This window comes from Emys orbicularis, chromosome 7, assembly GCF_028017835.1.
Source record: "Emys orbicularis isolate rEmyOrb1 chromosome 7, rEmyOrb1.hap1, whole genome shotgun sequence".
Lineage (NCBI taxonomy): Eukaryota > Metazoa > Chordata > Testudines > Emydidae > Emys > Emys orbicularis.
In genome coordinates this window covers 75,002,550-75,073,801 of record NC_088689.1, presented here as the reverse complement: position 1 = coordinate 75,073,801, position 71,252 = coordinate 75,002,550, and the positions used below count along the sequence as shown (strand labels likewise).

Genomic DNA, 71,252 nt, shown 5'->3' with positions numbered 1-71,252 from the left:
GCCTGGGCTCTGAGAGACAAGCTAGGGGGTCTTTCTACCTGTCCCATCGTCCCTGAAAATAAAGCTTCTGCAGCCCAAATTATATCTGCCACTCCCTGGCTGACACTGGGCTTCCACAGGTGTATTCAATTACATAAACCATTCTGTTGATGCACAAGAAGGAACAGACTCCGATTGCCCCTGCTCAGCAGTGTTGACTCTGCAAATGCAGAGCAGTAAAGACTTATTTTCCACCTCACTGAGATCAGCAGCTCTGACACTGATACTCAGCAATTCTGCTCCTGGAGTGTAAGGGTGGCATTTTCACAGTCACGTTTCACGGCAGAACCACATTTAAACTTTACTCTTGGTTCTATTTGTGACAATGACTTCCTCTTTCTCCTATAATCTGAAGTTCATTGCCCCAGTATTTCCTCTAGATGCATGACTCTTTGAGGGCATTTCAAACCTAAGCATTATTTGGTCCTTATTGCCCCATAGTTACATCCTGTGCCCCCTTCTGTAACTTGCACGAGACTAAGGCAGATATGTGTGTGTGTGCGCGTGCATGTGTGCATGTGCCAGGATTAGGCCCTGTTAATTGCCCAGTCATTGTTGTTCCTTAGCTGCACCTTTTAACCCAGAGTCCGGATTGATCCCGGAAGTGCTTGCCGTCGACGCCGAGAGGAGTACAGCTGTCCCAAGAGCAAACAACCTCCAAAACAAAGAGCACACAAACAAAAGCCTTCCCCCTCCCCATGATTTGAAAGTATCTTGTTCCCTTATTGGTCCTTTGGGTTAGGTGTCAGCCAGGTTACCTGAGCTTCTTAACCCTTTACAGGTAAAAGGATTTTGGTGTCTCTGGCCAGGAGGGGTTTTATAGTATTGTACACAGGAGGGCTGTTACCCTTCCCTTTATAGTTATGACACGCCCCCCAAATCACAGATAGTGTTGGACAGCCGGTTCCACACTGGCTGTGATTTCTTCCTGGAGCTCTAGGAGAAAACGGAGTTAATAAGACACAGGCACCTTTAGACATACTACTGATTATATAAAAACTAACAATATGTCCCACATTCCAAGAACAATTTTTAACCAGTTGAGTTTGGGAAACTTTCACGGGAGAGTGCATCAGCCACTTTGTTAGTAGCTCCTGAAATGTGTTGTATTTCAAAATCAAAATCTTGGAGAGCTAAACTCCACCAAAGAAGTTTTTTGTTATGTCCCTTGATGGTATGAAGCCACTTTAGCGCAGCATGGTCGGTTTGTAGTTGGAAATGCCGTCCCCAAACGTATGGGCCTAGCTTTTCCAGTGCATATACAATGGCGTAGCATTCCCTTTCACTGATTGACCAGTGGCTTTCCCTCTCAGACAGGTTGTTGCTGAGAAACACGACAGGATGGAATTCTTGATCCGGTCCTTCCTGCATTAAAACTGCTCCCACACCACGCTCGGACGCATCTGTGGTTACTAGGAAGGGTTTGTCAAAGTCTGGGGCCCTTAGCACAGGGTCAGACATGAGTGTCGCCTTAAGATGGTTAAAGGCTTTCTGACACTCATTAGTCCACTGAACTGCATTTGGCTGTTTCTTTCTGGTTAGGTCTGTCAGTGGGGCGGCGATTTGGCTGTAGTGTGGTACAAATTGCCTATAATATCCGGCCAAGCCTAAGAAGGATTGGACCTGTTTCTTTGACTTTGGAACAGGCCACTTTTGGATAGCATCCACTTTGGCCTGTAGGGGGTTTATAGTTCCTTGACCCACCTGGTGTCCAAAGTAAGTCACTCTTTTTAGGCCTATTTGACACTTTTTAGCCTTAACAGTTAGTCCTGCCTGCCTTATGCACTCGAAGACTTTTTCCAGGTGCTCCAGGTGTTCTGCCCATGAATCAGAAAAAATGGCCACATCATCAAGGTAGGCAACTGCAGATTCTCCCAATCCCCCTAGGAGACCATCTACAAGTCTCTGGAAGGTGGCGGGTGCATTTCGCAGCCCAAAAGAAAGCACATTAAATTCATACACCCCTGCATGAGTGATGAAGGCTGACCTTTCCTTGGCGGGTTCATCTAGCGGTACTTGTCAGCACCCCTTGGTTAAGTCTAAGGTAGAGATGAACTGGGTACGTCCCGGTTTCTCCAATAGCTCCTCTGTGCATGGCATTGGATAGTTGTCGGGACGAGTTACAGCATTTAGCTTACGGTAGTCCACGCAAAAGCGTATTTCCCCATCTGGTTTGGGAACTAGAACCACTGGAGATGCCCATGCACTGTTAGAGGGACGGATTACACCCATCTGTAGCATGTCCTAGATCTCCCGTTTTATAGCAGTTTGGGCATGAGGAGACACCCGGTATGGTGGGGTTCTAATTGGGTGAGTATTACCTGTGTCAATGAAGTGGTATGCCCGTTCAGTCCGTCCTGGGGTGGCTGAGAACATTGGCGCGAAGCTAGTGCACAGCTCCTTGATCTTCTGTTGCTGCATACGTCCCAGGGTCGTGGAGAGGTTCACCTCTTCCACACCACCATCACTTTTCCCTTCGTAGTAGACACCTTCAGGCCACTCTGCGTCATCTGTTCCTTGGGCTGTAAACTGGAAAACCTTTAATTCTCTGGAATATAAGGGCTTTAGAGAATGAACATGGTATACCTTAGGCTTTATATTTGAGGTGGGGGATGCGATGAGATAGTTAACAGCTCCCAGGCGCTCTTGGACTGTGAATGGCCCTTCCCATGACACTTCCATTTTATGGACCTGAAGCGCCTTTAAGATCATGACTTGGTCACCTACTTTGAAGGACCGTTCTCTGGAATGTTTATCATACCAGGCCTTTTGCTCTTCCTGAGCATCCTTTAGGTTTTCTTTAGCAAGAGCTAAAGAGTTTCGGAGGGTGCTTTGTAGGTTGCTTACAAAGTCTAGAATGTTAATTCCTGGAGAAGGCGTAAACCCCTCCCATGTCTACTTCACCAGCTGTAATGGCCCCTTAACCTCACGGCCATACACAAGTTCAAATGGTGAAAACCCTAAACTGGGATGTGGTACAGCCCTGTAGGCAAAAAGCAACTGCTGCAACACTAGGTCCCAATCATTGGAGTGCTCATTTACGAATTTATGTATCATGGCCCGCAAAGTTCCATTAAACCTTTCCACCAGGCCATTTGTTTGATGGTGGTAAGGGATGGCCACCAAGTGGTTCACCCCATGAGCTTCCCACAGGTTCCCGAATGTCTGTTAGTGCCTGGCACACACTTTTAGCCCTGGTGTTGCTTAGAACTACTGCTTCCGGCCATCGGGTAGCAAAATCCATGAAAGTCAGTATGTACTGCTTTCCTCTGGGTGTCTTCATTGGGAAAGGACCCAGAATATCCACAGCTACTCGCTGAAATGGGACCTCAATTATGGGGAGTGGCTGGAGATGGGCTTTGACCTGGTCTTGGGGTTTTCCAATTCTTTGGCACACCTCACAAGACCGGACATAATTAGAAACATCCTTGCCCATTCCCTCACAGTGGAAGGACTTCCCCAACCGGTCTTTGGGTTCTGTTCACCCCAGAATGGCCACTAGGATGATCATGGGCTAAGCTCAAGAGCTTTACCCGGTATTTAGCTGGAACTACCAACTGTCTTTGAGGGTGCCAGTCTTCCTGGTGTCCACCAGAAAGAGTCTCCTTGCATAAAAGTCCTTGTTCTACAACAAACCGGGATCGGTTAGAAGAGCTGAGAGGCGGTGGGGTGTTCCGTGGCGCCGCCCAAGCTTTCTGAAGGCTTTCATCTGCTTCCTGCTCGGCCTGGAACTGTTCCCTTGATGCTGGAGACATCAGTTCCTCCTTGGATTGTGGACTCGGGTTTGGTCCCTTTGGAAGCGAGGCAGGTGATGGGGTTGTTTCCATTGACCGTGAACCGCTCTCTGCTGGTGCACTATGTGGTATTTCAGGCTCTGGCTGAGCCTTTTGGGTAGGGTTATCTGCTACTTCTGCCAGTTCAGGCTCACTGGTGCCCTCTGGCGTTGGAGTTGTAGACGGGGTGGCAAGTGCTGGACTCAGTGCTGGCAATGGTTCTGGTGCTGGCTCCAATCTCCCCCACCTCGGTTACAGTTTTGGGCTTCCCATCTAGGATGTACCATTCTATTTCCTCAGGAACACCCTCTAAGAACTGCTCCATTTTCATTCGGAAAGACAGATCTTCCAGAGATTTAACGCTTGCTCCTGATATCCAGGCATGCCAATTTTTTTTCAATGTGGTAGGCATGTCGGGAAAATGCCACATCCGGTTTCCACTTTAGGGCTCTGAACCGCCGACGGGCATGCTCGGGTGTTAGCCCCATTCTGATTCTGGCCTTGTTTTTAAAAAGTTAATAACTGTTCATGTGTTCCTTAGGCATTTCAGCCGCCACCTCTTGCTAAGGGTCCACTGAGCTGCGGCCTCAGCTCTACCATGTACTGGTCTGTAGAGATGCTGTACCCAAGGCAGGCCCTTTCGAAATTTTCTAAGAAGGGCTCGGTATCATCGCCTGCCTTGTAGGTGGGGAATTTCCTGGGATGGGAAGCGGTACCTGGAGAGGAGTTGCTAGGGTTGGCTGGTATATCCTGCTTAGCCCTTGCTAACTCCAGTTCATGCTTCCTCTCTCTTTCCCTCTCCTCCACCTCTTTTTCTTTCGCCTCCATAGCTCTTTTGTGGGCAGTTTCTTCCCTGGCTTTTTCTGCATTAATTTCTAACTGTCTTAGTTCTAGCCGTCTCTTATGTTCGTTTTCTTTCTCTGTTGCTTCCAGTCTAGCCAGCTCTAGTTTGTTAGCTGCTTCACTGGTAGTCATTTTCCTGCTTTCTTCTGCTGGGCCACACCCCCTCTGCAGTTCACTGAAACTGGGATGCACTCAGCTCAGGGCTGCTTAGTTAACAGAGACTTTCGGTGTTCAGCCTTTCTAAGCTAGCTATACCCGAGAGTTAGAAAGAAAAAAACCCAATTCAACTTGTAAATTCCTTTTGCTAGCTGCTTGCTCACAGCTTGAAACCTTCCATTAACAAAGACCCTTGTTAAAAAAACTTAACACCTCTGCCTTCAGGCAAAGAGAGATAAGATCTGCATCTACCTTCAGTTATGCTTTCTAAGCAGCTACAAAGGAGAAAAAAAAATCTTACTGGCTTTTGGTTTAAAATGATCCCACCACTCTGCCACCATGTCAAGGTTCCCTCCCCACTCTGAACTCTAGAGTACAGATGTGGGGACCCGCATGAAAGCCCCCTAAGCTTATTTACCAGCTTAGGTTAACAATAAGCTGCCACCACCAAGTGTGTTCCAAATCTTAGGGAAGAGCCACTTGGAACTCTGCCTTTCCCCAAATATTTCCCAAGTCTCTAACCCCCCCTTTCCTGGGCAGATTTGAGACTAATTCCTCCCCCCCCAAGTCCTTACACCCCTTTTCCTGGCTGAAAGGAAAGGCTTGAGAGTATACCCTCACCAATTAGTCCTGGTGAACACAGATCCAAAACCCTTGGATCTTAAAACAATGAAAAAATCAATCAGGTTCTTAAAAAGAAGGCTTTTAATTAAAGAAAGAAAGGTAAAAATCATCTCTGTAAAATCAGGATGGAAAATAACTTTACAGGGTAATCAGATTCAAAGAGCCCAGAGGAACCCCCTCTAGCCTTAGGTTCAAAGTACAGCAAACAGAGCTGTACCTACCGACCGCTATGCCTACCTTCATGCCTCCAGCTTCCACCCCGGACACACCACACGATCCATCGTCTACAGCCAAGCGCTGAGGTACAACCGCATCTGCTCCAACCCCTCAGACAGAGACCAACACCTACAAGATCTTCACCAAGCATTCTCAAAACTACGATACCCACACAAGGAAATAGAGAAACAAATCAACAGAGCCAGACGTGTACCCAGAAGCCTCCTGCTACAAGACAGGCCCAAAAAAGAAACCAACAGAACTCCACTGGCCATCACCTATAGTCCTCAGCTTAAACCTCTCCAACGCATCATCAGTGATCTACAACCCATCCTGGACAATGATCCCTCACTTTCACAGACCTTGGGAGGCAGGCCAGTCCTCGCCCACAGACAACCCGCCAACCTTAAGCATATTTTCACCAGCAACCACGCACCGCACCATAACAACTCTAACTCAGGAACCAACCCATGCAACAAACCTCGATGCCAACTCTGCCCACATATCTACACCAGCAACACCATCACAGGACCTAACCAGATCAGCTACAACATCACCGGCTCATTCACCTGCACGTCCACCAATGTTATATATGCCATCATGTGCGAGCTATGCCCCTCTGCTATGTACATTGGCCAAACTGGACAGTCACTACGCAAGAGGATAAATGGACACAAGTCAGATATCAGGAATGGCAATATACAAAAACCTGTAGGAGAACACTTCAACCTCCCTGGCCACACAATAGCAGATGTAAAGGTAGCCATCTTACAGCAAAAAAACTTCAGGACCAGACTCCAAAGAGAAACTGCTGAGCTCCAGTTCATTTGCAAATTTGACACCATCAGATCAGGATTAAACAAAGACTGAGAATGGCTATCCAACTACAGAAGCAGTTTCTCCTCCCTTGGTGTTCACACCTCAACTGCTAGCAGAGCACCTCACCCTCCCTGATTGAACTAACCTCGTTATCTCCATACTGATTTATACCTGCCTCTGGAGATTTCCATTACTTGCATCTGAAGAAGTGAGGTTCTTACCCACGAAAGCTTATGCTCCCAATATTTCTGTTAGTCTTAAAGGTGCCACAGGACCCTCTGTTGCTTTTTACAGATTCAGACTAACACGGCTACCCCTCTGATAGCAAACAGAGGTAAACCCTCTAGCAAAAGGAACATTTACAAGTTGAGAAAACAAAGATAAAACTAACACGCCTTGCCTGGCTGTTACTTACAAGTTTGAAATATGAGAGACTTGCTCAGAAAGATTTGGAGAGCATGGATTGATGTCCGGTCCCTCTTAGTCCCAAGAGCAAACAACTCCCAAAATAAAGAGCACACAAACAAAAGCCTTCCCCCTCCCCCAGATTTGAAAGTATCCCTTATTAAGTATCAGGGGGTAGCCATGTTAGTCTGTATCTACAAAAACAACAAGGAGTCTGGTGGCACCTTAAAGATTAACAGATTTATTTGGGCATAAGCTTTCGTGGGTAAAAACCTCACTTCTTCAGATGCATGCTATGCCACCAGATTCCTTGTTGTTTTTGTTCCCTTATTGGTCCTTTGGGTTAGGTGTCAGCCAGGTTACCTGAGCTTCTTAACCCTTTACAGGTAAAAGGATTTTGGTGTCTCTGGCCAGGAGGGGTTTTATAGTATTGTACACAGGAGGGTTGTTACCCTTCCCTTTATAGTTATGACAGCTCCCAACCCCCTTCTCTCTTCCCAGGGGCAAAATGGGATCCTCCTTTCCCTCAGTTGATGCCTGATTCTGTTCGAAGGCATCAGCTAAAAAAGCCATCTCATCCACAGACTTTATATCTTTGTCCCATAGACATTGCTTTACATCAGCCTTACATATGCTTAGGAAATGCTCTTGAGCAACAAGATCCAACATTCCCTCAAAACTTGCTACCTCTTTACCCCTCAACCATTTCCCCAACAAACCTTTCATTTTGTTTACATATTCCCCATTACTCATACCAATATCCCTCTTAAGATTCCTAAATTTAACTCTATATGTTTCAGGGGTAATCTGAAAACTTCACAAAACAGTATCTTTAAATTTACAATAGTCTATTCTAAAGAATCTTCAATAGGCATTGCATTGAATACATTTCAAGCTTTACCAGTTAATTTTTGCAATCAGGGTAGGAACTCTCTTATCATCAGGGATTTCATGTATTACACACAGCCTTTCAAAGGTAGTCAGATATTCAGCAATATCATTGTCCTCGCTGTATGCAGGACATAAGTATTCACACTTGTGGATTTTTGGAGTGATGGGAGTCATTGAGGTCGGGGGGTTCTGGTTCTGCTTCTCTAGCAGGTCCAGCTGGTGTTTTTGCTCTCTTTCTCTTCCTTCTCTCTCTCTCTCTCTTTTTCTTCCATGGCCTTTCTGTGTGCAGCCTCCTCTCTGGCTGCCTCCCTGGCTACGTCTTTTTCCTATGTTCTCTCTCTCTCTTTTTGCTTTATCTCCAGTTCTTTCAGTTGCAATAATCTCTGGTGCTCCCTCTCCTTTTCTGCAATCTGCAGCCTAAAAAGCTCCAACTTTGCAATCGCTTCACTGCTTTTACTCATTTTCCTGCTTTTCTGTTCCTGCTTCCCTTTCCCGAAATAAACAAACAGAAAATAACAAAACTGTGACCTCCTCCTGACTGTTCTTAGCCACTGCACTTAAGATTCACTTAAAATCACAAATATCAGTGCTTAAAGTGTGAACTTAACTTGGAGTAACAAGCCGTACATACACCCTGCTTGCTGCACCACTGTGATATTCCCCTCTGGTGTTATCCAGACCGATGATCTGCTAGGTCACTCCAATCCTTGACTCTGGGAGCCAGCCTTACCTTGCTCTGCTGTGAGAACCCCCACTCCTGGGCTGTTCACGCACAGCCTCTGGCATGTAAGCTGCTCCTTGGATTGACACTAGCCAATATCTCCTGTCCCAGACACAACCCTAGGTCTAGGTTAGGCATGACTTGCCCTTGCTGAATTCATGTTGACTGCCTGATCACCTTCCTCTCCTCCAAGTGCTTCAAAATGGATTCATTGAGGACCTGCTCCATGATTTTTCCAGGGACAGAGGTGAGGCTGACCAGTCTGTAGTTCCCCGGATTTTCCTTCTTCTCTTTTTAAAAGATGGGCACTATATTTGCCTTTTTACAATCGTCTGGCACCTCCCCCGATCGCCACGAGTTTTCAGAGATAATGGCCAATGGCTCTGCAATCACATCAGCCAACTCCCTCAGCACCCTCGGATGCATTGCATCTGACCCAATGGACTTGTGCATGTCCAGCTTTTTTAAATAGTCCTAAACCTGTTTTTTCACCACTGAGGGCTGCTCACCTCCTCCCCAAACTGTGCTGCCTAGTGCAGCAGTTTGGGAGCTGACCTTATCTGTGAAGACCGAGGCAAAAAAGCATCGAGTACTTCAGCTTTTTCCACATCGTCTGTCACTATGTTGCCTCCCCCTTTCAGTAAGGGTCCCACACTTTCCCTGACCTTCTTCTTGTTGCTAACATACCTGTAGAAACCCTTCTTGTTACTCTTCACGTCTCTTGCTAGCTGCAAATCCAACTGTGGTTTGGCCTTCCTGATTACACCCCTGCATGCTCGAGCAATATTTTTATACTCCTCCCTAGTCATCTGTCCAAGTTTCCACTTCTTGTATGCTTCCTTTTTGTGTTTAAGCTCACTGAAGATTTCACTGTTAAGCCAAGCTGGTCGCCTGCTAAGTTCCCTGTAAGCTGCGTGGCTGCGCAGCTGTGCAGCAGCCTATTTAGCATGGCACATGCACTCAGGGAACCTGCCTGGGAACCTGCTGCGGCCAGGGCAGGGGCGCCCCTCCGCCAGCCCCAACCTAGCCCAGCCCCCAACCTGCCACAGCAGGGGCGGCCCCCCGTCCTCAACTATGCTGCGGCCCAAACCCAGCCATAGCCGGGGTGGCCCGGCCTGGACCTGTCACGGCTGGGGTGCCTCTCTCTGAACCTAGCCCCGGCCGGACCTGCAGGGGCCAGGGGAGGGGCGCCTATCCTGTGGCCTCAGCCCCGGAGCTGCCGCGGCAGGGAGAGGTGACCCTCCTGCCCAGCCCAGGTGCTGCTGTGGGGAGAGAGAGCTGGGGAGAGTCCTCTCTCCCTGCTCTAGCCCCAGAGCACCCTCCTGCATCCCAAACCCCTCATGCCCAGTCCCACCCCAGAGCCCGCCCCCACAGCTGAAACCCTCACATCCCTGCACCCCAACCCTCTGCCCCAGCCTTGAGCCCCCTCCCACACTCCGAACCCCTCGGCCCCACCCCCGCCACATGAATTTTGTTATGTGCACCAGTATGGAGGTGATGCTCTTGCACTGTAGCGGCTCCCCCACTCCAGCAGAAAAAGGGTTAAAGTCAGCCCTGGGAGAAGGTTATGACTGAGAGCTGCTAAGCCGGGCTGACTGGGGAAGTGGCTGCAGCTGGGCCATGCCCCAATCAGGCCACAGTTGGCCTGTATAAAAAGGCTGTGAGTCAGCAACCCAGGAGGCTCTCTCCCCAGGCTGGGAGAGAGTAGGGCCTGCCTGCAGAAAGGGTACTGGGCATGAAGCAGGGCTGGGGAGAGCCAAAGGAGCTCCAGGCTGGCGACTCTCCAAGCTGCAGGGCCTGGTCCAAGGCCCATATTGGTACTGGGAGGCAGAGGAAGGCAGCAGGTCCGAATCCCCTTGCCTATGATGAGTGGCTTTTACACTGCAGTCTGCCCCAGGGAGTGGGGGCTTAGATGATGACTGGCAGTAGCCTAGACTGAGGCAAGGTGGAGATTAGAGGGTTGGGGATGTTTCCCAGAGAGGGGAGACCCATAGAGACTGATGGAGGTATTGCCAGGGGGCAGCCCTGGGGTAAAGGGGCACCTGGGTCTGGGAGGGGCCCTGGCCCTGGCCCTAGAGAGGGTGCTCTGAGGCTGGAAAAGAGCTAATTCCCTGAGACTACCAGCAGGAGGTGCTGCAGGGGTGAGTCCTGCTCCTTTGTGCCCCTCAACTCTGCCCATGGGCTCAGGGCTTCTGCCTTGTGGGGAGAACCAGGGCTCCAGAATTCAGCCCTGCTGCTCCTGGGGTGCTGGGGATTGGGGCTTCAGCCCCACAGTGGTGCCAGGGATTGGGGCATGGCCCCCCCTGAGAGGGTATGTGGACCCCCTGTTGAGAGCCACTGCTCTAGGGGGCTTGTTATAGGGAAACACCGGCATCCTCCCATGGCAGACCTCAGAAGCACTGGCATGACCCACCTTGGTTTTCCCTTTATCCACCCGTGCAAAGGAATATTGTGTCCCAGCTGCAAATGCAAACCTTTTGATTTTATATAAAAATGCTACAGCCCACAGTTCCCCCATGATAAAAGCAGTCATTTCCCACCCCTCCACTCCAAGACCAGGTGACAGTGGAGCAGCTTTTCAATCCCATTCAAAGGCCACCTACCCACCCAGTCCCAGCTCCTTAGCCCTGTTCCAGGATCACATTCTCCAGGCTGTCCGCCTGAGCGTACCAAGTCCCACCGGCTCTCACAAGACTGGTTCTATAGCCCCAAGTCAGGTGTCCCATGAGGGGCCTCCCCACAGCATTTCACTCCCCCAGGTCTCCTTACCTGCGAGCCCTACCCCTACTTAAGGGAACCTTCTTCCAGGCCCAACCCCTTGTTTGTGGGCCCTGCTTACACTGACCCAGCTGGTTCTTCCCCTCATTCCTGGGCCCCTCTGCACAAGCCTTCATGCAGCTCAGCAGGGTCCCCTAGCTCCAGCCAGTCCTCCCCACAACTCAGAACTCGTCGCCAGCAGCTCACAATTACCACTCTCCTGCAGCTCTTTCCCACTGGCAACTCTTGAGGTACCATATAAGAAAGGCAGGGGAGGGCAGGACAGATGTCCACCCCCATATGCTAATCAATCCTAGATTATATGGGCACCAATATTCTGGAAAGCAGGTCCAGCCCCACCAATATTTGAGCCAGGGACACAACCAGAATTTTGCTAAGGAGCAGGCCCAGGTTACCTGCCTGACTGCCCCAAATTTGAGAGGTCCAGTTGCCCCATCATATGTCTTGCCTTGCCTACCTGGGGGCTTCACCATCGCCCATGCACCCACCCAAGTATAGGGGACTCTATCCCTGGATCCCCACTGAAAGTTGCCCTTCCCATCAGTGAAATCTGAAAAGACAACTCTCACTTGCCCCTTCCTCAAACTCCCTGGATATCCCCATTTATATGGCCCAGGTGCCCTCTCTTAAGCCCAATTGGGAGGTAGCTGACCAGGCAGATGCACTGGACTCTGCTCTCTCTTAAGGGGCCAGTCACCCTGTGCTAGGGTGACCAGATGTCCTGATTTTATAGGGACAGTCCCAATTTTGGGGGCTTTTTCTTATATAGGCATCTATTACCCCCCTCACTCCGGTCCCAATTTTTTACACTTGCTATATGGTCACCCTACCCTGTGCCAGGACTTTGCTGACAGTCCTAGCCCTGATCACACAACAGTAAGTAATTTCCAGGCAACATTCTGAAAGAACAACCAGCCACCCGCCCGCCCCCCCAAACATTTTTTCGATGGCTGTGTGGATGGGTGGATTTGCTGACTCCCTGGCTAGTGCCCTATCCACTAGGCCACACTGCCGCCTCCTTTAGATAGCACTCCGGGGTTCTGTTCCGCAGGACTCGCGGAGTGACCCTGGTCACAGATTTCCCAAAGTGCCTAACTCAGAGTGCAGCCGTTTTATGGGTGCCCAGGTGGAGGCACCGTTAGGTCTAACATTCGAGGCCACTTTTGAAAACGTGAGCCCTGGCCTCCCTCATTCCAAGTTTGAGCAGCGCTATACTGTATCCAACCAGATCCCAGCAAGCAGAAAATGCAGTTCCTCTGCTGGCTGAAGATCCAAGCAGTTCAGTGCTAGGAGTAAACACCAGTAGCTCTCTCATTCCCCAGCTCTCACCAGAATTCAAATCCAAATGTCTTCTCCCACAGGCCCTGCCTTCCAGACTGGCAGCAGCTGTCTTGCAAAGCAAGTTATGCTTCATGCATTTTTTTTAAGAGAAGGCCTGAATGGGATTTTTATTGGAAAGAAGTAACATTAATCTTGTTGGAACATCAACAATTTATGCAACCGCCAGCTGAGCTCTTATTCAACAATGACAGAGAATCGGGTGGTTTCCCTTGTTTACAAAACAACTTGGTGAAGAATGCCAAAGAAGGTCTGCAAAGATGGTGAGTCACTCTGAGACTGACTAAGTTTAAGCCAGCTTCTTTGACACTAGTGATACCTGCTAGCTTAGTCAGAAACTGCCTTGAAAGGTGTTGAAGGCCTCGACTTCGCAGTGGAAACAGGTGTGCTCCTCACTCAAGTTAGCTCAGGCCATGTCTGGGGTTGCCAACCCTACAGGACTGGCCTGGAGTCTCCAGGAATTAAAGATTAATCTTTAATTAAAGATTATGTCATGATTAAATCTCAAGGAATACGTCCAACCAAAATTGGAGACCCTACCTGTGTCTATGCTACAAAGGCTGTGTTGGTACAGCTGTACTGGCAGGGCCCCCCCCCAGCATAGATGCAGGTTGTGCTGACAGGAGTTTTTCTGGCACCATGGTAACACACCACCCTGACAAAGGCCCTCTTCTGTTGGCATAGCTGCAGCTACAGCCCGGGTTCTGTGGGCACAGTTACGGTGCCAGGGGTGGTCCCCCGGCCTTGCCCATTCCTGACTGACAGCTGTGCCAACAAAACTTTGTCGTGTAGACCTGGTTTGACTCAAGGTGAAATCTTAGTGATGGCTAGGCAGGGTGTCGTTTTCACACGAGTTAGCCACTCAAGTAAAAACTGATGAGGGAGTTTGCTCGTTAACTTGGCCTGCTAACATGTGTGAAAACAACTGCCTTGTCCTCACTTGGATTTCTACCCTGACTGAGTTAACATGAGTGAAGAGCACACCACCCCCTTTCCCGCAGTGAAGACAAGGCCAAAGTTTGCTAAACCAGCCTGAATTATTAAGGCCAGGTCTACACTAAGAAGTGAAGTTGACCCAGCTGTTGCTCAGGGATGTAAAAAATCCACACCCCCTGAGTGATGTAGTTAAGCCCACCTAAACCCCTGTGGAGACAGCACTAGGTTGATGGAAAAATTCTTCCACCAAGCTAGCTACCACTGTAGTGAGTGGCTACACTGAAGCATTACAGCCGCACGACTGCAGCAGTTTAAGTGTAGACATACCTGAGGATCTGAATGCTTGTTGCCCTCCCCTCATGCTGTCACTGACAGTACAAAGTGGGTATGAAAATAGTGGCATTTCACACTGTCTTTGCATTGATGCAAGTGACACCACTTGGTGCAGAACACCAGTGAATCAGGAGCTAAGATTGAACCCATGCTGTCTCCAGGCCTTCACTACAGTGTTTCATCAGCACTTGTTAGTGAGGGGAGGGAAGGGAAAAACTCCCACACCCTCCCCATGCCCGCAAAACCCTCAGTGTAGATGCAGCTATGCCCCCAGGACAGTGCTTCTGTTGGAGAGCCAGTGTCATCTGGTGTCACTATGCTGAGCAAGAAACCTCCTGCACCTACACTACCGGCCTCGGCAGTGGAGCTATCCCGGCACAGCATTGGTAGTGTGGACAAGGCCTTTGACAGTGAACATCCCCCTTCACCTCAGTGTGGTCTGACATCTACCAAAGCCCCCCGTTATCATGGTATCTGCGCACCACTCCTGGCAGACAGGGCAGTGCTGGCAGCCCCATTATACAGATGGGAACTGAGACACTGAGGGACGAAGTGACCGGTCCAGTGTCGCCCAGGGAGGCTGTGTTGGAGCAAGGACTTAAACCCAGGTCTCTCGAGTACTGGGTGAGCCCAAGCCCCAGGACCAGCCTTCTTGCCCTTGCTGGCAAAGCATGTCTTTATGCCCATGTCCCATCCGGGCCGGGAGGAGCTGATTGCTTATAACAAGGCTGTCCCTAAGCATGTGAGACAGTGGGGGCCAAGCTTTTTCCTTTCCTAGTGGAATTGGGCCCACCAATGGCATTGACACCGATGGGAAGAGAGCACAAGAGAGCAGATAGGCTGGGGTGTTCAGTTACATGTGGGCCCGGTGAAGGCTGACCAGCCTCTCCTTTGTACCCTGCCCATACGATGAGAGCCAGGGTGGCTCACTCAATAAAATGAATGGCTGGAAACTCCCTCATGTAGAGGCCGGCCAGCCTGTGGTCTCACTGCTGCAGGAGGGGGAGAGTCCTAGAGTAGCTGGGTTTTTAAGAGGGCTGGATAAATGGCTGACCAGTAACAATGCTTATAGGAGGAACTTAGATGTCACGGTGATAGGCACAGTGCAAGAATGTGACCAGGCCAGTAGCTCCACTCAGAGTAACCAAGGCTCCATGCTTCAGGGAGCGAGCTAGCTCACCGTGGCAGGCGTTTTATAATGGGCTGGCTATGTTATGTCTGGACGTTGCTCATTCAGGTCCATCCTCTGACACGCAGGGGTTCTGGCTCCTATCAAGAGGCAGGAGACTGGGCTCCATGGGCCAGTGATATGATCTGCTGTGGAAAGTCAAAAGAACGAGGAGTACTTGTGGCACCTTAGAGACTAACAAATTTATTTGAGCATAAGCTGCCACAAGTACTCCTCGTTCTTTTTGCTGATACAGACTAACACGGCTACCACTCTGAAACCTGTGGAAAGTCAGTTTCCCAATCCAAAAGTAGTCCAGAAACCTGGATAACATGGTCTCGAATCATCCCCTGCCCACAGAAATCCCACTGGGTTGAATTGGGCACAGGTGGCTCCTCAAGGATGCTCTCCCCAAGTTTCCCTGGGACCCTGGCGTCAGGAGATTGTTCCCATCCATGTGGAGCTGCCATGAGTTCTGGAGGCAGAGCATCAGGCCTAGGCCCAGCACACAGCCAGGCCCAGGACCCTTGATTAACCCACTGCTGGGTTTGCTGGAGGGCAAGGTTGGGGAAACCGTGTGTGGCTCCTCTCAGCTATTCCTCCTGGCCTCCTTTGCTCCCTGGCCCTTCACCATCCAAGGGCCCTGCCATGGTGGAGGCCGTCTCCCTGTGGTGGTGCCGCCTCTGAGGTACAACAACCCAGGACTTCCGGGAGGATAGTCCTAAGCCTGTTGAACTGGACAGCTATCAGTGTGGCCCAAGCACCTGCACAGATTTCCCAGGACAGTTTCCTCAAAAGAGGGACAATCCTGGGAAAACATGGACAGGTGGTAATCCTAGTTAGGGAGACCCCCAGCAGGGACCCTTGGCCTGGCTGATCTTGGAGGAAAATCCTTCAGTCAGCACCTCAGTGTGTCATACACTTAGACCTGGTCTGCGCTACAAAGTGAGGTTGCCATAAGCCACTTTGCATCACCCTAGGGTACATCGATACTTACCCGCTGGTTCGGCGGCAAGCAATCGATCTTCTGGGATCGATTTATCGCGTCTTGTCTAGACGCGATAAATCGATCCCGGAAGCGCTCGCCGTCGACGCCGGTAATCCTGCTCTGCGAGAGGAGTAGGCGGAGTCGACGGGGGAGCCTGCCTGCCGCGTGTGGACCCGCGGTAAGTACCTTTAAGTTCGAACTAAGATACTTCGACTTCAGCTACGTTATTCACGTTATTTGAACTGGGGGCTTAGTGTGGACCAGCCCCTAGTCATGTGTGTGTTGCCACTTAAATTTGACCCCCACCAATGTAAGCGCCCTGTTACAACAGCACGGTAACACCCCCTCCCTGAGTGGTGCTGGGCTCTGGTCGATGTACTGAGGTCAATGCAGTGCGAGTATAGTCACTGCGCTACCTATGGCGACCCTAACAGTCCTCCAGCAGCTGTCTCACCATGCCCACCACTGACCGCTCTGGTCCCTGTTGTGAACTCCGCTGCCCAGGGGTCACAGAGACACTCCCCACACTCCCTTTAAGACCCCACTAACATTTGAAAGGCTTTTTCCTAATTGCCTGGCTTGGTGTGCCCCCGTAGCAGCTTTCCAGTGTTGTGTGCAACTGCCCAGCCGACCATGCCGGCGACACACTCTTGATGCACTCTGGCCTGGAGTAGACAGGAGACTTTGGCTCTCCTGGGCCTGTGGGGAGAAGAGGCTGCGCACGGAGAGCTATGGACCAGCCATAGAAACATTGACATCTCTGAGCAGTTTGCATGGGGGATGCAGGAGAAGGGCTACAACAGGACCAGCAGCAGTGCCATGTGAAAGTGAAGGAACTGTGGCAGGCGTGCCACATTTCAGGAAAGGTGGACAAACTGGAGAAAGTCCAGAGAAGAGCAACAAAAATGATCAAAGGTCTAGAAAACATGACCTATGAGGGAAGATTGAAAAAATTGGGTTTGTTTAGTCTGGAGAAAAGAGGACTGAGGTGGGACATAACAATTTTCAAGTACATAAAAGGTTGTTACAAGGCGGAGGGAGAAAAATTGTTCTCCTTAACCTCTGCGGATAGGACAAGAAGCAATGGGCTTAAATTGCAGCAAAGGCGGTTTAGGTTGGACATTAGGAAAAATTTACTGTCAGGGTGGCTAAACACTGGAATAAATTGGCTACAGAGGTTGTGGACTCTCCATCATTGGAGATTTTTAAGAGCAGGTTAGACAAACACCTTTCAGGGATGGTCTAGATCAGCAGTTCTCAAACTGTGGGTCAGGAACCCAAAGTGGGTCCCAATCCTGTTTTAATGGGGTCGCCAGGGCTGGTGTTAAACTTGCTGGGGTCTGGGTCCGAGGCCCAAGCCCCACTGCCTGGTTACAGGGCCCCCACCTGGGGCTGAAGCCCTGGGGCTTTGGCTTTGGCCCCTGCCATCCGGGGTGGTAGGGCTTAGGTGAGCTCAGGTCTCCCCAATTGGGGTTGTGTGGTAATTTTTGTTGTCAGAAGGGGGTTGCTGTGCAATGAAGTTTGAGAACCACTGGTCTAGATAATACTTAGTCCTGCCATGAGTGCAGGGGACTGGACTAGATGACTTCTTGAGGTCCCTGCCAGTCCTACAATTCTATGTGTCTGGCTGTTGAAACTCAGCAAACATCCACTTCCGCCCTCCATCCTGCTGGCATCTTTTCCCCCTTTGCCTCACAGATATTATGCAGGACACAGCAGGCAGCTATAACAATTGTGATATTTTTCACACAGAGATCCAGCCTGATGAGTAAACAATGCCAACGTCCCTTCAATCTACCAAATGCACATTCAACTGTCATTCAGCACCAGCTGAGCCCATAGTGGAATCTTTCCTTGGTGCTGGCGAGATGGCCGATGTGTGGCTTCATGAGTCAGGGGAGCAAGGGGTAGGCTGGGTTACCTGATCATTATTGGCATTTCAACATCACCCATGGAAATCTGTCAGTCGGGAAAGCAAGCCCCGCTTGCAGCTTTCTGAGCAGACCTGTGGTCTTAAAGATGTGAGCATCATGCACCTTCCCTGACCAGTCACCACTGATGTCAGTGAAGTGCAGTTGGCAACCCACCAATGCTTGCATAACTATAGAAAAGTAGCCCTTTCTGAGGATATACTCTGTGGCAAAAGAGGGATATGCATGAACCCCATTGCTGCAAATCCATCCACTATGTCCTGTACATTGCAGAGAGTAGCAGTCCTGCATAGCAGGAAATGAATAATGGCCCTGCACACTTGCATGACAATGGCCCCCACAGTGGATTTTCCCACTCCAAACTGATTTCCCATTGACTGGTAGCAATCTGGCATTGCAAGTTTCCACAGGGCAATCGCCACTTGGTTCTCCACTGTCAGTGCAGCTCTCATTCTGGTGTCCCTGTCCTGGAGGGCTGGGGCAAGCTTGGGGCACAGATCTAGGATTGTGACCTTGCGCATCCAAAAGTTCTGCAGCCACTGCTCATCATCCCAAACCTGCGTTATGATGCAATCCCACTGGTCACTGCTCGTTTCTCGGGCCCAGAAGCGATGCTGCACCATTCACAGCTGCTCCATGAACTCCAACAACAATCTTATCCCACAGCAATGTGTTCTCCAAGAAATCACCATGTTCTCCGGTGAGTCAGTTCTTCCAATGGATCTGCAAATACTGAAGGACTGTGCATCTTGTGCTTGCAACGCTCATGACAATAGTGCAGAGGTGTGCGGGTTCCATGCCTCTGTCAGAGCTGGTGGACAGCGAGGTGGGCCATGAAGGTTTGTGGAATTCTTAAAAAGAGTGCAAAAATGATGGGATATAGATGAAATTATGGGATGGAGAACATTGCAGGCTGGGAACTTGATCTCTTGCTCCCTGTCACCCCTGCACGACTCGTTTCTGACCCATCATGCATTGCCAAAACTTCCCAAAATACAGTGCACTGGATAGTGGCGAGTTGCACACTGCATTGCACTGTGCATTGACACAAGCACTCCTGGTGAGTACATACAGTGCTGACGCAAGAAGCCAAGTTTCAATGTGCATGAGCAATACATTAACTGCAACCACTTTAAACCGACATAACTTTCATTGGCCAAAGTTTGTAGTATATACATGGCCTTACATCTGCTGAATTCCCAGCATGGTAAGGCCCCTGAGTGCTATTTCACAGTTTCATCACACTTGGAAGGCAATGCCCGATGAAAGTGATAGACACAACAGTCTTCCCCCTACTCATGACTGACCACACTAACCATAGTTGCAGTGGAAAGACACTGCAATCCAGAGCTAGTTTATTTGCTTTTTCCACTGGATTTGTCAGCATTTTCAGTCCCTTTGTGACAGGCAAAACCCAGCCCTCAGGATGCCACCTTGTGGCACAACATGGCCCTGCAAATGTACGGCCCTCTGCTCCCCCTATCTGGCTCTGGGAAGATGTCACTTCCAGCCCCAGGCCAGAATGCTTTAAAGCAAGATGCCGCAGTGAGGGGTTGCATCATATATGAAGTGCCTGACAGAATATCAGTTCGTCTTTATCCCTCCCACCCAGCCCCTCTTCATTCAGGGTTGCTACAGACCTCTTGAGCCAAGAGTCCCACAGCTTTCCTTGTTGGGAACTCATGTCAGTTTCCCCTCCTTGGGTGAAGGGTCTCCCAGCCCTGGGACCGGTGCTACATTACCTGCAACTCTAGATCCGCTGCTCTTAGCTGGCTCCGTTTAATTCTCTCCTCCCCACACTCGCCCCCAAGCTGCCTGCTCACTCTATACACCTCAGCTCTCTGGGGGCTTCGCTTTTACCCCTCAGCTTGGAGCTGACTTGGTCACTACCCGTCCTGTGGCTGCAATCACTCTCCCCACCGGAGAGAGGCCCTGTGATGAAGCCCATGCAAGGTAGGGTGACCAGACATCCTGATTTTATCGTGACTGTCCCAATATTTACTTGTTTGTCCTGTGTCCCGACCAATGTTCAGTCGGGACGCGAATTGTCCCGATATTTTGCGCTTCGGTGCACAGGCAGAGGGGGCTCGCGCCCTCCCCCGCCCCAACTCTGTCCCCTCCCTCCCCCATTGGATCCCTCCCCAAATTCCTGCCCTTGCCCCGCCCCAGCCCCGCCCCTTCACTGCCCCATTGGATCCCTCCCCTAATCCCCGCCCTGGCCCCTCCTCTTCCCCAAGCACGCCGCATTCCTCCTTCTCACCCCTCCCTCCCAGGCTTGCGCTAATCAGCTGTATGGCGGCGCAAGCACGGGAGGAGGGGGGAGAAGCAGGTTGCGGCAACCAGCTCAGGGGAGGTGGAGGTGGAGCGGAGGTGAGCTGGTGGAGCTGCCGGTGGGTGCTCAGCCCCCACCATTCTCCCCCCCCCCCCGTGTCCCGATATTTCACATCTCTCATCTGGTCACCCTAATGCAAGCTGCTCCCGGTACCTAGGAAATGGATGCCGTTAGGAAGGTCCCTGGGATGTGGGTGGTGGGCTGAATGCTTTGGCAATGGTGGTGAGTTACCTGCTAGTCTCAAGGGCCCAGCTCCTCAGGGGCAGTTGGGCGCTTAACTCCCATTGAGTTCAGATTAGTGGTTCAAAACCATCCCAGGCCAGCAGCCAATGAGAGCAGCTGTTCTCTGAGGACAGGTTGGTGGCCTGTGGAAAGGAAGTGGATGATCTCAGTTCTGTGCTTGGTAAAGATGGGTCAGAACCGAAGCCTTGGGTCCCGTGTAACAGCACCTTGGAGGCTTTATTCACAGGGGTGAATCTGAGACCTCTTAATCGGAAAGCATAGAATATCAGGGTTGGAAGGGACCTCAGGAGGTCATCTAGTCCAACCCCCTGCTCAAAGCAGGACCAATCCGCAGACAGATTTTTACCCCAGTTCCCTAAATGGCCCCCTCAAGGATTGAACTCACAACCCTGGGTTTAGCAGGCCAATGCTCATGAGCTGCTACCGCCTGGGCTAAGAGCAATGCTTTCACACATGTCCAGTGTACTCAGTACCCTTACAAGCTCATGTCCCACTAGCAGTGAGTGGCAGTCTGGCTCCCAGGTAATGTAGGCCCTTGTAGCAGGAAGGCCCAATGGTAGGGTTGCCAGGCATCTGGTTTTCGACCGGAACGCCCGGGCGAAAAGGGTTCTGGCGGCTCCAGTCAGCATCACCGACCAGGCCATTAAAAGTCTGGTCGGTGGTGCAGCGGCACTAAATCAGGCTAGTCCCTACCCGTCCTGTCTCCGCGCTGCACCCCGGAAGTGGCCAGCAGGTCCGGCTCCTGGGGGGGTGGTGGTGGGAGGGCATGGGGCTCCGCGCGCTGCCCCAGTCCCGAGCACCGGTTCCACACTCCCATTGCCTGGTAACTATGGCCAATGGGAGCTGGGGGGTGGTGCCTGTGGGTGAGAGCAGCACGCGGAGCCTCCTGCCCCCACCCCCCGCCTAGGAGCCGGACCTGCTGGCCGCTTCCGGGGCGCAGCGCGGAGACAGGACAGGCAGGGGGCCTGCCTTAGCCGTGCTGCACTGCTGACCGGGAGCTGCCCAAGATAAGCGCCCCCCCAATCCCAAGCCCCAACCCTCTGCCCCAATCCTGAGCTCCCCCAAACCCAGAGCCCTCTCCTACACTCCAAACCCCTCTTCCCCAGCACAAAGCCTGCACTCCGAGCCAGAGCCCTCAACCCCCCTGCAACCCAACCCCCTGCCCCAGCCCAGAGCTCCTACCCACACTCCAAATCCCTTGGCCCCACCCCCCAGCCTGGAACCCCCTCCTGCACCCTAAACCCCTCATCCCTGGCCCCATCCCAGAGCCTGCACTCCCAGCTGGAGCCCTCACCCCCCTGCACCCCAACCCCCTGCTCTAGCCTGGAGCCCCCTCCTGTACCCCAAACCCCTCGTCCCAGGTCCCACCCCAGAGCCTGCACCTCCAGCCAGAGCCCTCACCCCCTCCTGCACCCCAACCCCAGCCCAGAGCCCCCTCCTGCACCTTGAACCCCTCATTTCTGGTCCCACCCCGGAGCCCACACCCCCAGTTAGAGCCTCACCCCCTCTCGTACTCCAACCCCCTACCCAAGCCCAGTGAAAGTGAGTGAGGGTTGGGGAGAGCGAGCCACTGAGGGAGGGAGAATGTAGTGAATGGGGAGCAGTGCCTCGGGAAGGGGCAGAGCTAGGGTGTTCGGTTTTGTGCGATTAGAAAGTTGGCAACCCTACCAACTATTTAGAAAAGCTGGACATGCACAAGTCCATGGGGCCGGATACAGTGCATCCGAGGGTGCTGAGGGAGTTGGCTGTTGTGATTGCAGAGCCATTGGCCATTATCTTTGAAAACTCGTGGCGATCGGGGGAGGTCCCGGACGCTTGGAAAAAGGCAAATATAGTGCCCATCTTTAAAAAGGGAAGAAGAAGAATCTGGGGAACTACAGACCATTCTGCCTCACTTCAGTCCCTAGAAAAATCATGGAGCAGGTCCTCAAAGAATCCATTTTGAAGCACTTGGACGAGAGGAAGGTGACCAGGAACAGTCAACATGGATTTATCAAGGTCAAGTCATGCCTGACCAACCTGATTGCCTTCTATGCTGAGATAACTGGCTCTGTGGATATGGGGAAAGCGGTGGATGTGATATATCTTGACTTTAGAAAAGTTTTTGATACAGTCTCCCACAGTATTCTTGCCACCAAGTTTAAAAAGTATGGATTGGATGAATGGACTATAAGGTGGATAGAAAGATGACTAGATCGTTGGGCTCAATGGGTAGTGATCAACGGCTCGATGTCTAGTTGGCAGCCGGTATCAAGCGGAGAGCCCCAGGGGTCGGTCTTGGGACCAGTTTTGTTCAACATCTTCATTAATGATCTGGATGATGGGATGGATTGCACCCTCTGCAAGTTTGCGGGTGACACTAAACTGGAGGGAAAGTAGAGGGTAGGGATAGGGTCCAGAGTGACCTAGACAAATTGGAGGATTGGGCCAAAATAAGTCTGATGAGGTTCAACAAGGACAAGTGCAGAGTCCTGCGCTTAGGATGGAGGAATCCCATCCACCGCTACAGGCTGCAGATCAACTGGCTAAGCGGCAGTTCTGCAGAAAAGGGCCTGGAGATTACAGTGGACAAGAAGCTGGATATGAGTCAACAGTGTACCCTTGTTGCCAAGAAGGCTAACGGCATATTGGGCTGCATTAGTAGGAGCATTGCCAGCAGATCAAGGGAAGTGATTATTCCCCTCTATTTGGCACTGGTGAGGCTACATCTGAAGTATTGTGTCCAGTTTTGGGCCCCCCACTACAGAAAGCATGTGGACAAATTGGAGAGAGTCCAGCAGAGGGCAACGAAAATTATTAGGGAGCTGGAGCACATGACTTACAAGGAGAGGCTGAGGGAACTGGGCTTATTTAGTCTGTAGAAGAGAAGAGTGAAGCTGGATTTGATAGCAGCCTTCAACTACCTGAAGGGGGGTTCCAAAGAGAATGGAGCTTGGCTGTTCTCAGATGACTGAACAAGGAGCAATGGTCTCAAGTTGCAGTGGGGGAGGTCTAGGTTGTATATTAGGAAACACTATTTCACTAGGAGGGTGGTGAAGCACTGGAATGGGTTACCTGGGGAGGTGGTGGAATCTCCATCTGTCAAGGCTGAATCCCCACTCTGGCACTTTGAGTGCAAAAGGTGGGGGCCCGCAAGGATTTTAAAAATTAATACTTGCCACTCCAGGCTTGTATTACACTCCCAAGGTTACAGCTTTTCTCTGACCTTGGCTTGGTAAAGGCTGCCACAACCCAAATGCAAAAAAACTCCTTGAACCCAGGAAGGAACACTTGGGAATTCCTCCCTGTGGGGTACCCTTAAGCCCTTTCACACCCCCCCTCCGGGGAAGAGCTGAGAAAGAAAACAAAGGAAATTAGCTGTTGCCACCAGTTAATTAAACAACATGTGCACAAACCTCTTAGGACACCAAAAATCCAATCCTGTTCTTAAAAAAGGTAAATTTTATTAAAAACAAAAAGGAAGAAAATACATCTGGAATTTAGGCTTTGCTAGATTTTAAAAGAGCAATTCCAAAAATGACGCACCCAAAATAGGTTTCTTGGGGGTTCAGCTGAAAGGTTACAAGCAGACAAAAGCATCTGGGGTTAGCACAGACGAGACCCACAAGCCAAAATAAAGAAATAAACCTGATCGCGTCTATCTAAACATTCCCTGTCCCAATGATTTCTACTAGGGATGGAAGATAATTTTTCATACCTGGTTCAAACCTTACACAGCATTCCTGCTTATAGCACTGCTGCTCCATGTCCCTTAAGCCCGGAGAGAACAACAGAAAAGGGAAAGTTTCTTTCTCAATTTTAAAAAGTTCTACCTTCCCATTGGCTCTTTTGGTCAGGTGCCCACTTCCTTTTCTTTACCTCGGGGACTTTTAACCCTTTACAGGTAAAGCAAGCAGAGAACAGCTACCAAGAGGGATTTTACAGCTAACTGGCTGGTTGGGTGTCCATAAAAGGGAGCTCCCCCCACACCACTTCATTTATCACACTATCCTTAGAGGTTTTTAAGGTCAGGCTTGATGAAGCCCTGGCTGGGATGATTTAGTTGATGTTGGTCCTGCTTTGAGCAGGGGGTTGGACTAGATGACTTCCTGAGGTCTCTTCCAACCCTAATATTCTATGATTCTATGAACCCAACACTGTAATTGGCATTATTGGCTATCTCCGCAGAGGGGACCCGAACTCCCTTCTCCCCCTCAGATGTTGGCCCTCCAGGGCTCCTGCTCTGTGATTAAGCAGAGGCCTAGGGGGCTGTGAATCAGGCAATTTCCACCAGTGTGAAAGTGTCTTTAAAAATATAGAAAAGAAACTAGTGGGTGGGAGGCCTTGGCCAATCAGGAGAGGGGACTCCAGGGTAAATGAAGAACAGCTACCTGGACTAAAGCATCACATGGAGTCGCTGGCCGAGGTCACTGCCACAAAGAGGATGGGTTATTTTTAGGACAGACCAAGTTACAGCCGGTCTTTCACACTTTTCTGGCTTTGTTACGTTATCCTCATGCAGGTCTTGTCCCTGTTACTCGAGGGCCAGTAACTCTTGTGCCTGTACTCTGCATGAGTCAGGAGGGAAAAGGTCATACGTTTTTTAAAAGATAAAGCGGAATCACATTGCTGAACTGTGCTTAGGGCTGGGCTGAGCTTGCGTGGGAAGATACATATACCCTGGCACCCACCCCACAATGCAGCCCCTTTGAGGGTGGGAGTTGACATTTGTTTGACAGGCCATTGCATCTATTCAGAACAGAAACACCCTGCTGAAGCTACCCTGGGGAGTCTCCCTGGGGAGGGAGAATATAATAGCCCATGCTGGGATTTGGCCACCCTGCCTTAGTTAACTGACAGTGGATCTTTAATAACCACCAGGGTCCTGGACCTCAGCCAGATGTCTCATGTGCAAGCCAACAGTGGAACACCCCCAAACTCCATACTGGGGCATTGTGTCACTTCTGATTTGGAGGGCAGGTAACTGAGTCATTTGTACCATTTCCTACAGCATGTGGGTTTCCTTTGGGTTCTTCCATTGATTAGTAACAGGGTCCTGGTCAGCTCAGCAGAGCTGGTCAGAGCACAGCTTGGAATGGCATCTTTAATACAGCAGCCTGCACTCAGCATCTGGTGAGAATCCCCTTTACATATTAAACTCTCCTTGCATCTAGCTAGCTGTTGTGGCTGAGGCAATATCATTGAGTCTGCCCTTCTGAGACACAAGCATGGTCTGCTGATCACAATACCTACATCGCTGGTTCTATTGGCAACATGTGTTGCACTATGGATCAACCAAGCGATGCTCTGGGAATGTCTGTAGGGCTGGTTGGTACCAAGTTCCCTTACCCACGTATCCTGCATGCTCCTGAATTCCCAGCATCTTCTGTGATGTCTTAGCGAGACAAATCTCCAGAACCAACTTTTAATAAATCACCCTACATTAAGGGGGGACTCCCACACTCCCTCCTAGGCCTTTTTCTCCCAGATCTCTTGTCTCCTGGCAAACAGAACCAGCCACCCTTATTAATGCTAAGGTCTAGCTCTTATACAACACTTTTCATCAGTAGATTTCAAAGCTCTTTACCAAGGGGATCAGTATCATTATCTCCAGTTTACAGAAGGGGAAACTGAGGCACAGGGCAGGGAAGTGACTGGCCCAAGGTTACCCAGAAAGTCAGTGGTGGAGTTGGGAACAGAATCCAGATCTGCTGAGCCCCAGAATAGTGCTCTATCCCTTAGGCAACACTGCCTCACAAGCATGCCACTTGCCTGCCTTCACTATCCAGCTGAACCCCTGCAGAGTGGTGCAACCACTCCAGCCTGGCACAGGGCTCTGACATGAGGCTGTTGGCTCCTGGCTATGGTTTCTCTTAGCTCCTGGCCATCAGCAATGAACTGATTGTTAGCCTCATGGCAATGGCGGGGGGTTATGGTACCTGAATATTCTGATTGCCTCCTGTTCTTTAGGTAGGCCTTTTCTCAATTTCAGACAGTTTTAGGTTTCCCTGCATTCTGCCCCTGTAGCTCCCTGCAGGCCCGGCTGTAGCAGGCAGGCCTTATGGATGGATGGGCTGATGTGTCCTTGTGTAATTATAGCATGTCAAGGTGTCCGGTGGCTTTGTTCTTTGACCTCGTGTCTAATGCCTGTCACCAAACCAATGCACTCCCCTATCAGCTTCATTAAATACCTTTCTCCTGCTAGGCTCTTATACAAGGGCTCAGCCCTAATGGGTGCGCCCCACACCCCTTCCAGGGCAGTGCCTGCATTGTTCTGATGTTACCTATCACAGCCTGAGGCATCTGCTCACTGAAGATACAGTGCTGGTTTAGCTACTAGCAGCTCTGGGCATCTGCTACTGCTGGACCGATGCCAGCAACACCTGTGCATCAGAGTGATGTAAATCTGCATTGACTTCAACTGGAGCTGTATTGATCTGCACTAGCCGAGGCTCTGGTCCAATAGAGGATGTGTTTCTTTAATTACCCTCATGTCACGGCTCAGGGTGGAGACTAGGAGAACTGCATCCAGTGTCATTCCTGTCTGCTCACGCCCTCCCTTCCTCCCTGCACATGCCCATGCTGCGTGGGTCACCCCCTAAAATGAAGCATGTGCCTCACTGATTTCCTTACTCATAGTGAAGGTTGAGATTTTGTCAGGGTTATTTTTAGTAAAAGTCACAGACAGGTCACGGGCAATAAACAAAAATTCATGGGGGTCCTGACCTGTCCGTTACTTTTACTAAACATAACAGGGGGAAGAGAGGGCTGGGGGAGGGGGTCAGGAATGACACCTGGAATTCATAACTTTGCTAGACACTAAGAATCCAGGGTCTCTCTGTTCAGTCCATGATTGTTAGTGTCCAGCAGAGTTATGATTTAAGCTCCCAGGCTCGTCTTTTGAAAATGTTGTGCAGGTTTCCTTTGAGGATGAGGACTGAGAGGTCAGATATAGAGTGATCGCTTTGTGAAAACCCTCTCTCCTGGCCTACAAACAACCCCACAACCTCTCCAAGCTCATCATCAGAAGCAGGCTCCCCACAGACCAGGACCCACCAATTCAAAGCAGCACCAGCCCTTGCCAGAACAACAGATTTAAAACCTGCAGACATATCTCCGCTGCTACAATGATCAATACCCTCCACAATGTGCTGTGATGGTGTACCCCATAAGGCTTCATGGGAATATGCTTATGAATGTATATATAATATAACTGGAATATGTTTTATGCTACATATGCCATGTAACATATCTCTGTAAAGGTTAAGATCTACTGAATCTATTAATACTATTTGTATGCATGTATCATTTTTGTATTTGAAGTTACGAATATTGGCTGGGCACTGGCTTGATTTTTAAGCAGCCTTTGTAAAGCATTTGGTCAGCTTCTTGAGAAAGGAATGTGCAAATTAAGTGCCCAATCAAGAAGCACTTAAGGGACAATGGATCTTGGGAGGCTCCAATCCACATAAGAAGGCTACATGAGGACGTTCAAGGTAGCAGGTAAGCCATGGCTGCTGCCTGTGAAAACTGAGTCATGCATGGACATGTGACTTGCCCATGTGACTCCAAAACTCCAGCTTGGAGCTGGACTTTGCATAAGAGAGAGGAGAGGGTATCCACCCAGAAGAGAAAGTCTATTTAAACCTGTGGGAGACCCCACCATTTTGTCTTCAGCTGGCTAAAGAGAGAGTCTCTCCACCCCAAAGGATACCAGAAAGAAACTGGAACAATGGACAGTAACTTCAGGGGGTGTGAGTGATTGCTGGTCCCAGGCTAGAAGGAGACTAGTCTGTAAAAGGAAGCTTACTGGGTGAGGTTTTTATCTGTATTCAGTTTTTTAGACATAGACTTGCGTGTTTTATTTTATTTTGCTTGGTAATTCACTTTGTTCTGTCTGTCACTACTTGGACCCACTTAGATCCTGCCAACTACGCTACTGTGATGGGTTGGATCACAGAAACCGCTTTGGGGCACGTGGTTCAGACCCTGGGTCTGTGTTGGAGCAGACTGGTGTGTCTGGCTCACCAAGACAGGGTGCTGGAGTCCCAAGCTAGCAGGGAAAGCAGGGGCAGAAGTAGTCTTGGCACATCAGTTGGCAGCCCCAAGGAGGTTTCTGTGATCCAACCCGTCACACGTGCCTTTCAAAATCCATGGGTCCTACACTTGTGTAAGCAGGGTCTGAATGAGCTCTCCCCAGCTCGAGCCAGTTTTATGTTGTATTGTTGAAAAAGAATCCCTTGATACTGAACCCAGCCCTTGTTGCTGCTGGATCCACCTGGCAGAAGGGTTACATTTTTGGGGGCTCGTCCAGGATGTGCAAGAGTGGAACACCACATCTGGCTACAAGACCCTAGACCCTTCAGGGAGAGATCTAGGAAGATTGCTCTCTCTGAGATGGAAGACATGCAGCATCATCTTCAAGAGCTGATTGCGAATGGTATCATTACATAGTCCCGCAGCCCATATGCCTCTCCCATTGTGGTGGTCTGTAAGAAGAGCGGGAAAATCCGGATGCGCCCTAAACAGGCGCACTGTAGTTGACCAATACACCATGCCTTGGGTACAAGATGCCTTGGACTGTTTGATGGGGCACCAGTGGTTCTCTGTGTTGGATCTTCGAAGTGGATACTACCAGATCCCTCTAGGAGAAGAAGATAAGGAGAAGATGGCCTTCATTTGTCCGTTAGGGTTTTATCAATTTGAGCGCATGCCCCAAGGGATTTCTGGAGCACTTGCTATGTTTCAGCATCTTATGGAGAAAGTTGTGGGAGACATTAATTTAGTGCGTTTATTTGGATGACCTGATCGTGTTTGGAAGAACCTTGGAGGAGCATGAAGAAAGACTTTTTAAAGTTCTAGATCGGTTGGAAGCCTATGGGTATTTAGGCCCATTGCTGGCACACCTGTGCCACCAATGAGACTGCCCTGCAATGACACATCTAGGTTATTGGACAGTGGAGACATACAGGTGGAAGGTGTCCTGGATGTCTTGGACCTTCCCTATTAGAATCAGAGATGCAGGGACCTATGCCCATAGCCAAGGGATCCTCAAAGGAACCTTCACCATCCCTTGCCCAAGAAGATGTCCCCCCTGCCCCTGAAATGCCCACTCTCAATAGGCGGGACAGAGTTATAAGTCTGGTAAGCCGGTTAACTTATAATGCACCTGGGGTGGCTAGTGAAGAACCAATACACTTAGTTCACAGGCTTGTGGAAGCCATAGTGGGTTTCCTGAGGCCCTTTGTGGGAAACTAATGGAGTTGGTATAATATGGAGTGTGATTTGTCGGAAGGACAAATTCTTGGCTGGGGGAGGATGTAAGCAGGGTCTGAATGAGCTCTCCCCTTACATCTAGTGGTGAGCTGTGGAAAAAGACTTCAGAAGCTGATTTCATTTGCATGGACACACCCACCTTGCCTAGGTGCTCAGCATGATGGGATTGCTTGCCCAAATGATCACTTGTGGCTGGTATCGGATCCCCAGTCTCCTTGTTATTGGGGCAGGAGTAATAAAGGGTTGTTATCCTTGTTGTGTGAATCGAGGGCAGCAGAACTGTACCTGGCATACCCCAATGGAGGGACTCACCCTCAACTGAATGGCACTCGCTAGGCAGGGGACATGGGTTCCGAAGTCCAATATATTGAGAGAGGGTGTGGGGGCTTTGTCCAAGGAGCTTAGGCACCTGTTGACCCTTCATGGTATAATAAAAGAGCTACTTTAGATTCAATTGAGAATCTTATATACTGTAGACCTGAAATCACTGGTATGTAGTGTAATGAAGGGGGGATTTTCCCTTATTATGTTGTATGTGAATCTTACTATTTTGCATGAATGCTGTGTGTGATTCAGTTTCCCTATATATTGCACCAATGTCTAGGTGGTAGGAATAAGTGTATGTGACTTTTGAGGGGGTTGCTCCAACTGCCTGTACAGATGCTATGGCTGCCCCTTTGTAACCTGAGACCCAGGAAGGGGATGCAAAAGGCCCACCTCCAAGTAAGTTGGACTCTTGGCCCATGAAGCAAGACAAAAGCCAGAGGAGGAGCAATGGGCAAGACTTGCTGGAAGCAAGTCAGTCTCAGCAGGCTTGGGGCTCAAGGGGAGGACCAGAGCCCTGGCTCTGGGCTCCCTTCCCCCCAAGATAGACTTGGCTGAAAGTCACTGATTTCTGTGCTAACAAGTTCTGCCCTATGCTGTGTTCCTATTGACTAATAAACCTTTTTTACCGGCTGGCTGAGAGTCACTTCTGACTGCGGCGTTGGGGTGCGGGGCCCTCTGGCTTCCCCAGGAGCCCTGCCCGGGCAGACTTGCTGCAGGAAATGCACGGTGTGGAAGGGGATGCTGAATGCTCCAAGGTCAGGCCCAGAAATGTCGAAGCTGTATAAGCTTCTTTCCCTGGAGACAGTATGCACAGAGAGAGGAGGTTCTCCCAGAGTCCTGATTGGCTTCGTAGGGAGTAGTTCCAGAGCATTGACCTGGTGACTCCATGACACGTAGGTCTACATAATAGACCTACTTTGGGACAGTGTCTCTATTGCAAGAGACTTCCCAGTGTGCACCAGCAGTGAGGCTCCCCCACTAACAGCTAAAATCACTGAGAGCTGTGTTAAGTGCGGGGCCCTGAAGATGTCTTGGCAAGTGGCCAGCCAGACAGCTGGTGGAGAGGCACAGCAAGTGGCCAGCAGGGAGGCTGGTGGAGAGGGCTAGAGCAGAGCCCCACAGAGGCATGGCAATCGGCCATTGGGGCGATGAGCAAGTGCCCGAGCAGTGGAACATGTAAGGTGCCTCTTTACCCCACTCTCCACACAGGGTGGAAGGTGAACTCTGCGAATGAACCTCTGAAGTCTGGGGCTGCACTGGCCAAGGACAGCAACTCTGAGTGGGGTACAGAGCAGGGATGGGCACGTTAAAGGGACTTTGGGGTTGCTGGACTTAAGACCCTGAGGGGAAAAGGACACTGCCCAACTTACTTGGGGGTGGGTCTTTCGCTCATGGTTTGTGTTTATGATCCCTAGTTGCAGTGTTTTCCCAAATTAATGCTGAGTTAATTCCCTCCTTTTATTAAAAGGTTTTGCTACACTCAGACTCTGGGCTTGTGAAAGGGGAAGTATTGCCTCTTAGAGTTGCCCAGGGAGCGGTGTGCAATTGTCCCAGGTCACTGGGTGGGGGCTCGAGCCGGTTTTGTGTTGTATTGTTGAAAAGGAACTCCTAGATACTGAACCCTGCCCTTTTTGCTGCTGGCTCCACCTGGCAGAAGGGTTACACTTGCCTATCACAACATATGATTTACATCCTCCAGTGCACGAGATGTGCCAACAACAGCTATGCGAGTGAAACCAGACAATCACTAGGCTCTCAAATGAACTCGCATAGAAAAATAAAACACCAACCCCCCCCTTACCTGTGGGCGAACGCTTTTCACAAAGCGATCCTCCATATCTGACTGATCAGTCCTCAGCCTCAAAGGAAACTTGCACAACCCTTTCAAAAAATGCTTCTGGGAGTAGGGTGACCAGACGTCCCGATTTTATTGGGACTGTCCCGATATTTACTTGTTTGTCCCCCGTCCCGACCAATGTTCAGTCGGAACGCGAATTGTCCCAATATTTTGCGCTTCGGCGCACAGGCAGAGGGGGCGCGCACCACCCCCGCCCCAACTCCGCCCCCTCCCTCCCCCATTGGATCCCTCCCTAAATTCCCACCCTTGTCCCACCCCCAGCCCCGCCCCTTCACTGCCCCATTGGATCCCTCCCCAAATCCCTGCCCTGGCCCCGCCTCTTCCCCAAACATGCCGCATTCCTCCTCCTCACCCCTCCCTCCCAGGCTTGCGCTAATCAGCTGTATGGCGGCGCAAGCGCTGGAGGAGGGGGGAGAAGCAGGATGTGGCAGCCAGCTCAGGGGAGGTGGAGGCGGAGTGAAGGCGAGCTGGTGCGGGGGGGGCGGGGCATGGAGCTGCTGGTGGGTGCTCAGCCCCCACCAATTTTTCCTATGCTCCGGCTTTTTTTTTTTCTTCCTCCGCCGCCGGCTCTTGGGGTTTTTTTTTTTTGTTGCTCTGCCGGCACCCCCCCGCGTCCCAATATTTCACATCTCTCATCTAGTCACCCTATCTAGGAGCTTAACGTCATAACTCTGCTAGGCACTAAAAATCATGCACTCAGCTTGGATTTTTCACTCCCTGAGCGACACAGTTATACTGATCTTAACCCACCATGTTAGGGTGACCACATAGTAAGTATGAAAAATCGGGACGGGGGTGGAGGGCAATAGGCACCTATATAAGACAAAGCCCTGAATAACAGGACATCTGGTCACCCTACCCCGTGTAGACAGCACTAGGTCGGTGGGAAAGCGTCTCCCACCAACATAGCTGCCGCCTCTTGCAGAGGTGCTGTTATTAAGCCAACGGGAGAACTATCACCCATCAGCTTAGAGCGTCTTCACCAGACACACTACAGTGGCACAGCTGCGTGATGTAAATTTGTAGTGTAGACCTGCCCTGAATAGACACACTAGATTAATGGCTTATTACAACAATCTGTAACCTACTAAGGCTATGTCTACACTACGGCCCTTACAGCAGCACAACTGTCCCACTACAGCTGCTGCTGCAAGGTCTCCCATGTAGCTGTTCTTTGCTGGCAGGAGAGAGCTCTCCTGCTTATGTCAGTGAGGAGGGTGTTTTTTTCACACCAACAAAAGTTTTAGCAACAAAAGTGCTAGTGTAGACAAAGCCTTAGTTTCCCGGACTTGGAGAAGAGCTCTGTGTAGCTCAAAAAGCTTGTGGCTCTCACCAACAGAAGACAGTCTAATAAAAGGTATTACCTCACCCACCTTGTCTCACACATTTTGGAGTCCTCCTTCCTTATTCTATCAATCATTTCTCCAATTAACCACTAGGTGTCACCAGTACATACCCCAACACTACACACAATTACAATAACGCCTACCTCTTATCTAGCATTTTTTACCAGTAGATCCTCAACAGATTAGTATCACTGGCCCCACTTTACCGATGGGTAAACTGAGGCAGTGGGCGGGGAAGTGACTTGTTCAAGATCACTCAGCAGTAGAGCTGTACAGGTATCTGATTATTCTGTTCCCTAGCTGAACTGAAAAATTGGTGGTGGTGGTGGTGGGTGAGTTGTTTTGGCGCAAATTAAATATTTTGATTAATTTTTGAGTTTAACCTTTTCAAATAAAATTTAAGTAAAATTCATATGTAATCTTGAATGGAAAAAAACAAATATTTCCTTTAGAAAATGTCAAAATGAAACATTGGGATTTTTTTTGTTTGGTTTTGGCCCAAACAATTTGGCAAATTCGGCACAATTTCACAAAATGCTCACCTCATTGACCTCAATCTGTATTTTTTGCTGAAAAAAGTTTCCAATGAAAAATTTCACTTATACTAAACAATCTGTTCAAACCTTGCATTTAGCAGGGATACTTTGAGTTAGTTTCCCAGACCTGAAGACAAGCTCTTGAAAGCTTATCTCTCTCACAAACAGAAGTTGGTCCAATCTTCTTCTTAGCATATGCACAAGGTGCCTCAGGTGGCGTGTGACCAGGATTCATCACCGAATTTGGGCTGCTGTTTGGATCATTAGCTTCCCTAGCCCGGGGCCGGGTACTGATGGGGAATGCGACGTGAACGCTGATTCCTGCCCCCCGTTAGTCTAATAAGAGATATTACCTCACCCACCTTGTCTCTCTAATAGCCTGAGACCAACATAGCTACAACACTGAAAAATGTGTGTACTGTGTACTCTGGTGACTTTCCTCCTAGGGCCTTGCACAGTCCCTAGCGTGGGAGACCTGCAAAGCACTGATCCAGAGACAGCCCATACTCTCTCTGAAGGAAGGAGAGAGATTCTGCATAAGGACATCTCATCAGAGCAGTCTTTATTTAAACCCTTCTTTGAACCACCTCACTGGTGATTTTCACAGGCTTGATGGATGGCCATCTCCTTAACAATTAGGGACAACAAACCATGTGCTGCAGCCAGGAAGCCAGCTCTGTAGATTCTGAGATATAAGGCCATGCACAGCCTGTGCGGGAAAACCCTTCACTCCACGCTGCCTCTATCACACAGGCAGTGTCATCACCTCCTGCTATAACAGAAGGCCAAAAAATGCCACATTTGAAAATACAGCAGGAATGATTCTGCCATTCAGTGCAGTTAATTTATGTTATTTCTCAGCTGGTCAGCAGATACAGTCTACACATCAAACACAAACAGGTGCTGGGAAGGACACCGGAGTTCAGGGGATGCACGATAGGTTTGATCCGTCGTAGCCTAGGACACAATCGTCTTTGAGAGATGTTTATCATACGTGTCACATATATGATTACATGTTCAGCAAAGGCACATACAAGAGACCATTGCATGGAGTCATACAGGGAACAGATAAAGCATCGGTGCAGACACACTAGCTACAGGAATTGCTTTACACCGTGGGTGAAATTCACACACCTAGAACCACAGCACAAGGCCAGAGAAGCAGCCTTTCTGCTACGAGTTACACAGGGGTGAAGGGAAAAAGGAATCCACCTTCCAGTCTACAGGTAGGGCTCAGGGAACCCTTGCAGCCCCGCTGGGGTCATGACTCCACTCCTGGGTTGAAATAGGAGCCAGGATTCCCACACACATCCTATGTCTGGGATTTGGGACCAGTGACCTGTGTGATTTTGGATCCGATGGCCATGCCATGATCCTGCTCCCAACCCCTCACTCTGTGGCGGCTGATATGGAGCCAGCTCTACCACGGGGTGAGGGTAGAGTCCCTCTCCCCAACCCCCCAGTGCAGTGGAGCCATGGCTGCTTTGCTGCACTGAGAGGTCTTCTCCATCCCTGCTGGGTGAATTTCCCCTGCAATGAATTCCCATCCTAATGCATCTGAATTAAACCGTCCTGAAAGGTGAACGGAAAAGCTTTCAAACACACCAAGGAGAACAAGAAATGTATAAACCCAGAATGAGAAACAAACAACTTTTTGTTGGGGAGGGATAGCTCAGTGGTTTGAGCATTGGCCTGCCAAACCCAGGGTTGTGAGTTCAATCCTTGAGGGGGCCACTTAGGGATCTGGGGCAAAATCAGTACTTGGTCCTGCTAGAAAAGGCAGGGGGGCTGGACTCAATGACCTTTCAAGGTCCCTTCCAGTTCTAGAAGATGGGATATCTTTATTTATAACTTTACAGAAAAAGACCTTGGAAAATCTGTTCTTCCCTCACGTTCCTGCCAAGAGCTGAGTTCAGGATCCTCCATTTCCCCCGTGTGGGGCCGAGTCCTGCTCCCACAGAAGCCAATGACATAACTCTTATTGGAGCAAGATCAAGGCCTCAAAATGGACTGCTTGGCTTTAGGTGTTTGGGATATCTCCCCAGCTCTGGCAGCAACTGCTACCCCACACATGCTTGAATTGCATGCAGGAAAATCAGTTCAGGGGCTAATCCAGGAGCCTGAACTCAGGAGATGACAGGCAGCCGAAAAAGATCTTTTAAAAAATAGAACCATTTTTGTTACAATTAAGCCTTCACACCCACAGTCAGCTACTGATATGAGCAATGAAACCCAGCTGTAAAACATGTATTTACAAAGGTCTGTAGGATCTGCTGCTGTGCACACATCACTCCGGCTGGACCTCTGTGGGCTTGCCAAAGCTCTATGTTCTTGTTCTCAAACATTTAGGATGCTGCTTTTGTTTTTAGAGTTGCTGTTTGAAAGAGGCACGTGTATCATTGTGTGATTATAGTTTACAGAGGATCTCTGTTACATTTCTCATCCTGGGAAATTCTAATTCCCTGACATGGTCCCTTTGCACTTTAATAAGTGAAGAATAACTTTAGAGTGTGATAAATATTACAGCCTGCAGTGAATGGGTAACCATGGTCTAACAACATCCAAATACATCAGAGACCATTTTTATACACAGATTGAAGAGGACATTTGAGTTTAATACAGTTTACCCCTTTGTGGTGCATTTGTGATTATGATATTTCAAATCCCTTTATTCCTGTCCTGAACTTTTGTGTAGTACTGCTACTAAACAACTGCCATCTTCCACACCAGAGGTGCATTTCAGTGGTGGGTGAAGTGATTTCTTTATATTGCATATAGTAAAACAATCAGTAGAGAACTTTGGGATGAAAGTTACTATATAAAATGTAAGTTAACATAACTGAAATCTAAAATCTCATACTGGCTAATTTCATTGAACAATCTCCTGCAATGTTACTTATCAAAGATATTTAATTGCTGGTGTCAGAGTTTACTGCTGTGACCAAAAACATACAAAATAATGAAATGGACGATCTGGAATTAGAAACAGTGGATTCTTAATTGGTGTAAATGAGCGTATCCCCATTGAGTTCACTGCCACTTCACACCAGCTGAGAATCTGGCCCAGCGTCAATAGTTGGTGGCATCAACTCCGAGGGGGGATGGGGGAGGAGGGGTGTAAAATAGTCTCAAGACAGGTGTAAAATGCTCAGAATAGGAGCATTTTCACACTGCACCAAGATGCTGTCAATGGTCCTGTCGTCGCCACATTTCCTCTGGATGGCCATTCTCAGCCCAACTTCAAGCAAAATTGTTTCCATGGCAAAACCCAGGGGAAATGTCGTCATTTCACAGCTAGATGGCTGGTGCCCTGAAATTTCACAATCTGCAATTTTGGGAAACAGTGGGAATTCTAGCGTTAACAGGGGAGTTGGAAACCATGCTAATGGCCCAGCCATAGGTCTCTTTCAGCCAGTGCTTAAAGTGATCTGAAAAAAAAGGGGGGGGGGGGGCTGTCAGATTCTGGGAACAGCAGCTTTGGTAAGAAATTGCTTAAAGGTGCCCCTCAGCGACCCTGCTCGACTGTGTGCAACCCCTGCAATCCTCCCCCCACGCCCACTTTCAACGCTGCCTTCAGAAACACAACCAATGTCCACCTATGCCTCAGAGCTCCTCCTTACCTCAGCCAGACTCCTCTCAGCTCAGCTCTGTGCCTGCTGAGTGAGGGGGTGAAGGCATGGCTACCACCGTGAGGTACTGGGACAGAGGAAAAGTAGAAGTGACAAACAAGGTTAACCAGGCCCACGGGGGGTGGGTGGGGTGGGGGGGAGGGGATGGGAGGAGCAAAGGGGGCAACTGCCCAGGGCCCGGGCAATTTAAAAGGGCATTGAGGCCCCTGACCACCGCCGCTACTGCAGTAGCCACAGCGAGAAGCCCTGGGCCCTTTTAAAATTGCCCAGGTGGGCCACAAGGCTCCTAGGCACACGCGGGGTGGTACCAGCAGCAGCGAAGGCAGACAGGCAGACACGTAGAAGCACTGGCCATTCCAGAAGAGTGTGCCCAGCAGCTCGCTGGGCACCAGCCAGTGCAGGCGCAGCACTGCCCAAATGTCAGGTGGACCTTTCTAGGGGGCCCAATGACTATTCTGCCCTGGGGCCTGGAATTGCTCTTGGCGGGCCTGAGGTTAATTAGCACGTTTCTCTTTGCAACTTAAGTAGACACATATATCCCACCTTGTCTACCGGCCCCCCACAACTGTAACCTGTAAGTAAGAGAGAGTGTGTGTGTGTGTGTGTGTGTGTGTGTGTGAGAGAGAGAGAGAGAGAGAGAGAGAGAGAGAGAGAGAGAGAGAGAGAGCGCTGTGAAGATTCACTCTGTATCCAAATTTTCCTCAATGCGCTGGGGTGTTCAGATCTTGGGGAGATGGGACAGGACAAGGTTAGCCCATTTAGAGATATAGGAGCCAGCAGCACAGTCTGGATCCAGGTCTGAACACTTCCTTGAAGCCCAGAGGTGTTTGAACCTGGAGTTCTAGATCTATGGTGTTACACAACTTGGCAAATAAAAAACAATAACATCCATGATTCTGCACCACATCAGCTGAGACAGACATCTCTGTTATAGTCTGTCTTTTTCGTGGCTAGTCTAACAACAGGGAATCAGCTGAGACTGACTTAGTACCCTGGGATCCAAGGTGGGATGGGAGCACTCCGATGGGTGTCAGAAGTGCACGTTAGACTGAGGCCGGGTGTTCTTGGGCGCCTGAGAGCCCGGTAACCCCGACTTGGGCAGGTTGGGGTAGATACTGTTACCATTTTGGGGAGAGCTCCCATTGAGGTTACTTCCCAGCATGTGCTTTGCCTGCCAGCCTTCTTGGTTTTCCTTCACCAGTGGGTCTAGGTTCCGCTGGAGCAGTTCCTCCTGGCTGGGCTGTTCCTCCTGTTACAGAGGAAAGGAATGGACGTTTGCACTGTCAACAATTTACCAAGAACACTACCAAAGGCTCCATCGCCACAGTTGGAGAGAACCTGGGCCATGCACTGATTGGGCTGCGCACTTTCATTGGGGTCTCCTCTCCAAGCCCCATATACCTTCCATGGGCCACCAACGGCTTGCGGATTAGCCTCATCAGAGTCTTTTTTAAAGGTGTGCAATTCTTTTCTGCAAAATGCTGCTTGCAAGAATGTCGCGCAAATGCACATTTCCAAGGGAATGCTCAGGCAAATGTCTATTCACCGGAGCATTCCCAGCAGCTGTGTTCACATGGCCATGCTGAGAGTCCTTTGTGGGTTTGGCAGTGGTACTGAAAGTGCTCCGCAGTGGAGAGAGGTCTGTGTACAGGTGATAATTAATGGGCCAGGTGCCATTAGTGGATGTGGTCTGGGCACTGGGGTTGGAACCCTGCAGGCAAGAGGTTTGGTGTCACATCGACCCTTAACGCAAAGGGCTTGTTCTTTCAAAGCGCTGAGCACTACTATAGCAGCAGAGCCTGGAAAACAAGCCGCTAACTGACCCAATGCATTCAGGCAGGGAGAGACCCCCCAGGTCAGTCGGACGGGGACATGGCCTGCTTGCCGGGGAGCTGGCTGGGGTGTCGGTCTGAGGACAACTGACCTTGCTGATGTTGTCGAGCAGCTTGCCCACCAGGTCTTTCCTCTGCAGTTTGTTTCTCTCCAGCGCCTCCAGCTTGCTCACCACTGAGTCGATCTTGGACACGATGCTGCCGATGGAGTGCTCCAGCTGCAGGACCCGTCGCAGAAGGCTGCGGAAGAGAGCACGAGCCCTTGTAAACCTTCCCCTATGACACAGGACAGGGTCAGCAGCAGAGAACATACAGAGCCTGGCCAGATCCCCCATGGGTGTCAGCTGGCGGAGCTTCAGCCCAGTCAATGAAGCTCTGCTGATTTATACCAGCTGAGGCTCTGGGCCTGCGGCTATGCTTTCAGCTGTGGTTAGTGATCATGCTTAAGACAAATTATGTCCCAGGCAGGTTAACCACTGGCCAGGTAATGTGGATGGGGCCAAGCTATTTCCCCACGTGGTTAGGTGAGCCTCCCAGAGCAGCCTTGTCCTGCTCCAGCCTCTGTCTCAGTATGGCCCTACATGCCTGGCCCAGGATCCTGCCTGCTGTGGCAGAACCAGGATCTCTGGACTCTCCGTGTTGTGCGTTAATCCCTAGACTGTGCTCCCTCTTTGGGAGAAATAGTCCTGCCCTGCCTACATCCTCACGCCTGACGAATAAGGGCCAGATCCTCAGCTGCTGTAAATCAGGGTCACTCCTACACAAATCCTTCTGGTTCCACTGGCTGAGGGTGCCCATTCCACCCTCTGACCTGAGACCTGGGTCTGTAGCATGACCCGCCCTTGCAGAAGCAGCAGCTGGAGAGATTATTCCAGACACATGCCAGGAAATTTCCCAGCAAGGTGTTCACAAAATAAGCGAACTCCATTACAAAAGGGGCCGGACGCGGCCTGGGCTTTCTGTGCGTGGTGGGAAAACAACATGACTAGATCACGCTGGAAAGGTTTCACACCCGTGAGGCACAGGTGGATGTGGCTCCATGAGGGGGCAGGGCAGCAGGAAATCAAGCCCTTTGCTTTCAGACACTGGACTAGCACCAGCAGTGACCCACATTTGGAATTCTTCCTCAGACACCCAGGTGGACTTATTGGCGTGATTGTTCTTTGCATCCGCAAGGGTCAGATTCTCATCCAGTTTGTTATCACCGTAGGATTTGCCCAAGTTTTCAATCTCTGCATTCAAAGCAACCTAGAAGACAGAGAGAGAGACATACACACATGGAAAGCTGGATTGTAGTTTTGGCCAGACTTACCAGGGTATATTTAATACATAACAACACAGGCTGTCAAAAAACTCATCTTCCCTTGCAGTGTATGCAGAGATGCAGACTTGGCACCCACTTATTTTACATGCCTGCCCCAGGATCAGGACCCAAGGAATTTAGGAGATTGAACTGTGTCAAAAAAGGGTTCCCTTCTCAGCCCACACCCCCATCCTTTACCCTTTTCTCCTCTAGGTCATGCCTCATTCGCTTCTGTTCCTCTTCATCAAGGATCTGGTTACCGTCTTTGTCAAATCTGGAAAAGGCTGCTGTGATCTCATGCTCGGCATGACCCAGCCTAAGACAGGAGGCAAAGAGAATGGATCCAAGAAGACACAAGGCAGAGCAGTTCAGTATGTTACCAGATTCTAAACCAGGGAGTGTCACTGGGGTACCTGCCTTGGGATAAGAGCAGCGCATTGTGGGTAAATGCAGGTTAGAAGAACCAGACCTGGGTGGCATTTTATGTCAGGAACTTTTTTTTATTTGGCAAAAAAATGCAGATTTGACAACACCCAAAATGTTTCAAGAAGTCGTGTCTGTTTTGCCAAATTGTGGTGGGGAAAAAAAATCTGAAAAAGTTGCAGTGTTTTGTTTTGACATTTTCCAGATGAAACTTTTTGATTTTTTGGGGTCAAAATGACTGTTTGGAAATGTTCACATTTTATAGGTTTTTTTTTTTTTAAATGTAAAAATGTGAAATCCAAGCCAAATTTTCTTCAACCTTCTGATTTGCTCAAAAATTTGAAGTTTTGGGTCAACCCAAAATAATCACCTGCCCCAGTTTTTCAGAACTGCCTGTGAGCTGAAAAATCCATTATTTGCACAGCTCAAATGAGAGCCACAACCCAAAGTCAGCGAAACAGGAATGAGAATGGCAGCAAAATCCCATTTATTATGCAGCTTTAAACGGAGGGGGAAAGGAAGGGTTTGCTGGTGAGAATTTAACGCTGGACTTTTCCAGTGCCCGGAAGTGAGCTAACTGCTTCATGGGGAGCAGGCTGAAGAGCTTAGAGTCTAAATTCATCAGGTTAATTGAAGAGAGGTAGTGAGGTAATAGCTAATGGGGGTAGCAGAGTGAGCTCTGGATAGGTCGGACAGATCAAGGCAATGTGGAGAGTCAGGGGAAACCAAGGCTGGAGAAGCAAGGTGAGTGGGTGGGGGAAGAGGTCTCTAGAAGGTTGGGCAGATCAGGTTGAGATGGTCCACATGGACAACACTGAAAACCAGCATGGCAAGCTTGAATTAGCTGCCATGCTGGCTGAGGAGCAAAGGGAGGTGGTAGTGGATATGGGCTCATGTGAAAGTTGTTATGTTTCCTGTACATAAAAGATGCAATAGGTAGCTCTCTACCTAGATTTACTGCACATTAAGGAAAACAACAAAGAAAGAACAAACGTAAAGAGCCCATGAGAAAGAGACTGTGCCATGCTTTATAATGTTCTGCATCTGAACTGACACACAATGAGGCAGCTGCCTTCCACCACCTCACCCCACTCCCCAGCAGGCAGGGATACTCCTCTGCTTGGAAAGGCACAGGACACAGACACAACCCAATCATCTCTCAGATACAGAGCTGGCCCATGCATCATAGCACAGCCCTGCTAGCTTCTGGAGCCATCACTCTGCATTGCCTGGTGTTTAGAGCTGGATCCGCAGCCAGTCTGAATCAGTGCAGCTCACGCTGATTTACATCGGACAGGGATCTGGCCCTTAAATGACTAGGGTTTAGAAAGACCAAGGGAAGGGCACGTCTGAGCATTGCAGCAGAAATGTAACAAACGTTAGGGGAAGCTCGCAAAGAGCGAAGCAGAGTCGTTCTGGGAAATCGGGGCCCTGTAACTGACCAACTTACTCTTTCAAACTGTTCTTAAAATCCTCAAACTCTAGCTCCTTTGTCCCGTTCTGGAGAGCCTTCTGAACGTCCGAAATCCGCTCTTTCTTCAACTTCAGCCTCATCAGCGTCTTGTGGTAGCCCTGGGGTCAGAGATGCCCATGAAGGTTTAATGGAGATGCAGGACAGACAGAAGCAAAGCAGAGATAGCTGTAAAACACTGCACAGGTGCCAGATGATACAGGTAACACTGGGATATGTTAGTCTTGCGTGTATGCAAGACTTTCTTCACTGACTGAGCCACCTTCCTTCCCAAGCCAGAAGCATCACTGCCTAACACAGAGCTCCAGCGGGGGCAGACTCCTCACACCTCCTACGGCCTCAGCTAGGGGAGGCTTCCATCTGATTCGGCTGGGAGAGCTGCAGCTGCTGATGGGCAGTCATCCAAGTCAGGGTCTTGACTGCGATCACTCACAGGGTGCCCGCCCAGTGCAGACACTGCATAGGCAGAAAGGGGCACCACTTCATTGATTCCAATGGCGGGGAGGATGGTTCTGCCCAGGTGGAATCTGAATAAGACCTCAGGATTTGCCCCCCCAGGGGAGAACCCTGCTCACATCAGCTGTCTGGAGTCTGCCCCTTCCCCTGGCTCTGATCAGAGGGCATCACGTCAAGGCTATCTGGAAACCTTTTGACTGCAGTTGGGCACTGGAGGGAAGGTGGTTTTGGAGCGTGCCTGCCTGCCCTTGTCTGAGGAATAAGTTTCTCTTGGCCCCTTTCTACAGTCCCTGTTTCCACTGCCAAGCTTCTCTTTCACTTGGGTGGAAGAAAACAACCTTTCCTTTGGAATGAAACAAACGTGCTGTGGATTTCGGGACGTGGCCATAAGCATGCTACACAGGAGAGAGAGCAGCACTGGTGGCAGCTATTACTTGGGAATTTGGGAGTCTGGAGGGAGAGAGGCTCAAGCCACAAAATGCAGACAAATGCAAAACATCAGGGATGTTGGGAGTTTGGCCAACAGGGCCAGCCATGTTTGGATCCAGATGTGGAACTCCTCCTGCCCCCCAGGACGGATCTGGAGGCTTGGCGGAGGCCCCTCTCTAGTACATTTCATGTGAATTTGGGACCTGTGGTGCTGCATTCACTCTCTGGTGTGTTAGGACAAAGCGAGCTGGGGGTGATGGGGCTCTATACAACCTGCTTCAGGATGTCTGAGAGCTGCAGCTCGTTCTTCTGGTTTGAAAGCTCCTCCTTGACTTCTGAGTAGGTGTCATTGATGATGGCCAGGAACATGTTCTAGAGAAAGGAGAAACTAGCTGAAGCAGACTGAGCCATGTGGCCTGCCCGCGCCAGTTCTTTTTCTCCCTTACGGCCCCGGGGTGGTGGCAGTGTTTCGGGGAGGGGAGGATGGAAGGAGCAGTTTGTAAGTGACTTTCCATGGTCAGACAGCAACACTGCCTCTCAGCACAGTATCTGTCAGCAGGGATCAGACAAACAGGAAGCCGTTCCCACCCGGTGATGCTCCCACTGAAAACACAGGGCCCGGGGCGAGGGGACAATGACCATAGACCAGCACAGTGCTCTCTAGAGAGGAAGGAGGCTCGTGCTTATGGCACTGGATTAGGACCCAGGACATCCAGATTCAATTCCAGACTCTGCAGGATTCCCTGTGTGGCGTTGGGCCCAAATCCACAAAGACATAGGCACCTCAGCCCTGCGATGCACGAAGCCCCAACTTAGCTGCCACCTGACCTTGCTGGTGCCTATGATTCTGCCTCTGGGTGTGCACACTGCTGGTGCAGGCAGGTGCCTGGGTGCCATTCTTACATCCAGGCCCCAGCGTGAGCCTCAGGCCAGGTGAAGATAGGTGCGTTCCTGCCGATCTCATCTGTAGGGCCCAATCTGATAGGTGTGCCCTGAGCATGCCCAACGCCACACAGAAGGTCTGGGGAGGCAAGGAGCTGGCAGCCTCCCCTAGCACCTTTTGCTCAGTGGTTAGGGCATGTGAGAGACCCTGGTTCAATTCCCCCTCTACCTGCTGAGGAGAAGGGATCTCTCCCCCTAGCCTTGCATAGGGAGCCTAGGCACCCAGCCCAGGGTTCATGGATTCCAGCGATTGCCAAGTCACCTTGGCAATACCCAAGTCCCTTTGTGGATCTGGGCCTGAATCTCCCTGGGCTCCAGTTCCCCATGTGCAAAATGAGCACGTTAATAATGTGCTCTTGTCTGTCTCCCTCTGTATGTCTGTCCAGCACCTAGCCCCACAGGGCCCTGATCTCAGTCTGGTCTGCGCTGCTGCAACGCACAGAACAATAATCTTCATTCTAGGCAGATTAGCCCCTTTCACTTACCAGCAGCACAAAGAAAACGAAGAAGACGTAGGTGACGAAGTAAATGGGCCCCAGCACCCTGTTGGCATTGTCGATGGCATTGTAGTCAAAGTCGCCAAGTATGATCCGAAACTGGGTGAAGCTAGGAACAGAAAGAGCCCAAGGTCAGCACCGCGCCTGCAGTGTATCGACAACACAGCTTGACACGTATTAGAGAGTCATACATTTTGAGACGACTCGCTGGCCGTTTTCATAGGGCTGAGTCCTTGAAACGTACTAACCTGCACGCCTTCCATCACGTTGGCTGCCCGTGCATTTCCTGCCTTTCGATTTCTGCATGAGATGGGTCTACTGTGCTCACTAGAGCTGAGCATACCATTTGTTCTGCCAGCATGTTAGTGGTTGAGTTTAGCCTCGCTCTGCAGGAGGTGCCCATGCTGCGTTGATCAGCAGGGCGAATGGAGGGCTATGATTGGCCTGAGATTATCAAAGCTGTCTGATGGATTTACGTACATATAATAATAGCCCTGAGCTGCATCTGAAAAGCGTGAGATCTCAGAGTGATTTACAAAGGAGGTTGGTACCATTACCCCCATTTTACAGATGGGGAAACTGAAGCACAAGGCAGGGACATGACCTGCCTAATGTCACCCAGCAGGCCAATAGCAGAGCTGGGAATAGAACCCAGGTCTCCCGAGCCCCAGTCCAGTGCCTCTTCCACCAGCAACGCTGCCTCCCACTGCTTTCCCAAAGCCGGCCTTGAAAATTTCAACCATGGTGATCATGTGTGGTTCTCATGCCTCTAGGAACAATATTATGGGATTAGAAGGGTGTAGGTGACAGTGCAGCGGGGTGGTCACCCCGCTCCTGCCCTAAGGGGGTTAAAGCAGCCCTGGAGAGGGCTGTGGCGGAGAAATGCTAGGCTGATTGGGGGAAGCAGCTACAGGTGGGGCCACGCCCCAATCAGGCCACAGCTGGCCCTATAAGAGGGCTGAGGGCCAGAGACTGACAGACACACTCTCTCTAGCTTCCTAGAGAGAGGAGAACCTGGCTGCCTGGGAAGCTGAGAAGGGTATCTTGGGTGGAGCAGTGCTGGGGAAGGGCAGAGGGAACTGGGGAGCTCCAGTCTAGCAAGGCTGCAGGCCGAGTTAAGGGCCCACAAAAGGTACTGGGGCTGCAAAGGGGCAGCCCACAGTTAGGCCGAGGCAGCTGGTCCAACCCCCCTTGCCGATGATGAGTGGTTTATAGACTGCAGTCTGCCCCAGTGAGCAGGGGCTAGATGATGACTGGCAGTAGCCACTGAGGCAAGGTGGAGATAGAGGGTTGGGGTTTCCCCTGGGTGGGGAGACCCAGATTGTGGGTTACTGCGGGAGCAGAACCCTGACATAGAAGGGCACCGGGGTCTGGGAGGGACACGGGGGCCAGCGGCAGGCAAGACACCGGCCTGCAGAGGGTGCTCTGGGCTGGAAAGAGTTAATTCCCTGGACGACCAGCAGGAGGCGCTGCACCGGTGAGTCTTCGCCCTGCCACAGACAGCAATTAAGGTGCAACTGAGCTGTAGACTGTGGCTCAGAGATTTTGCAACAGGAATGTGATTAGCAATGCTGTGGATGATGTGTGAGCCAAAAGACAATTCAGATCAGTCTCCTACAGCTGGGCTTATTGAAGCAACCGACAAGAGGCCAAGTGAGGTCCCATCCAACAAGCCACACTAGCCACAACCAGGCAGGCCTGACAGTTACAGACAAGGTTTTCCCCTCCCTTGAGGTCTGTGAAATAAAACTCTGCTATGCGCCCCTGAAGGGGGAGTCCATAGCAGTGTTTGGCTATCATGGCATGGCTCTGTGTAAAAATCCCGTCTACAATTTCACAGGGGGAAGCTTTTCACTAGACATTAGTGTTAAACAGTGGTTCTCAAACTTTTATATTGGTGACCCCTTTGACATAGCAAGCCTCTGAGTGCGACCCCCCTTATAGATTAAAAACACTGTTAAATATATTTAACACCATTATAAATGCTGGAGGCAAGCGGGGTTTGGGGTGGAGGCTGACAGCTCATGACCCCACCATGTAATAACCTTCTGACCCCCTGAGGGGTCCTGACCCCCAGTTTGAGAACCCCTGTGTTAGAATATGACCTTGAAGAGTCAAGTGAAGTAACATGACTCACCTACAATTCCATCCTGTCTAGCATCGTGTCATCTGCTCCTGGGTAAGCCCGACTCGAACTGGAGCTAACTGTGAGCAGCTGCTACGATGTTAGACACATCTCCATCTACACTGACTGCAAACATCATGTGAATTAACATGACTGAGGTCATGTTCCAACTCAACCTCACGTGCTAGCCAAGCCCACCCCGGAGCTGGCAGGGGTGCAAGTCTGTGCAAGTCAGTGCAAGTCTGCTTGGGGGATTTTCTCCTGTGGCCATGTGGAACTGAGGCCCTTAAACGCATTTCACACAGGCTGAGCAGCTGTCCAGTGAGATGGACACAGCTGACAGAGGCCGCTGGCTGGACTGGATTTGGAGTGGAGCCCTAGAGGTGAAAGCTGTGACTTTTGCTTTAAACTAGAAGCCACAGAGTTGGAATCTTTGAGCCACAGCAAGAGGGGACGTAGAAAAGGTGGATGCAAAGGAATCCATTCGGAGGAGTTCGTTTTTCCTAATATAAGTGAAATATCCCACTTCCTCCCTCATTTCCTGAGTAATTTTAATGGGAGTAACCCCTTGGATTTCCAGCTGTAGCGTGGATCAGCAATTTCTCCTCCCCCTTTTATTTAGGGGGTGTGAGGTGGAGGGGATTTACTCTGTGATCACTGGGTCTCTTTCTCTCCCCGCCACACAAACAAGTTTCCAAGCCAAGTTCCCTGCCTAATCCCAGTGGTGATCACCCACACACTGAGCTGCAGGCTGCTGTCACTTGCACCCTCCCGGCCTCATGACTGCAGTATGGTTGTATGGGTGTAACTGAGCTGAATTTGCCCTTCTGCATGTCATGTGCAGCACAGATCATCCTGCTGGGGGGGACAGGAAAGAGTTTCTCTCATTTGAATTAGTGCAGTTAGATCATTCATTAATGGTCTCATCCATAACCCTTTGAAGTCAACGGGAGTTTTTCCCTTCTACGGACGTTGGATCAGGCCCCGAGTCTTTCCCTAATCAACGTAGCCAAGAGGCAAGTAACGACCCACCTGCAGCAAAACCCACACAGCCAGGATGCTCAGTGCACACCACCTGGAGCTGGAGCGGAGTTGCTTAGTATGGATCTAGAGGGGAATTTACCCACCGTGCTTGGGTGTACTGGGGCCAGCAGGGCTGGGGAGAGCCAGAGCTGGTTGGAAAATGGATTTTCCGTTCCATGGGGAAGTCTAACATCTCTAAATCTGTTTTCGTTCTGCCCTGAAAAGTTGAAATCATGAAATTTCCCAAAGATTGAAAATTGCAAACAACTTCAGTTCAGGGCCACCAAAATGGTTCCTTTCAAGAAGGTACAAAAAAAAAGTTTCATTTCCATTAAAGGGAATGCAGTTGATAATTCTGTTGACAACAAATGAGAAGGAATAGGAGCCAGCTCCCTCTCCAAGAGCTGTGTTGGCTCTGCAGGGACTGGCATGCAGTGACAACGGAGGGGTCTCACTAAAACGAGCAGCTGTGACTCTGAACCCACCCAGGGACGAATCTGCTGAGAAGATACTGCCCATTGTGTCTGCACAGAGAAGGACTGCACTTGATGCCAGAGAATGAAAGGGTGGCGGGAAACGGTGAGCAGGGAAGGGAAAAGGAGAGAGAAACACACTTACATGCATTTAATAAAGGTGCTAAAGTTTTCCACTTGCGTCCCAAAGAGAAGGTAGCCCAGCTGGGCGTAGGCAAAGAACACAATGAAGAACATGATGGCAAAACCCAGGATGTCCTTGGCACAGCGAGCCAGCGTGGAGGAAAGCTGGGTCATTGTTTTGTTAAAGCTAATGTACTTGAATATCTAGGGGGGAAAAAGACAGGGGTAAGGTAAGATGTGGACATCTCTCATATACATGCACACACCGAGTTAATAGTATCACTACAAGAAACAATGCAGCAGGGCAGAAGAGAAGGTAGAGAGGAAGGATGGTCCAATGGTTAGGGTGTCCAGGAGGGAGACTGGGTACAATTCCTGCCAAAGACTTCCTGTGTGACCTTAGGCAACTCACTTAATCTCCCTGTGCCTCAGTTTCCCCATCTGTGCAATGGGGATAGTAGCCCTGCCCTACCTCCCAGGGTGTTGTGAGGATAAATGCATTACAGACTGAGGCGACAAGGGCCAGATAAGCATAGAATACAGAGCCCAACCTGTTGGCTTTGTACCAAAGGCATGTCGCTGCCTGAGTCTGCAATGGTCATTCAGCAAGGTCAGCACTGACTGATGGTCATTATCAGCTGCTGGCTGTTGGGGGACCGATGTGAAAGGAGCTGGTTGTCTCAGCCCAGCTCCTAGTGTGTCCATGTCAGGAAAATCACCACAAAAATTGGCTCCAATTATCATTCTTCTTGACAACGTTAGCAGAGGTGCCAAGATCAAGTGGGTCTGGAAACTGGCCTTCCCTTTTGTCCTAGAGGGGGTCCTAGCAGGGCAGTGTCGGGCTGTTCGGAGAAACTTTCTGTGCTGTGCGGCTTGTCTGCTGTGCGGATAAGACGACGTCTCTCCAGGGCTGTGGATACGGAGCTTTCCAGGAGCACTGCGCGCAGAAGGCTGGGCTCCGATTTCTCCATCCAGCCCCCGCCCGTGGGAATTGGCTTTTCTAATGGGCAGATTTCGAGTGGGGATTTTTTGGGGGTGGGGGGAGTCTTAACATTTAATTTTTTACAAAAATAAAATTGAAGGAAATTTCAAAAGCAAAAGTCGTTTCGAATTGAGACGCAAAACCTTTTGTTGCAAAACAATTGGAATTAAACATTTCCACTTTGTGGGATTTTTTTCTGTGGTGTTGGGATAAAATTACGTGGTGCTCAACACCATAACGTCCCGTTTTCTATGCCACAGCTCCCAGCTCACCCCATCTCTCCAGAGCACAGACTCCGTGGTGTACAGGGCTTCCATGTGGAGAGCAGGACCCGAGGCAGAGATATTCCTCTCCATTAGCCTGCCCCATTCCCACCTGCATTTGCTCCTCTCTGTCCACACCAGGGGAGGGGAGATTAGAGCCCCTGAACTGTGGCCCGCTGGGTTCTTTCCCCACATGCTGTTCAGATGGCAGAGTCTCTCACAGGAGCCCATGCGGTACCTTAATCCAGGCAAAGAACAGGTTGACTGCGTTCATGTTGTTGTACTGGGTCTGCCAGAAAGCCAGGAACTCAAAGTCTGCATAGATGTCAGGGTGCCTCAGCAGCTCTCCCATCAGCCTGTTCACCTCGATGGTGCGAAAGATGTGGAACACAATGGCAACGATGGACAGCTGAAAAGAGGAAACGGCCTGCGTTACCGCTGGGCCTCCAGGTTCACTGGGGACTGGGGCTAAAAACATCAGAACTCCTTGGTATTGGTCCATGGGGCTATTCCCCTGGAGGGACTGGCAATACAGGTGGGTGGTAGGAACACACTGGCTTAGCCCCTCATCCAGCCAAGCACGTGCTCAAGGGGGAGATCTGCAAAGGCACCGAACTGCTATTGAAAGTCACAGCCTTAGTGCATGCGATTGTCTCCTTCTAGCGGTTCAGTCTGAGATTAGGGCAAAAGTCTGGGCCAGTTCTGGTTTTATCTGGGCCAGTTCCCCTGCTCTTAACTTTCCTTTTGCTTTTCCATCTTTGCCCCACCTCCACCCCCGCTTACCAGTATGACCACCACATCCAGGATGTTCCAGACACTGGTGAAGTACTGGAGCCTGTGGATGCGCAGCTCCAGAATCTCCTCCACCACGTAGTAGAAGATGAAGATGCAGAAAATGATCTCACAGGCCACAATGAAGAAGTCCCAGGTGCTGACATATCGGATGAGCTTCACCGTGCGGATTTGCCAGGAAGGGATTGCACCACCGGTGGCTGGAAATTCAACTACTAACCTGGAAGGCGAGAAGGAAACCCAGAATGACCATGAGACTGTTGTATGTTCTTGAGATGCACTGGGCTCATCCCCTCCTTCTGATGCACCTGCCAACCCAGGGGCGTGGGAGAGTCAGGCACATATATATGGCTTTTTCAATCATCTTCGCTGCCTCGCTGCGCATGGAGAAGGGAAGCAGGGACCAGTGAAATGCCGGTGGTTATGGTGGTAAGATAAAGGCTCCTTATTAACCATGTGGCAGCTACCAATAATACTGACGCTCAGATCCTCAATGGGCATTCAGTCCCTAAACATCTGTGAAGACCGGGGCCTGAGTCCCTAGCCTGGGTGGGCCCAGACTTTCAAAATGGCTCCACACGCAGCAGCTCCCATTGCTCCCAGGCACTGCCTCTCACGAGGGATACATACAGCACCTAGCACAGTGGGGCCCCAATCTGATAAAACGAGGAGCTGCTGGTCTGTTGGAGGGAGTGGGATCTGGGCAGGTGAAGGATCTCCTGGGGAGACTGGACGAGAACGTAACAGGAGTTTATTTGGATTGTGTCCAATTTTCATCTGAATAATGGACTGTTTACTTATTGCTGACCAGGGAGCACTTCCCTAGCAGTGCTTTACTACCAGCTACGTGATACTTCTCCTTAGGCAATAGTTACGTTAGGGACCCATAATTCTGCCTGCCCCGGGCCCAGCCACCAGGAAGAGATTTAGCTCGGTTCATCGTACACACAGTGATCTATTGCGGGTCTTTATGGTGCTTGAAATCACGGCAGTAGCTGGCATCAAAGGTGACGGGGCTCAGGGAAGGAGATGTCACCCCCTCCTCAAAAGTCAGAACTCATGCCTCCTCCATCCCTTCTGGTTAGAGAGGACTGGGAGCCAGGACTCCTGGCTTCTCTCCCCAACCCGGCCTTTAGCTCATTATATGACCTAGGGCAAGTCACTTAATGTCTCTGCTGCAGGCTCGCAGGACAATAAGGGCCTAACCCACAGTGGGGCACAGGGGCTGAATTCATTAATGTGGTAAAGTGCTTGGAGAGCCTTGGATTAAAGGCATCAAGGAGGGCAGGGTGCGAATGTCATGTTTTCAGTGCTATGTGGTGGGATTGAGGACAAAAGGGTCTCCACTGCTCTCCACCTACCTCAGCACGCAGAACAGGTTGATGTTTGCGTTATACACCGAGAAGTCAATGAAGACCACCCGGGTGCCCCGGTCCAGCCACAACTTCTCCTTCAGGACTTGCAGGGCTTCCGCACTCTCCTCCCGGGTCATCTTGAGGTCTATGTAATATCCTCCCCCGCTATAGCTGGTTAGTCGACCCCAGTGGGACGAGCCACCCAGTTCTTCCTCAGAATGGTACTTCCACCTGCACAGGGAAATCCACAAGCCACCTTTGAGAGGCAACGTGACCCAATGGCTAGGGCACAGAGTTAGGACTCAGGGGACCAGCTGTCCCACTGGGTGGCCTGGGGCAAACCACTTCTCCTCCTGTCCTTTGCCGCACTGGAGTATTTTGACTGTAAGCTCTTCAGGGCTGGGGCTGTCTCGCGTTGTGTTGCTATCTGGCACCTAGCACAACAGGAGCCCCCAATCACAGCCACTGCTACAAGACATTGGCCGTCACAGGCCTAGCCACGCCGCTGACCCCTGCTGGCCTTTACCTGTCACCTTTCTCAGGGTGGAATCATGTGATTCTCCCATGCTCAGACTGGGCCCTGGCCGCAGTCCCCTGTGATCACCTTCAATTAGGCAGCAGGCCTGATTTATCTTCAGCGCCTGCCATTCTATTCCCTCCAGCAGCAATGACAGTGGTGCTGCCCAGTGACCAGGCAGCCTTCTTTAAAGCAAAGTATGATTTAGGTAGAACTACAACATTATAGAGAGAACAGACTCGAAAACAATGAACAGACGATGCGTGTGTCCAGCGTGCCAGGGATCTATTCATCTTCCACACGGGGACCTTGGCAGAGCTAAGCTTCCAGCAGAGCCACACAAGACTGTTCAGGTGTGCGTGACAGTCTCTTCCTGTCACTCACAAACCAGTTCTCCCCCCGGCCCCTCCCCTTCAGGGAGAGATTTCTTTAAAAACTGTCAAGTCCTTTTGATCACTCCGCTTCCCAAAGACCAAGTTACTTTTTAACTGTGTCTGGCTCATTGACTTGCTAATCCCAGCACTGGCAGAACAAGCCTCACAACTGCTGGAGACGGGATATAGAATCCCCAAAACTAATAGTTTCCCCCTTTGTCTTGTAATTGCCCTGCGAGTGTTTGCTCAGAGGTTGCTTACCAGGGTCCATTGAGTGGCTTCCCTGCTTGTTTCTCCCACAGTCTTAAGGTAGAACAATGCATTCAGACAGGCAAGTCTCATAACCCCAGTATACAGCAAGTTCACCTTACTGACCTAGTCACATACAGTGTTAATCAAAATGATCACATCTCAATATTCTCTGACTATAACATGGCAACTCCACAACCAGTATCCTAATATGAACCAAGGGTGAGGAAATCAGACAGTCTAATAGCAGGTGAACTTCAAAATGTTTTGCAGGTTTGGTTCAGTTCAGATAAACATCCAGAAGTCCCAGTTCTTAACTGAATGATCCTAACATCTGGGGTTGGGCTGAGAACAGGCTATCAAGAGCTATTGGACTTGGTTCTTTCTCATGGGTCACAGATATTATAGGGGAAGTAGGGGGTTTTGTGCCCTCACTGCATCTGGTCCAAAAATATTCTCTCCCAGGACTGTGTCTTCATCAACTTAAACTACAAATACAAGAGTCTCAACCCAAGCTTTCTTTTGAGCATGGCAGTTCCTAGGGTTTTCCCCAGCAGGAACCTCTTCTGCTCCAGCCTCAGAGAGACACTGAAGCTTTTTTAATATCCTTGGGCTGGAGCCAATAGGACCCACCTGGTCTGGCTGCCAGTGGGAGTCAGAGGGAAAGCACTCTGCAGGCCTACACGGGATTCTCACCCCCAACATCCTGTTACCCATGGGACTAGCCTTTCACATGGTATTTTAGCAAAAGTTGGCCAAAGTTCCGGCAAAAGTCAATCAAAGATTTTCCAGTGAAAAGGAGTTTGGTCAGAGGGGCACACTTACGCAGTTCCATTGATGAGCCCGAAGGAAACTCTTTCCTCCTTGTCCTCAGAGTACACATCATAGCAACCTGAAATGTCCTCCTTAAAGTTGTCATGCACCACACATGAGTTGTTCTTCACCTTCAGCTGGCGCAGACGTGGGACACCGAGCAGCAGATTCTCATAGTAGATGTAGGACTGGGTGTTGTGAGCTAGTGACTCATTGTTGTACCATTTGGTCCAGTACAAGCTATCCAGCAATGGACCTTGGGCATACTGCAAAAGAAGAGGAATCAGGCATCTGGCTCAAGACAACTACCCAATGGGATGCCCCTGAAAGCTGCGGGGACTTGTCACAACCAGGTGTCAGCTTGTCATGACGCCCTTGCCCTCCCCGTATTGCTGTATCGTGGCTAGATGGAAGGGGGATGCCTTTAGAAAAGGGGAGGATGGGATGGAAAATGGTGAGCCAATGCCCAGGTGCAGTGGGAGAAAGGCAAATCCATAGCTCATGGTAGGCTTTTAAATGGCAGAGACAGAAAAAGGCAACTCGTTACAAGCTATTTCTAGCTGTCTGATCAGCACAAGAGGTCATGGTGTCTCGCCAGCATTCATGCTGCTTGTGCCATATCATTTCTCAGCTTGTTCTTTAGCAGAAATCCGATGGATCCTATGCACCTGTTCCATCATTATTCATTACTCTGATGAAAGCTGCAGGGACTTACAATCAAATTCCCTCAGGAGTCTACGTAGGCTGAGAGCCAGGGCCTGATTTTCACACCAGTTAGGCATGCAGTTATCACACATAAATCAGAACGTGCTTCTTGTTAAAGCACTGGAGAAAGACGCAGAAGCTCTAGGTCCAATTCCTAGCTCTGCCACAGACTTCCCGTGGGACCTTGGACAAGTCACTTAGCTTCTCAGTTCCCCATCTGTAAAATGGGGATAATAGCACTTCCTTTCTCCCATCTTTTGTCTGTCTTGTCTATTTGGGTTGCAAGTTCTCTGGGGCAGGGACTGTCTCACCGTGTGTCTGTACAGCGCCTAGAGGGATCTCAGGGCCTCTAGGCAACACAGTAATGGAAATAAATCCTGTGCTCAAATAGCTAGATATGGCTGGTGAATTTTGGGTGTGCAAATGACAGTGAAATTTCTACTGTTCACACAGGAAGGGAACTAAAATTAACAGTCACAGAAGTCAATCAACAGGCAGAAGCAAATGGAGCAACAACACACTGCCCAGAGGGACATGGGCCAGCACAGGGCTCAGTGTGGGAAGATTTCCGTTTCCCAGAACCTGGGGACTGTACTTGGTTGTACTCACCCCCCAGAACTCAGCCATGCTCCCAATGGACTGGAAGGAGACCCCGCTGTCTGAAGGGGTGTGCAGGAAGAGGTCGGACATCACTTTGGTGTAGTAATAGGCATTTGTACTGGTCATTCCATAAGTCACTAGGAGAAAACAGGAGAGAGGGGGATGGTTCCCCTTGCACATGAATATTAGAGACTAACATTAATATCAGCTCTACCTTAGCAGAGGTGAGTTTGGGAGGAAAGAGGAGAGAATGCAGAAGGAAGAGAAGAATTTGATGCTCAGGGACTCTCCAAAGTCCTCAGCAAAAGTATTTCTGAATTCAGAGGGGCCTCTCTCACTGGGGATGAAATCTATTTCAGAGCTGCAGTGGCTTGGCTTGCTGGGCTTCTCCAGAGCAGCAGGTTGTATGCAAGCAGCCCAGCTGGACAGTTTTAAAAGGGCCTCCTTTTTACCATACAGAAGCACCTAAACTGAGCTCTTAAAGGGTGACAATGCTTAAAAACAGCAGCAGCCAAGTACCTATCTGCTGTGTGGGCAGGGCTGGGACAGGGCCCAGGAAAGGAAATGGGGGACAGTCACTATTCCTTTCCCGGTCCCCCACCTTGCTCCAGGGACCTGCTCCACCCTCTGACCTGGGAAGTCAACGGGACTCCTTACCTCCTTAGGGTTACACATGCACCCAAGTGCTTTTCTGCACCAGGGGCATAGACATTTAGCACCAGCTGCAGAGGTTCATGGTCTAAGCTTTTTGAGGAGCCAGGGTTTAATCCCTGGTGATGACTAAACTGATGGTGGTTATACGTTGATGAAGAAACCTTGCCAATTACAGCTCTGTTTCTTTCTGCTTACTCATCCACTGTCTTACACAGGCATTTTGCCATGCATAGCCATTGTTCAAGTCCTAGGATTCATAAGTGCATAGATTCCAAGGCTGTTCGATCATCTAGTCTGACCTCCTGCATATCCCAGGTCAGAGAATTTCAACCCGTTACCCCGGTATTGAGCCCAAGAACTTGTGCTTGGCTAGAGAGGCATCCAGCCTGGATTTGAAGACTTCAAGGGACTTCCCTTGGTGGGAAGCTTTAGATTCGTTTTCACTCAACAAGGATCCAGACCTTTGAGTGGGATCTAACACAAATGACACATGCACACTTCTCTCCCAGGCAAAGAATCAAACACTGCAAATCCTAAGACCTGTCCCTCAATGAAAGGGCTTCCTGAAAAAGCAACCAATATTCAAAAACTGACTTCTGCATGACTCAGAATAGGTGTGTGTCTCAGTCACACTGGAAGACTGATTGGGATGCCATCCCCCTGTGCCTGAGCGATAACCACCCCGTTTGGTACCTTTGTGTATCTGTTCTGCCACGGGGTGCATGAAATATAATCCACTGCACCATGCAATGCCACAGGTGCTCCTTTGAGATAACAATGAACCTTCCCAAAGCAAACAGCAATTGTTCTGCCCACACAAAGTACATTACTATTCGGTACAGAGCTGCATTAAATCCACCCCCGAGGACAATGTGAGCTGCCATCCCCGTTATCATCCTAACCACCCTTCCAGCATGGCCCATCAAGATTTAAAGGGGAAACGTCAGCTCCCTGCGTGTGTTTGAACAATGTGGCTCAGATTCCAGGAAGCTTCGAGACCTGGCTGTTTGCATTTGTCCTTTGCCCTTACAGAGCTTCCTGGCGCAAATCTGAGGAGGGGCTCTTGTGCAAATCTGCAGTGGCTTGATAGAGGTTAATGGCCAGAGCTTGCACTGAGGTCTGGGAAGCATGGCTTAAAAGCAGCAGATGACAAGTCACTTAGTGCAGAGGCCTTGTGCTGACGTCTCAGATGCCAAGATGTCTTCTTGGGCAAGTAGCCCCTGGGTGTGAGCAGTTACTCTGCAAAGCCATACCCGAGACTCTATGCCCTCATGGGTGTTGTGCTCCCCTGGGTGTGTCGTCAGCACGTCTGTGAGCACACCCCGTAGCTTCTTGTGCTGCAGTTATCTGAGCTGCTCTGATTCTTTTCCAGTGAATTGTGGGAGAACTTGTTGGTCCTTCTGGCTAGATAGAGGGAATCGTGGGAAGGCGCTGAAGGAAGGATTATCAGCATTGCAATGGTTTAGCCTGTGTCCACACTGCAAAGTGTGCGGGTTACCAGCCCATATGAAAGCCTCACTCGGGTTTTAGCCGATAGCCCCGGATGGGGCAGTTAGCTCAAGCTGAAAGCACCACCAAAGTCGGGTGCAAGGGTTTTGTGTGTGGATGGGAGTTAGGGGAGACACCTGGGTAAGAGCCTGGACAACTCTGAAGTGAAGAAATACTCTTCTGCTCATCTTGTGCAGGACTCCTCCGAGATGTGTTCTTCTTTCAGGAGCCAGCTGGTGGGGTTTGCTTCTCTCACAATCCCAGAAAGAAGCATCAATGAATGCACTGGAGTTGTTAGAGTGGGGCAGTGGCCACCAGGATTCCTGGGCTCTCTGCCCTCAATTTGCTGTCTGAACTCAGACACGGCACTTAGGCCATCATTTTCAGAGGTCCTGAGCAACCGCTGCTCCCGCAGAAGCCAACTGGAGATGTGGGTCTCAGCCCTTCTGAAACTCAGACCCCTTAACTACTTACCAACTGGGTCTGGCGGTACTTAACTCCCTTGCAGGGAGCTTGGTGAGGGTCAGGTAATTGTCTGCAGAGGCCATGGGGAATGCTGGATGGACGGTGCCATGGGAGCGTAGAGAATCACCACTAAAGCTAGTCAAAAATACCCTCTCCCCTCCCCTGGGTATATTTTGAACATTTTTCTTCATTTCCCCCCCAAAATTTCCTATGGACTTTTTTTGTCAGTGAAAAACTGAATTGTGAAACCCCCAAACTGTGAGGATTTTTTTCAAAAATTGAACATTTTTTTGAAAGCCAAAAATGTTTCTCTCTCCCCCCCCGCCCAACAAAAAAACCCTGGAAAAGGTCAACTCACAAGAAAATGTGTATGCTGACCATTTTGATGAAAACATTCCAAGCTGTTCTAAAGATTACCAAGATCTGGCCTTGACCAGCTGTGTAATAAATTAGTGTATTTTTCCCTCTGCCGTTACATGATGTTGCTATTTTACTGATTTAGTTAAGAATGTGCCCTCCAGAGCTCTGGGTGCACATACGAGATATTAAACATCCCATAAATTAGAGCCAAGATGTCCAAAACATAAACCCTCCTAAACAGAGTTACACACATAGACACAGACCCACCCTTGAGCCATCCGGACAGCTACTCACGTAGGCAGATATCCACCAAGAAGATGACATAAACCAGCAGCTCTCGCAGAGTGGTCTTTACATACAGCTCTCGGTCTTCAGCAGTATTCTCAGTCAGAGTTGTCCCCCAGAGGCCTATTAAGCATAAAGCAGCACCAGATGAATTTAGGGTGAGATTGTCAGAGGAGTTAGCTGCTCAATGCCCATAGAAAAGCCCTTGGAAACTGTTGGCATCACAGACCCACTGACTAAAGGGATACAGCACAGGCAGGGCGGTGAAAGGGTCGCTCATCCCAGCAGAGCATGTGCTCAGCTAGTAGCTGGTCCACATAAGAGGATAAGAATCTACTAAAGTGCCAGATGAAGGGGATTGTTCCTTTAGCTCAAGTGGTGGACACTCATGCTTTTCATGCTGAAGGGACCTGGTTGAGGCCCTACTTGTTGACAAGTAGGGGCCATCTGACAAGCTTGTCCATCCCATGCTGACAGCGCGCCTCAGCCCTGATCCAGCAGGATATGTCTAGTCAGTCACCCTCTCTTCCCTGCTGGTAATCACATCCCCATCTGCACCATCAGTCTGCACAACACCACTCCCCTGCCCTCTCAACTGAGCCCCTCGGTGCCTCTCCCCTCCCCCTCTGCCTGTCTCCATCAGGTCCCGTCAGTCCCTCCCTCCTGCCTCCTTCTCTGTCCTCCGCCCTTCCCATCAGGGCTCGGCAAAGGCCGGAGAATGTTCTCCCTGTGTGATGGCCAGCGCACAGGTATGGGGGTTGGCAGGAGGCAGACCAAGCCCCATCAGTCTGAGCGGTGGCAGCTCAGTGGGATGCTGGCCCTGCCAGGTCTCTGTATGTGGAAGAGCAAGTGCCTGGCACAGTGGGAAGAGGGTACCTGACAGGCAGCCTCACATGTTCATGTGATGACACTGGCCATCCAGGCAGGACTTCCCTAGCTGAGCTGCATCCAGGCCGGGTGCTCCAGGGTCAGCATGGGCCTTCCTGTGTCTCTCCAACGACACCCAAAATCTCTGGGCCTGGGCGATACACAAACCCTGAGGAGCCCCTGGAGGAGATGATCCTGAATCAAACACCTTTACCCCACACCCTGGGGCTGCAGGAAATCGAGGCCCAGCTCCTCCACGGATGTCAGTTGATGTGGCTCAATTGACTTCAATGCAATTTACACCCCGGAGGGGCTGGCCCCAAGGAGCTAATTCTGTATCTTGAGCCCCTATGCACTTGACATGGTAGAAGCAGCTCACTGAGCATCGCCTAATGCTTGATCAGGCAGAATGGAGCTTTTTCCTCCAAGGACCCTGACAGCGCGCAGCTAATGAACTGCCTGAGTCCATTAAAGTGCTTGCTCATTCTCTCTCTAATGGCTCCTTTGTGTGATCACTCAAACTTTCACCCACACATGTCTAAACTTCCACTTGAAAGCCGAGCGGCTTAATCCACATCAGTAATCACAATGGTTCTCACTCCTTTCATATGGTCCCAGCCCTGGTACACACCTGGGGCAGAGAGATGGGCACAGCTCCGCCTGATCAAAGCCTGAACACCCTGAGTGCTCTCTGACAGAAAAAGGATGGGCATTCGCTCCGGAGTGTGCCAACATGGTGCAGTGGCGTGCACTCGCTCCCTGCTGTCCCAGGGCAGCTAAGCAGAGCAGAGAGCATTCTGCTCTGCATCGGCACACGCTGGTCTCTGCCTTTCAGAGCAGCAGCCCAGACAGTTTGCTGTTTGCCTCTCTGGGTCACATGCACTTTGAGACCAGCTGAATTACTGTGCGTGTGAGTGAGTGACCCAGTGAGGCAAACATTGGCTTGAGGTGTCTTCAAACCAGAGATGGGTTTCACATCAAAACCCTGCATGCAAACGCCCCTGAGGTATGGGGGTGGAGGAGGGAGTGGAAGCCAAATCCAGAGTCGGAGCAAAATTTCACAGCTCTACCAGGTCAAACAAAACCCTGGATGTGAGGAGCAGCTCAGCCTCAAGGAGATTATGCACTTAAGGCACTGGAGAGGGATTCAAGGGATCGGGGCTCAATTCCTGGCTGTTCCCTAAACTCTCTGTGTGACCTTGGCCAAATCATTCTGTGCCTCAGTTTCCCATCTCTGAAATAGGGACAATATTCCCTGTGTCTGTCTTGCCTATTTAGACTGCAAGTTCTTCAGAGCAGGGACTGGCTCTTTCTAATGGTACATCTATGCTGGGAGCGTACGTCTCCTCAAGCTGGAATTTCCCTGTGCTAGCTCTGATGGAACTAGTGCCCTAAAAACAGGGTGTAGCTGCAGCAGCATGAGTGACAGGACAGGCTAGCTGCTCCAATCCCTTCCGAGACCATAGGCATGTACTCAGGGCAGCTAGCCCCTGGGACTGCAGTGGCCACACTCCCTTTTCACTGCGCTAGCATGGGTATGTCTCCTTGAGCTGGGATACCTTCTGTGTTTGTGCAGCACCTGGCACAGTGAGGCCACTAAGCCCTACTGTAACAATCAACAACAACTACCAGGCAGTAAAGGGTTAAAGGGCTGGATCTCCACCATGCAGATGGGGCCTCATCTCACCACCAGCCCCTTGCTTGCTGTCCTAATGTTCTGTTGCACATGTGAAGAGGTGCAATAGGGTCAGCCAGGGCTAGGGTGACTAGATGTCCCGATTTTATAGGGATAGTCCTGATTTTGGGGTCTTTTTCTTATATAGGTTCCTATTACCCCCCCACCCTCATCCCGATTTTTCACACTTGCTGTCTGGGCACCTTAGCTGGGGCTGATGTGCATTTCAGTCTGTTCTGGTAACCCACAACAGGTTCCTGTGCGCAGGACGTGGGGTTTGCAAAACACCCCCCAGACCAGTGTGGGCTGCAATAAGGACTACAGGATTGGTCTTTCCTCTGAGATAGCTCCTGAGTTGCCATGCTGGGCTCTGGATTGCGTTCCAAGTGTCAGTCCCTATATATATCTCCCTTAGCTGCTTCACAGGGAAGTGACGCTTAATCATCAATGATTATCAATTGCTTTGAAATCTTTGGATGCCAGAGGCGAAAGGATTGCTACAGGTAATGTTAATAACAGGAGCAAATAGAGCTGCGAGGACATGAATACCCTGTTTCCCAAAGGATTGAGATTTTGACATTTGTCTTTGTTGCAATTAGGAACAAACCCCCAAATGCCCAGAAAAAAAATCGTTTCGAGTTGATCAAAATGTTCCGGTTTGATGTCGCCTTTTAAAAATTGTTACATTGTAATGTAGGCTACAAGGCCCCCGTTACAAAAATTGAAGCAAAAGGTCTCTGCAAACTGAAAAATCAAAATGTTTCACTCTGAAAGCATCAAAACGTGACATTTCAACACTGTCCAAACTCTGCCACCCTGCTCTCTTTTCCCCTCCCAGAATGAAATTTTGGTGAAACCTCTATGGTTCCGTGAAGTGCAATGACTTCCGTGGAAAAGGATGGTGTGATGGAAAGTGGACCTGTCGCAGTGTGAGCGTTCAGGAGAAGCCAGCGGGCTGCTTCATCCCTGGAGAACAGGGAATGGAAGCACTTTGCACTGCTCTCAAGAGACCGGACCCTAGCCAATGATCACATCTGTCCTGAGGGGTCCAGTATGGAGCTGTGGCCAGGGCTTCGAACACAGGCTGGGGCACAGGCCCTGGGGCTTAAGAACAGGGTAGAAGAGAAAGGATCCCAAAAGCCTGCTACTCACTTCCCCCCAAAACCCATTCAGTCAATGGGCCAGATCCTCAGCTGATGTAAACTGGGACCTCTCCATTGACTTCACTGGAGCTACCTTGCTTCAGCCCAGCTGGGGATCTTGTCTCCCCGGCATCCCAGAACAGGTTGTGCACTGCTCAGTAATTCTTCCGCTATAGCTCCCCTTTCAGCAACACAATACATCTGCAAACACCACCACCAACCATACCAACACTGGGCTCCGGGCGCACTGGACACGGCAGCTGCAATGAGAACGCACGCCAGGGGCCCTCAACGGGGAAAAGCTGAGCTAACTCCCAGGCAGGATGGCGTACGTTCTGGTGCGTGTTTGGGTGGGGAAGTTCAATAACACTGTGCCCGTTTATCAGCTAAGAGATCCTGCAGGAGTCTGCTGATTCTTGGGGCAGTGGGGAACGAGGGGGAAGAGACAGAGGAGTATCAAGGAAAGAGTGGCAGAGGTGGGGAGATAAAGAGGACAAGCTCCTCAGCAGGGGTCAATTGGCACTGAAGTCATTGCAACAACACCGATTTACACCAGCTGAGGATATGGCCCAGAAAAAGAAACATCAAGACAAAGATGAGTGCAATCAAAGAGCTAGGATTTGGAGATTGGCTCAGCTCCTATCCCCAGGGATCTACCTTCCCAAGGCTTCCATTAGCACAGCGTCTAAGCACCTCACAATCCTCCCCCTCCCTGGTGGGCAGGTCCACCCTCCCAACGTTGCAGATAGGGAACTAAGGCCTGGAGAGGCGATATGGCTTGCCCGAGTCACCCAGGAAGTATGTCGTAGAGCCTGGAATTGAAACTGGATCTCAAAAGTCCCAGGTTGGCCCCCAAACCACTGGCCCATCCTCCCTCTCTGGAACAAACCCACGTAGCAGAACTCCTTCCCACACGATGTTTGCACTTCAATGTTGTTTTTCAATGACATGGCCTCTCCCCAAGTTTTAAAGCCATCCAAGCCAAGCCTCGACTTTAACCTATGGCTTAGAAAACATGCCTTTCCCCAGATGCAGGAAAGTCACCCACCACCTGGCCTGTCCCACTGCCTGGCTCTCCCCCGGACCCTTCTGCCGACTGGAAAGCGGCTGAGATGGCTGTGTCAGGAACTGAGTTCTATCAGGACTTTGTTTTCCCGTGTATTGTATTTTCTAAATAGACAACCCACCTAATTCTCAATTACTGAAGGACAATCTCCACTCATTGATATATTTTGCTTTCCACAACCAAATCCCTGTACAACTTTTCATGAGTGATGTACCCGAGTATTCGGATTCTAATATCTAAACTGCATTGTTAAATCTAGTCACCTAAATTTGGGTTATTGCTGATTATGTACTCTATGTATCATCTAACTTTTAAAAACTAACTTTATATTTGTGGATAATCTAAGCACTATACCCAGATGTACAGACACTCTTTCCCCAACCTATGTATTATATAATTTTTTTAAACATTAGCTTTAATAAATTTTTTTTAAATTGTTCTCCACACCATCAGCATCCTCCAGGGGGACAGGATGGAAGGAGACTCAAGACCAGGCGAGCCCTGCATTATAAGCAGTTTCTCCATGTATAAGGTGCACTGAGAATTAATTAATTAATTAGTATCTGCAAGTGCCGTGAGGATGCAAAGGGCTTGCTGCAGGTCAAGTGTCATTACTAGACTATACATTAAGGGCTGAGCCAAAGCCCATTAAATCAATGGGAGGTTTTCTATTGACTTCCTCCGGCTTTGGATCAGATCCTGATGGCACTGCTCTGTACACGGGTAATCTTTGCATACAGGGGGCAGTAGTGGATTAGTCAGGGAGGGAGGGGAGGACATGATGGTACCATAGGGGTTTTCACTCTCATTTCTTGGACATCAGCATTACACAGAGATCGTATCTGGAAAGGGATTTTTGTTTTTGAATTATTGATCTCTCGGTTTTCAAGCATCACGCTGTAATTATGTCACAGCACCCCGAGCAAAGGAGGAGTCCTGTGGGGACTGCAGACCTCAGAATAAAACAAAGTAAATAATGCATTAGCCTACCATCCCCTGTAGGCACATTCCTCCTCTCTCAGCCTCTGTTTCCAGTTGTGCTACTGGGCCAGGGGAGGTCTACATCTCAGCACTATTGAAGGATGCCATCAGTTGCTCTAGAGACCCAATCCAACTCCTATCAAAATCAGTGGGAAGACTCAATGTGTGTTGGATCTCGCTCTAAATGGCAGCCCAGAAATCTTTGATCATATAAACTATAGACATCATACAGCTGGTCTAGACAAGAACAGGTTAGACAAACACTTGTCAAGGATGCTCTAGATGTACTCAATCCTACCTCAGTGCAGGGAATGGACTAGGTGACCTCTTGGGGTCTCTTCCAGCCCTGCATATCCATGATTTACATACATGTTACAGTGGGTACATTTGCACAAGGGTTGTATTAGAAACCGTGATTAGAACGCCACAGAATTTACAGTTGGGGGGGGAAAAACTACTAGGTTATGTTGCCAATTCATTGGCCACCAGTGCAGGGTTTTTCCCTACAGTTTAATGCATTCTCCAGCCTGGTGTTTAATTTCTCAACCCATGAGGCTTCACCCCTTTTGCTGGGAGATGCTCTGAAATCGACTAGATCCCACTGCCGGGAGCTGCCCCAAGATGCAGCCTAACTTAGTGTTTCTACCTTTTAGCCCCCTTACTGTTCCATCTAGCCCCTTGTGCCAGCCGAAACAATTCCCCTCTCCCTACGTCCCCCCAGTTATCTTTTAGCAAAGCCATGTACAGTACATATAGCTCTTATGCTCATTCCCTATAGATTAATCCCCACAGCCCAATTGTGTGGTGGCTTTTCATCTTCCAGTTTTATATACATATGTATATATAGGAAGTGTTGATATAGGGGTCACTATTTTCCCCTCTAGAATAAAAAACCTCTAGGGAGGGCGTATTGTCTAATTCCTACAGTAGGGGTTTGGAATCAGGATGCCTAGGTTCTATTCTAGGCTGTGACCTCGAGCAAGCCCCTTAGCTTTTCTGCACCTCGGTGTCCCCATCTGTAAAATGGGGACAACGGCTACACCTCAGAGATAAGGCAGGGAGTGTGGGATCAGGGCTCCTGGGTTCTGTCCCTGGAGCTGCCACAGATTCATTGCGTGACCTCAGACAGAACACGTTAGAGGAGTGCTCAGTATGGCTATGTGCAGCTTTCCATGTTACACAGCTGCTCTATGGCTCTTGGCTCCCAGGGCTGCTCTTCACATGGGTTTATAAACACATTCTAACCAGACCCCAAAGTTTTACCTCGGATGCATTTGAAGACACAGAAGCAGCACTTGGGCAAGGGTTTCTTCTTCATGTCCTCCGCCTTTTTCCTCTCTTCTTGGTAGGGAAGGGAGTCCCCCAGCTTCTCAATGTTCTCATAGGGGTTCTCCAGAATGGCCTTGGGGTTGTAGATGGCTCGGATCTTCAGAGAGGCAGAGGGGGAGCCATTGTAAACAGGATTGTCCCACGCTTTCTTCCCCAGGGTCTCTAGCTCGTGCTCCTCCTGGGCTCGAAAGTGGCTCTCAGCTCTGTTGTTTAACCGGGAGGAGCTCATGGCGGTTCACCAGGGAGCGATGTGCTTTTAATTCACTCGCTGGTGCAAACTGCCTGGAGACAGAAATTCGAAGCTGGAGAAGACGAGTAACTTGAAGGGAACTTGTCAGAGTCAGGAAGCCCCTTTGCCAGGGGAGTCCGGAGTGGCTGAGCACTGGATGCATGTAGGCTCAGTCTCTCTCTCTTTTATACTAGCTCATCTGGTGACATGGCTCAGAGGGTGGCACAGCCCATTGTTGGGAATGGCTGTAAACGCTATTCTTCTGGGAGCGCAACTACAGTCCAGGGGATGCTCTCTGCCTCCCGGCACAGATAACAGCTCTGAATGCCACAGTGGGGAGAGGAGGCTGCTAGGAGACTGAATCTCACTGCAGGAGTTGACGGGAGGGAGGGGATAGGGAGTTAATAGGACACCTAAGGCTGCAGGCAGCTGAGACTAGCACCTGGTGCTTGCCCAAGTGTTAAGGGCTGGGCTTTAGAGTGCAGGAGGGAGTTTAGATTTTGTATGTGGGACTCCATGGGAGATAGGGACCAGGGAGGAGGGATACATTTTGCAGAAGGAAGGCCATAGAGGGCTGGGTAGCTCCATGGAGCAAGGCAGAGAACAATTACTTTGGAGTTCCATGAAGTTTCAAATGTTCAATGAGCTGTCAAATTTGGGTGACTGAGACAAAGTGGACCATGAATGCTCTCTGTAATGGGTGAATAGACAACACAAAGCCCCTTGAGGCAGAGGTATATCATTACTGAGAGTCACCAGATTGTAAGACTACCTGGGATAGCACTAAGTCTATTTAACAGAATGCATAGGCAGCTAGATCTTGGAGAAATGCTTGTTGCCAGTTGTTGTGCAATTCTTCTTAGAAACTGTGCATAGCACCAGTAAAAATATATTCACTACCTAAGGCCTAATCTACATTTGAAAGTTTTATTGGCATAGATATATCAGTTACTAATGTGATTTGTTTTTTTACTGAAATAGTTATACTGGTAAGAGTCCTAATGGGGATGCAGTCATAGTGGTATAGAGTGACATATACTGGAATAGCTATACCAGTATGAAACACCTTTATACTGATATTACTGTGCCATGTAAGGGGTTATATTATATCAGTAGCACAGCTTTCTAGTGTAAAAAGTCCTGGCTGAATCATTCCTTAGGTGCAAAATCTGCTACCTGCAGGTAATATCCACACAAGCAAACAAATGACCTGGTGTCAGACACATTGCAGGAGTCTCCTGTTTAATAAGGCAAATAGCCCCAGACCCTCCCCAAGACTAAAGTTGCTCAAAGAGTGCCTAAAAGTGCAGGAATCGATTTATTGGGCAGGCTGTGAAACACTGATGGGCCATTAGCTTGTGATGTTAAAGACATAAAAGCAAATCTGCCCCCTCATGCACGGCAATGCGCTGCCACAAGGCATCCTCTCGCGCTGTGATGGCAGAACTGCTGACAAAGCAATCTGGGCGTTTTGATCAAGGGATTCTCCGTATCGAGCGCAGTCTGATGCCTGACTCGTTACTTCCCCTTTCATGATTTATTTCTGACAAAGCCAGTCAAGTGCAGAGCTGAAGTTGGCAGGGAGTATTTCCCCCAACACAGGCCAACTGTTTAGCTGCTCCCCTGTGTAACCTTCCAAGCACTTGCACTAACCCTCTTGGGGATCCAGGGATAGGCCAGTCCCCCATGCAATCAGCTGTCCGGCTCCATGGACAAATGCTCCTAGTCCAACTGCATGCCCCCTCCACAAGGGCATGAGCAAATAGGCCAGGGAGTGATTCCTGTGACTGATGGAATGATCATGGAATTGGCTTTGACGGGAATTTGGTCGATCCCCCAGAATAACATGCTTAGTAGAACTGGCCAAAAAACAGAACTTCCATCGGCAGGAAATGCCAACATTTGTTTTCATTCTGAATTGGAACAAAAAGTCAAAGTTTGGAAAGTTTTCACAAGACAGAATTCCCTCCCCCAAAAATTTGATTCAGAAACACTGAAAAGTTTAATTTGGATAATGCGGAAACATTTTGTTTAAATAACATTGAATCATTTTGTTTTGATACCATCTACAGGTTATATTTACACTTCAACATACTATATAAAGATAGCATTAAAACGAATATTCCAGTATAAAATACTGAATATAAGCAGCATAATGTAATAATGTATTACAGTTACTATCATACAAGGGATAAAGTCAAAACATTTTTAGCTTATTGAAATGAAATGAGAAAGTCAAAATGATTCCTCAGGAAGAGTTTTGTTTAGCTCGAAAGCTTGTCTCTCTCACTAACAGAAGTTGGTCCAATAAAAGATGTTACCTCCCCCACCTGTCTCTCTAATATCCTGGGACTGACATGGCTACAACACTGCCCACAACCATAGAAACACCCGGGTTTTCCAGGCAAGTCAGTGCTGTGTTGGGTGTCCAGGCTCCAAAGGGTTAACACATTTCATGTCTCCATAGAGATCCCACTAGCTCCACAGTGGAGGGTGGAACTAGCTAGTCAGCGGAACTGGCCCTGCAGGGATTTTGCAGGGGTGTGCATTGGCGTAGAGCCACCAGCTGTGCCCTTCCCAGTCCCAGGCCCTGAAGTGCAGGGAGTCTCAAGGGAGCTGAGCTCATCAGTGCATAAGAAGTGCCCCTTCCCTGGGAGCCACAAACTGTCACAACTTCTGCTGCACCCAGGCTCTCGGGGAGGCAGGGCTGGATCAGGCCCCATGAGCAGGAGAGATGGCTCTGGTTTAACAATAGGGTGGGGTCCTCAGCATTTGTCTAGCACGGCTGCCATGGACGGCAAGGGGAGTTTTACCATTGACTTCAGTGGGAGCAGAGTGAGGCCAGCACTGAGCACCCACTCTGGGACTTCAGCACCACACAGAGGAGTTTGTTTTCCATGGGTCTTCCCCCCGACACCACTCCCTCTCTAAACCCGGGCCTGGCTGTCCTCTCGCTCCCACTGAGGTGTAACCCATAGACTTTGGTGCATTTAGTCCTGATTTACCCTGGTAGAGCAGGAATCAGCCCCAGTGAACCACTGCCCTGCCTTCCGGATCTGTGCCAACCCTGCCTCAATGAGCAGGTGCGTTGGTGGGGAGAGAGACTCTGTCCCTCCTGTCCTCTGCTCCAGCAAAGCAGGAATCCAGCCGAGTGCTCAAGACACCTGTAGGGATGGGCACCAAGCTGGCTGGCCCACCATGCCTCAAGGAGCATGGTTTGCCATCCCCTTCAGCCAGCACATGCGTCTGCTGCTGTCTTAGGGCAGCAACATGCCCCTGCCCAGTGCCCAACTGGAGCCCTCCTGCCCTCTGCTAGCAGGATGGCTCTGGTAGGTAATCCCCTGATTCACCCCAGGGCAGCCCCACCTCCAGGGCAGGGTTTTACCATGCTGTTAGCAAACAGGTACTGGAAAATCTTGGAGCTGCTTCCAAAGAAGTGCTCAGTTCAGCATTGTCCACTAGGCCAGACTCCTGTCAGTGACTGATCTGCCCACACGCCATGCTGCCGTTCCTTTCACACAGGCTTTATCGCAGCCGGAGGGGCTGTGATGCCCATTGTATATGTACACCGGACCCCGGCGTATCAACTGCAAACATCTGGCAGCTCCCCCTCACAATACAAAGAGCGAGTCAGCAATCGGGGCTCTTTCCCCCAGCCCAGCTATCTGGCTGGCACAGGAGGATTGCTGACTGTATAATGCCAGCAGGACCACTGAGGTTTGATGGGAGGAGCCAGCCATTTCTTTCCCCTAATGCATTTTTTTTTTTTACCTTGAAGAGAAATGTTGGTTTGTTTTTAAGCAACTGCGTTGAATGAATCCCTCCCCTGAGCCACAAGCCCTTGTCTAGCTAATTGTCTGTGCTACCTACAGTCAGGTGGTCAGGAAGCATGCGTGTGAGATCTGCAGGTAGCTTTCATTCTATGCAGGAGGCTAAAAAGACACGACTGCTATTTAATGGTCTGCCAGAGACCCAGGCCAAAGTTATTAGCTGTGTTACAGTAGATTAGAGGCCCTGACATTGGTGGCTCCTCCTTGAGTGCCCTCCTGTGGCAGGCTACAGCAGAACAGGTGTGTCTGCCTCAGTTTTCCCTCCATTCATCCATGAATGGAGCAAAGTCTCACAGCATCTAGTACAACCTCCCACCTTTGGGCACAACTTATTCATCTCCACCAGCACAGTAGTTCCCCCAAACCCTTGTAGTAAAACCAGTCTCCAATTCCCACAGTAACCTGAACCACAGCAGTTTCCCATGCTGGGAGGGGTGGGATCACTTCCAGGTCACCCACGTGAGCATCTACCAGCACTCCATTTGACCCTGTCCCAGGGCACCACTATCCACCCCTCCAGCCAAGGGAGACCAGTCTCAGGACTCTTCTCCCACAGCCCCAAGTCAGGTCTGCTAGGAGAGAGCTCCCCACAGCATTCCAGTCCCCAGCCCTCTCTGCCTGCCAGCCCTACACCTACATCAGGGGATCTACCCTCCAGCCACAACCCTCTTGCTTCTGGTATCTGTCCTAGCCTCCCTAGTCCAAGTTGGCTCTTCCCCTTTTCCCAGAGCCTTCTCCCAAGCCATCTGCTCCTCAGGAGGGCCCAGCTTTGGTCAGTTCCAGCCAGCCATTCTCTTCCAGCTCCCACCACGTCCCCACTTTCTCTCCCAGATTCCCTGTACTACCCTAGTGTCTCTGCCAAACACTTCTCACCCGCTGCTCCTCTGTCTCCAGCTGCTCCCCATCTCCTCTAATCTCAGGCAGTTCTCACCCAGCTGTCCTCTCTTAACCCCAATTGGAGGGTCAACAAATTAGTCACAGGGACACTAGCCTCTTCCCTCTTAAAGGGCCAGGTGCCACCTTGTGACAAACCCCAGCCAAGATCAGGGCCCCACTGTACTAGGCGCTGTGCAGACCCATAGTGCCCCAGAGCTTCCAATCAATCAGCTGCCCCAACACGCTGCAGAATCTCTTCTACAGGCTGCCAGACATGGGATTACAAGAGAGCAGAGACAGGATGCCCACCCGTTTGCAGGGAACTGGGGAATGACCAGCGCTTGGGGCACACGCTGGCACTCCTTTGCTGCTGCGATCTTTCCCTGGCTGCCTTTCAACCCCTCAGTGCCATGCTCCGCTCATCCCTAGCGCACTCGTGTTCTCCGGCTGCTCAGCTGTTTGCAGTTCACACTCTCCAGTGCTGGGAATTTGGCAGCAGTGCCTTAGTGATCTGAGCACAGGCCTGGGAGCCAGGGGCCCGGGCGCTGTCACGCCCCCTCCATGGCCTTGAGCAAATCACTTAATCTTGGGGTTAATGAAAGTCACTCACCTGCCTGCCAGGAGATTCATGGATTTACAATGTGTGATAAAGATTAAAGAGCAGCTTGTGAGGGGGGTGGGGAATTGTGCATGTCACATGGAAATGGGGAAATAGGCCTCACTCTCCTTGGCTTGATAACTGCTGGGCACTAGCCTGAGGAGCCCCCAGAGAC

At 50.1% G+C, this 71,252-nt stretch overlaps 1 protein-coding gene across 1 annotated transcript; it reads right to left on the bottom strand.

Moving 5' to 3' along the window:
* Nucleotides 1-38,515: 38,515 nt before the first annotated feature.
* PKD2L1 (polycystin 2 like 1, transient receptor potential cation channel) lies at nt 38,516-65,773 on the bottom strand. The gene is made up of 15 exons (XM_065407881.1): nt 65,479-65,773; nt 58,494-58,607; nt 55,242-55,369; nt 53,940-54,193; nt 51,981-52,205; nt 50,611-50,839; nt 50,066-50,236; nt 48,605-48,786; nt 44,827-44,947; nt 43,673-43,771; nt 42,494-42,615; nt 40,819-40,936; nt 40,429-40,565; nt 39,410-39,557; nt 38,516-38,734 (listed from the first exon to the last, which is right to left on the bottom strand). The coding sequence occupies exons 1-15, from the start codon at nt 65,771-65,773 to the stop codon at nt 38,516-38,518; spliced, it is 2,562 nt and encodes an 853-aa protein (XP_065263953.1).
* Between the last annotated feature and the right edge of the window lie 5,479 nt (nt 65,774-71,252).

What these genes read in the sequence shown, in the direction of transcription:
- PKD2L1 (XM_065407881.1), bottom strand. Translation starts at nt 65,773, where the DNA reads ATGAGCTCCTCCCGGTTAAACAACAGAGCTGAGAGCCACTTTCGAGCC. An exon ending in TCTCAGACATCCTGAAGCAG is followed by an intron (nt 42,616 to 43,672) that starts GTTGTATAGAGC and finishes CTCTGACCCCAG; the next exon opens with GGCTACCACAAGACGCTGAT. An exon ending in TGCTCGACAACATCAGCAAG is followed by an intron (nt 38,735 to 39,409) that starts GTCAGTTGTCCT and finishes CCTCTGTAACAG; the next exon opens with GAGGAACAGCCCAGCCAGGA.